Genomic DNA, 59,501 nt, shown 5'->3' on the forward strand with positions numbered 1-59,501 from the left:
ATTCAGGATGATGCAATATGCGTATAGTATGCCTGATCATGGATGTGCTATCCATGGCAAGATTAAAAAAGACAATGTTCAGAAAAAAGCACTTCATGCCACCACCTTGGCATTCCATGGCCCAGGGGACTACTCCCCTTATTAGACTATGCGCCGCCCTTTGGGATTCCTTTTCTCGCCCTTTGGTCTGAAATGGGGTGGGTTTTTTCGAGATGAGGAGTCTAAAAAGTAAAATGGGGTCCACTCTACATTATTTTCAATATTGATCATTCTAAAATTTGCTCCATTTTCCTTTACCAAACCATAAGTGTGTTATTAATTGCCCCCAAAATGTTGCCTCCTGAAGGAAAAATACAAGCGTAATAACTATATTTTGCCATCCACCATTTCCTTAAATATGGAACAAATATTTCGGTCTAAAATTCGATCTTCTAAAATCCTGAAATGATCTAAAATAGGGTATTGGTTTTTGATCAAAATGGGTCTAAAATTGGGTCTGGGGTTGACAGTATTGACGGCATACCCCTAACCGAGCTGGACACTGGTACCGCCCCGGGCTTTGCATACACGAGATGGAGACGCGACTTCTACAATGTAATTCTGTGAACATCATGTACGCTTTGCTTGACTCAATATCCATGGCATACATAGCATTGTCAATATTCAAGTTATAGGGTCCATGACTCAATGGATTACATGTGAAATAGTGGGCATTGGAGAGGATTGTTTGACGTAGTGGAGAAACAATTAGAAACAGAGTTTGCAAAGTTGTACTTTAGGCCTATACATTGAAACTCAGAGTACCAAACAGTTGTTTGGTGGTCTGAGAGTCATGAGATTGAAATAAACTCACGTTCGCTAATATAAGCTTAAGGTTTCTCTTATCTTCTGGCTTATGCCAGATTTTATTTCACCACAGAGAGCGCAGGCCTATCTGTCACTTGTTTACACAATAAACAAATACATAACAAATAACAAAAATCATATCCACTCTCAGAAAAAACATCAAAAATGACATTTGTATTATCAAAATCAGCATTCCGATGACTTTGCATGCATGCAATGCCTATTATATTGATATTTTACTGTGTACAGCATAAATACATGGGTACAGAGCTCTAATTAACTACTTTTTTCAGTACTATTGTAAATTACATTATGGTTTATATTGAGTAATACTGAACTGTATGACAATTTAAACATGGTGCAAAATATTTTAAAATATTCGGTGTATAGGAATGTTAATATTGATAGCCCCAAACACTACGTGAATTCGAACTTCACCCATATTATAAGTTGTGGGTCTTTGTCAAATTGTGTTGTGGGGTTACAATAAATGTTATATACCTACAAACAACTAAAATTTACATAATTCAGGCGCGGCCTTTTGAGTAAAATATTGCCCTCCTCCGATTCCGTCTTTTCTCTAAAGTATGACCCTCTACTGTTAAGATATTTCAAAACCATGGTGTCAGACATCAATTCCACCTTATTTTCTTAGCAATTTGTAAATTGTGTATTTGTCAATATAAATGTAAAAAATGGAAATATTACCTTTATATTAAATTTTAAAAATCTTCTGTGAACTGTATACTGGGTAACACACACACACACACACACACACACACACACACACACACACACACACACACACACACACACCGCCTAACCATCAACAACCAATGACTCTTCACTTCATCAATAACATAATCTTTCTCAACAACAACAACAACAACAACAACAACAACAACAATAATAATAATAATAATAATAAATTACTAAGTGATATTAACCAAAATCATGACACGTACATCGTTCTGTTTGTTGTAATAGCTTCCTGGTTCTAACACCTCGCATATTCCGTGGCGCGTCGAGATGTTCGTGATCACGTACGTCATACGGTACGTTCCAATGGTAAGTCACGTCTCGTTTGTCGCGTTATATTTTGTTTTGTTGTTTAGAACATCTTCTTAGTTACGAAGCCATACGACATTCCGTCAACTTTGCTTTGCGTGTTTTCTTACAAACAAATACTGAATTATACAAGATGATGCCAACTTTTGTTGCCCGATATAACAGAGTTCATCAGTTTGATATCGCCCAGCCGAAGTGTCGATTTTGTGAGTAGATGCAAAACTTTATAATATATTTTAGTCCGTATTTTAGATGACGATAAAAACACGCCTATGAAATGTACAAATAATCTACCGCATTCGATTGTCATTAAAATCGACTCCTTTCTAAAAAGTAAAGTTTCCCCAGCACTATATTTGTTTTATTTATATGTTTATTTTTATCTTTATTTTATAGTTGAAAATCACACTCCATTTGAGAACAAATGGATGAAATACGTGCCTTTGATACTAAAGGAAATACCAACGAAAGTGTCAAGGTTGTTCCAATGTGCCACTTGGAAAAATGTGTTGACTGTAGTTAACAGTAAGATCCATCGACTTTATAAAGGAGGCACTCGTCAAAATAGAAACAATGTTGCAAATGAAGATATCATTGAAGGTCTCATACCATGTGGTGAGTAAGATAATGATGGCTGACTGAATTGAATTATTCATAATTAGGTTCTTACGATGCGAGATTACTGACTTGTAAACATACCTTGCAGAAAATATTTCGAATGAAACTAAATGCCAACGAACAAGAAATCAGCTTAATACTTTTCTCGATATATACTAGGTTCTTCAAACTCAAAACAATTTACATCAGGAATATTTCTTTACAAATCATTTCTACGTATATTTTCTTACAGGTGTACATTTAGTTGTACCAAACGCCTGGGATACAATCAGTGATATTCATAGCGGTAAATTCACCAAAATTATGAAGATCAAAATTGCCGATAAGATAATGGCTATGAAGCAAGTTCAACTCAGTGACGAAATAGAACCAAATAACATCCACAACGAGTTACAAGTATTAAGGTAAAACGATTTAAACTACTACCATATCTATTTTGTTTTAAGTGTGAATTCTTGGATCAAACTGTGCGTACAAAGAAAACAGATCTCCTCAAATTAATTTCCATACCACATTTTAATGTGTTTCATTTTTTTTCCAACATGGTTCATGATTATACTTATGTTGCAAGATCAATTTTGATGAATTTTACACCACACTTTGGTGGACCGTACGTGATGAATGATATCAGAAGTATTGCATGTACTCACAACGATACCCAAACTGAATAAATAGGCCTCAGATAAAATCAAACTGAACTATTTCAGCGTACATCGAATATGACTATAAGAAATTTATTTTTGCTATTACCAAGCTAGAGTAAGAAACAATTGTTGTAGATTACTATTATTCACTGTTGTGTCTATTTCTCTTTCCTAGGGATATCACTAAAGATGGCAGTCGTCATTTCATTCACTTGTTTGGAGTATCAACTGAGTTGTACACAGTCTCGACTTTTATCAATTACATTCCAGGCGAACTTACTTTGCGACATATTATTTATGAAGAAAGATTTGAGGTGAGTTATCAAATATTTTACTTTTAGTAATATTACCTTTAAAGACTCGTGACTGCATAATTTTTTGTCATTTTCTCCCCAACATTGAGTTATTTGCCGATGAGGGCGATATTAATAATATTATGATTATGGAGTTTTCATATATTTTACTTTACAGGTTACTTATGCTCAGAAGATTGGCTATGCTATTCAGCTTTGTCAGGCAGTGAGTTACCTGCACAATAATCTCAAAATTGTACACAATGACATCAACCCACGTAATATTCTGGTAAGTATACATTACTGAGAACTTTATGGAATGTTAGAGAAGACCTATGTATTCATATACAAATATTTTGTTACTCGTACCTATAGCTTCTTTCTTTCTTATCTGTCTGTCTGTCTGTCTGTCTGTCTTTCATTCATTCTTTCTTTCTTTCTTTCTTGTCGTTGTTCTTCCTTTCTTTCTTTCTTTCTTTCTTTCTTTCTTTCTTTCTGTATGTGTGTCTGTCTGTCTGTCTGCCTGTCTGTCTGTCTGTCTGTCTGTCTGTCTGTCTGTCTGTCTGTCTGTCTCTTCTCATTCTCTGCCACCTATAATTACAAGTATTGTGTCAAACACGAGCCCGAAACTAAGCACAGTTATATTTTCATCATTATGTTTTTCTACAAATTAATATTTTTTACTTATATCGTTTCACAGGTCGATAATGATAAACTGCTGCTAAGCAACTTCAGTGTCTCTGGATATATAGGATCAAAAAGACACGTTGGTGACGGTACATTACAGTATATGGCACCAGAAGCAGTTATCCCCTTGACCAAGACTTTACGGTCAACCCTTGACGTGTGGTCTACAGCAGCCACAATCATCGAAATATTCACATCGGCAAAACCATGGCCGCTCGTAGATGATGACGATGAATTTAGATACGCCTTTCCAAAAGTCCTGAAACGAGGCTATGTTATATATCCTGAAGGACTGGAAGACATTGGTAGTTACAGTTTGGTCGACATTCTGTTACCATGTTTCAATGCACCAAATGGAAGACCTGCTGTCAAAGAACTTATTCCAAAACTAGAAGATTCCATTGTATTGTACGAAAATGAAATAGATTAAATAAGTTACAAATGTGAATACTTTGAAATTTTAAAGATAGAATTATTAAAAGAAAAAAATTATATATTAATACATCTTTCGTGATCAACTTCGTTTAGTTGTTGTGTGTCTGTGTCTGTGTCTGTGTCTGTGTCTGTGTCTGTGCCTGTGCCTGTGTCTGTGTCTGTGTCTGTGTCTGTGTCTGTGTCTGTGTCTGTGTCTGTACATATGCCTGTGTCTGTGTCTGTGTCTGTGTCTAAAATCCTGAAATGATCTAAAATGGGGTATTGGTTTTTGATCAAAATGGGTCTAAATTGGGGTCTGGGGCAGTATTGGCCACATACCCATACCTGAGCTGGACACTTGTACCGCCCCCGGGTCCGGGCTTTGCATACACGAGATGGAGACGCGACTTCTACAATTGTGCAATTCTGTAATTCATATCATGTACACTTTGCTTGACTCAATATCCATGGCATACATAGCATTGTCAATATTCAAGTTATTATAGGGTCCATGTTTGTATCATAGACTCAATGGATTAAATGTGAAATAGTGGGCATTGGAGAGGATAGTTTGACGTAGTGGAGAAACAATTAGAAACAGAGTTTGCAAAGTTGTACTTTGGGCCTATACATTGAAACTCAGAGTACCAAACAGTTGTTTGGTGGTCTGAGAGTCATGAGATTGAAATAAACAACAAAAACCATATCTACTCTCAGAAAATATCAAAAATGACATTTGTATTGTCAAAATCAGCGTTCCTGTGACTTTGCATGCAATGCCTATTATATTGATATTTTACTGTGTACAGCATAAATACATGGGTACAGTACAGAGCTCTGATTGAGTACTTTTTCAGTACTATTGTAAATTACATTATAGTTTATATTGAATAATACTGAACTGTATGACGATTTAAACATGGTGGAAAATAGTTTAAAATATTCGGTGTATAGGCATGTTAATAATGATAGCCCAAACACTACGTGAATTCGAACTTCACCCATATATTATAAGTTGTGGGTCTTTGTCAAATTGTGTGGTGGGGTTACAATAAATGTTATATACCTGCAAACAACTCATATGTACACAATTCAGGCCCTCCCCCGAGTCCGTCATAATAATAAGTGACCCTCTCTCAAATTCCTTTCTCTAAAGTATGACCCTCTACTGTTAAGATATTTCAAAAACATGGTGTCAGACATCAATTCCACTTTATTTCCTTAGCAATTTGTAAATTGCGTATTTGTCAATATAAATGTAAAAAATGGAAATGTTATCTTTATATTGAATTTGTAATTTAACATTCTTCTGTGAACTGTACCCGAGTAACACACACAACACACACACACACACACACACATACACACACACACACACACACACACACACACACACCGCCTAACCATCAACAACCAATGACTCTTCACTTCATCAATAATATAATCTTTCTCATCATCATCATCATCATCACCATCATCATCAACAACAACAACAACAACAACAACAACAACAACAACAACAACAACAACAATAAATTACTAAGTGATATTAACCAAAATCATGACACGTACATTGTACTGTTTGTTGTATAGCTTCCTGGTTCTAGCACCTCGCATATTCCGTGGCGCGTCGAGATGTTCGTGATCACAGTACGTCATACGGTACGTTCGAATGGTAAGTCACGTCTCGTTTGTCGCGTTATATTTTGTTTTGTTGTTTAGAACATCTTCTTAGTTACGAAGCTATACGACATTCCGTCAACTTTGCTTTGCGTGTTTTCTTACAAACAAATACTGAATTATACAAGATGATGCCAACTTTTGTTGCCCGATATAACAGAGTTCATAAGTTTGATATCGTCCAGCCGAAGTGTCGATTTTGTGAGTAGATGCAAAACTTTATAATATATTTTAGTCCGTATTTTAGATGACGATAAAAACACGCCTATGAAATGTACAAATAATCTACCGCATTCGATTGTCATTAAAATCGACTCCTTTCTAAAAAGTAAAGTTTCCCCAGCACTATATTTGTTTTATTTATATGTTTATTTTTATCTTTATTTTATAGTTGAAAATCACACTCCATTTGAGAACAAATGGATGAAATACGTGCCTTTGATACTAAAGGAAATACCAACGAAAGTGTCAAGGTTGTTCCAATGTGCCACTTGGAAAAATGTGTTGACTGTAGTTAACAGTAAGATCCATCGACTTTATAAAGGAGGCACTCGTCAGAATAGAAACAATGTTGCAAATGAGGATATCATTGAAGGTCTCATACCATGTGGTGAGTAAGATAATGATGGCTGACTGAATTGAATTATTCCTAATTAGGTTCTTACGATGCGAGATTACTGACTTGTAAACATACCTTGCAGAAAATATTTCGAATGAAACTAAATGCCAACGAACAAGAAATCAGCTTAATACTTTTCTCAATATATACTAGGTTCTTCAAACTCAAAACAATTTACATCAGGAATATTTCTTTACAAATCATTTCTACGTATATTTTCTTACAGGTGTACACTTCGTTGTACCAAACTCCTGGGATACAATCAGTGATATTCATAGCGGTAAATTCACCAAAATTATGAAGATCAAAATTGCCGATAAGATAATGGCTATGAAGCAAGTTCAACTCAGTGACGAAATAGAACCAAATAACATCCATAACGAGTTACAAATGTTAAGGTAAAACGATTTAAACTACTACCATATCTATTTTGTTTTAAGTGTGAATTCTTGGATCAAACTGTGCGTACATAGAAAACAGATCTCCTCAAATTAATTTTCATATTACATTTTAATGTGTTTCATTTTTTTTCCAACATCGTTCATGATTATACTTATGTTGCAAGATCAATTTTGATGAATTTTACACCACACTTTGGTGGACCGTACGTGATGAATGATATCAGAAGTATTGCATGTACTCACAACGATACCCAAACTGAATAAATAGGCCTCGGATAAAATCAAACTGAACTAATTCAGCGTGCATCGAATATGACTATAAAATCAAGATTTGTTTTTTGTTTTCTATTACTAAGCTACAGTAAGAAACAATTGTTGTAGATTACTATTATTCACTGTTGTGTCTATTTCTCTTTCCTAGGGATATCACTAAAGATGGCAGTCGTCATTTCATTCACTTATTTGGAGTATCAACTGAGTTGTACACAGTCTCAACTTTTATCAATTACATTCCAGGCGAACTTACTTTGCGACATATTATTTATGAAGAAAGATTTGAGGTGAGTTATCAAATATTTTACTTTTATTAATATTACCTTTAAAGACTCGTGACTGCATAATTTTTTGTCATTTTCTCCCCAACATTGAGTTATTTGCCGATGAGGGCGATATTAATAATATTATGATTATGGAGTTTTCATATATTTTACTTTACAGGTTACTTATGCTCAGAAGATTGATTATGCTATTCAGCTTTGTCAGGCAGTGAATTACCTGCACAATAATCTCAAAATTGTACACAATGACATCAACCCACGTAATATTCTGGTAAGTATACATTACTGAGAACTTTATGGAATGTTAGAGAAGACCTATGTATTCATATACAAATATTTTGTTACTCGTACCTATAGCTTCTTTCTTTCTTTCTTATCTGTCTGTCTGTCTGTCTGTCTGTCTGTCTGTCTGTCTGTCTTTCATTCTTTCTTTCTTCCTTTCTGTCTGTCTGTCTGTCTGTCTGTCTGTCTGTCTGTCTGTCTGTCTGTCTGTCTGTCTGTCTGTCTGTCTGTCTGTCTGTCTGTCTGTCTGTCTGTCTCTTCTCATTCTCTGCCACCTATAATTACAAGTATTGTGTCAAACACGAGCCCGAAACTAAGCACAGTTATATTTTCATCATTATGTTTTTCTACAAATTAATATTTTTTACTTATATCGTTTCACAGGTCGATAATGATAAACTTCTGCTAAGCAACTTCAGTGTCTCTGGATATATTGGATCAAAAAGACACGTTGGTGACGGTACATTACAGTATATGGCACCAGAAGCAGTTATCCCCTTGACCAAGACTTTACGGTCAACCCTTGACGTTTGGTCCACAGCAGCCACCATCATCGAAATATTCACATCAGCAAAACCATGGCCGCTTGTAGATGATGACGATGAATTTAGATACGCCTTTCCAAAAGTCCTGAAACGAGGCTATGTTATATATCCTGAAGGACTGGAAGACATTGGTAGTTACAGTTTGGTCGACATTCTGTTACCATGTTTCAATGCACCAAATGGAAGACCTGCTGTCAAAGAACTTATTCCTAAACTAGAAGATTCCATTGTATTGTACGAAAATGAAATAGATTAAATAAGTTACAAATGTGAATACTTTGAAATTTTAAAGATAGAATTATTAAAAGAAAAAAATGATATATCAATACATCTTTCGTGATTAACTTCGTTTAGTTGGTGTGTGTGTGTGTCTGTGTCTGTGTCTGTGTCTGTGTCTGTGTCTGTGTTTGTGTTTGTGTTTGTGTTTGTGTTTGTGTTTGTGTTTGTGTTTGTGTTTGTGTTTGTGTTTGTGTTTGTGTTTGTGTTTGTGTTTGTGTTTGTGTTTGTGTGTCTGCGGTCTTGTGGTCTGAATCCATGATCCAGGAGAATTCGCCAAGATAAATTCATACGATTGTTTTTACTATTTCATTGTAAATCAAAGTTGAAAATAGTTTTTCTACTTCGATAATTAGGAACATATTTGTATGTCCGCGTTTATGTTAAGTAAGTTAATGAAAACACATGCCTCGACGTACTCCGGGGACTTACTGCTGGGTCAACTTATACTTTCATGGTATATGCAAGTCAAAACGTTGTTATATTAGCCTTATATGTCTGACAAGAAAATATATTAAACAATCTGAGAAATACTACACGCCCCTATGGTTGATGGCCTTGACTACCACTACATGTAAACATTTTGAAATTTTATCATCCAATTTCATCCTTTTGGGAATTTCATCTGAGTGTATTATGGTTTTAGTTACTCTGTTGAGCTACAGTGAGCCACTTGCTTGATTAGCCAGCCTGGCTTTGTTATTGCATGTTGTTATTGCTGGGAGTGAAGTGTAACGTTATAGAGGGCGGTATACCGAATCGTTGGCATGGTCGTTGGTGGCGGGGTATTTTAAAATTTAATGGCCGTCATCATGGACATGGAGCCGACTCCAGCAAATGCAGCTGCAGAGGATGTGGCGAGAAATAAGACGAGTCAGAAGAGAGAGTTTTATGATATAATTGCAAAGGTGAGTCGACGGATTCCTTAGCAACATGACATAAACTAGTGATCGCTAGCTTAGCGCCCGTTGATTTTGTCGGCGACACCGTTAGACATAGGCAATATTCCGCTATCCATATCTCCGATCCCCCGGCATGTGTTCCAAGTCTGTACTTGGAAGGACGAGCGAAAATTCAAGAAATCAAAATGTACGTTAGGATAACGGATTAGTGTAGTAGTTTCACAGGGAACTCGTCCTCCATCTGTGAAATTTGTGTTATAATGTATAACTAAACTGAAACTAAAATGAATGAATACCGATTACGTCGAGCTTTGTTTGTGCTTGGAGTAATGATACTGTCAGTATAAATACTCCAAGGTTTGTGAGACCATGGATCTATTGATTATTGAGAATGTGTTGACAATGAGAGACATTATGATACCATCACCACAGTAATACCACTTATGGAACAGGCAATCCCCCTAAAAGTGAGACATTGTGATTCAATCACTAGTATCATCTCATGGAACAGACACTACTGCCCCTAGTCCTGCTTGCAGACGGTGCACGCACGGGTCTCGACGGGCTTACCAGTCATAACGTCCCCGCGTCAAAACGTCCCCGGGTCAAAACGTCCACGGGTATGACCAAAACGTCCCCGGGTCAAAACGTCCCCGGGTCAAAACGTCCTCGGGTATGACCAAAATTTAACCAAGAGACTTGACTGTGTAACAGTTTCCGTTCCTTCCCTAAAACACGGTCACCTTTAGTACATCTTCTGTGTTGCCAACGTTGGCACACATCGCACTCCAAAGCCTGCTGATGTTTGGTGACTTCTAAACTGCACTTGATACACGGGAATTCAGGTTCTACGAAACGGCGTTTGTTGATATGTCTGGTATTCATGATGATGATGATAGTGATGACGTTGAAAATTTCGTTTAGGAAGATAAGGTAAAGTTGCTCGCTTGTCGATAATTCGATACAAGTGTACGAAGGTATCGGTTTTGCGTAGATTTTTTATACTTTGCGATTGGCAATCACGTGATGCTTAGCCGATCCATGGGAGCCGCATAAACGTATTTTGGGCACCTGAGGTGGGTACGCAGTCACATTACTGTATTGTGATGTAAGAAATAAGGATATAATGTAACACACACACTCACACACAAATAGTTTGGGTCGAGGAAAATGGAAAGACGGGGACATTTTGACCTGTGGACGTTTTGACCAGGGGACGTTTTGACTTATGGAAACCGGGGACGTTTTGACCCGGGGACGTTTTGACTGGATACCCTCGACGGTACTGACATGATCGACCCTCAACACCAAAGAAGGAGAAGGAAGGGGTGACTTACTGACGTATGCAAGTAGGACTTATACTGCCCCCCCCCCCCCCCCGCCCAAACAATTAGACAGTACATGTATGGTACTAGTACGAACATCGCTGATGGAATAGAATCTACTGCCCTCCGACATTGCAAAAATGAGAGACATTATGGGAATCAATCATTTTGTTGTACACAGTGTAAAAGACATTTATGAACTAAAGCTTCCCTTGTTGAGATAGAGTTTAAATACATTGCATTATTGCTTCCAATATTTAGTATTCCAGAGAATTTAGAGTGTGAAATATTTGATGTAGTGTAGCTATATAATGTTCGAATCTTGCACGTCGAGTAACTTACTCCATTACTGAGAACATGCCTCATGCCAAAACTTATGCACAAGTCAATGTCAACCCCCACCCTCCCCACCTTGGGGCATAGTGGGGGATTTGGAAATTAGTCTTATAAAATTTGTCAAATGCCCCACCCCCTGGGGCAAGACATTCTGGAAAATCCCCACCTAAAACAAGTAAAACTCCTAACATTTCCCCCATCCCAATGGCTGGGGCATTCATAAATTTTGACTGACACATAACCACTATTTTACGTCCGTGAAAATGACTAGGGAGGTCAATATGAGGCAATTGCCCCACCCCCTTGGGCATTGTTCCATGGCAAACATGGTCTAATCCCCCACATTTGTCCCGTATCGCCCGAGGTGGGGTCCCTCGGGCATTACATTGACTCATGCATTACAGGTGTATTTTAGAACACTCTGAGTCTGTTCAAACAGAGCTCGCGAGCACAGCCGACAAGGAAGAAAAGAAATCAAGCCATATATATTCACTACATAACATCAGATTTTAATCAGGTTGAAGCATGACTCTATATGTGTTGTTTCCAAATTTAGTATTCCAGAGAATTTGAAGGTGATGATGAGATTGTCCTGAGTTCCTTGGAGATAGTGAGAGATAAAGGTGAGTTCTCTGATATTGTCATATCCCCATTACAAGACAGCCTAGGAAGTTAACTCTTTGAGCAAGATTTTGTAGGATGCATTTGCTCCTGACTTTCAAAATTTTGGGAGCAAAATGCTTGTTATATGTACAACTTTCAGGAGCAAAATGCTCCTAAAATTAGTATCAAAGTAAAATAACATATATCAAACTTTAGTTTTTATCAGCATTCATTGTGACAAATGCCATGTTTATCTGTTGAATACAAATAATCATCAATTTTGTTGAATGACAATGTTCATATTATTAATGCAAATTAAATGATTTCTCATCATGACAATAGTCAATATACAAGTGGGCTTCAAAAGTTGTGTTTCACATGCAGCTAAAGTTGAAATTTCACCTTTCAAATGCCAGTAAAATAAAAATGTCACCTGCTGAATGCAGGTTTTTACTAAATTCACCTACATTGCACGATGTATCACCTGCAAATACCGGTAATTACAGACAACTTCCTTGGCTGTAAATAGAATATGTTATATATGTTAATATGTTAGAATATGCATTTTATAACTTTTTGACTTGAGTCAGAACACATTATCAACATACACCTATGGTCAGTGATAATGTGTGTATTGATGTTTGTTGTACTCCTGTGCAATACCAAAAATATTATGAAATGTTTGTATACACATACACATGAGTGTAAACATTCTCAATATGTTCAATCACATAGAACATGCTGGTATTGTATTTTTATGAACCTTGGCAATTTTGAGATAAATGTATAATAATTATGAGTATCCCATGATGCAAGAGTACTACGTGTACATTTTTGTACTTGGGTATTTGCACTTGTGCTTTTCTACTGCACTTTCACTCGCTTAAAGCCTTGGATAACACTCCAAGCACTTCTACAAATGCCTCCATATATAACCACTTTGGTACTTGCATATCATTGGATTCTGTTATACACTGTATGATGTATCGTAAGAGAGTTCAGTTGTGAATGTATGCGATTTTATGCACCAGTGTACTCTTGTGTAACTTTTGAAGTTCAAATTTCTTGTTGTTTTCTTTTCAAAAACTTTTTATTTGTTTAATTTAGGTCATCTAAGGACAGCTCCACCAATGCCCATGTTTGGTGAGTATACATATCACAGGAATTTAGTTTTTCAATAAAATTTGATGATTGCATAACTACATGTACTGTTACAGCTAGCTGTGACCTATGACAGCCTTTAGCTATTGCATTACTTTTTCCTGCATTCAAAATAAATTTCAACAAAGTTTCAAAATTTCAACAAAATTGAAGTGAAATTTAGTATAATCAGATATGCTTCGATATCATTCATGGCAAGGGAAAAAAAAAGAATGATAAAAACAAATGAGTATTTTACCTGAGGTAAGACAAAGTTATGACAATTGAAGTGTGACTTTTGTAGGGCTAACACTGTACAAGCATATTAATATCAGTATAGGAAATGATGAAACATTGGTTTTTCATATCCATATAGCATTTATATTACTCTGATAATTTGAACCTTCAGTTTACTAAGACTATTGTCCCAGCATGTTGATACAACAGTGATAAGCTATTGAATGGTATGCAGGTGGTTTACATTGTACACATAATTACAGTCTCAGTAGGGAGATCTGGTGGACTTTTATTGACAGAGTTCATGCAGTATTATGTTTTGGAACTTCCAATGTTTACACTATCTATATCACACAGGGTGATTAGAATTGCACAACAGAGGAACTGCTATCATTCGCTTGTGTAATCTATCACATTGAAAAACAATAGATTTAGTTTGTGTCTATCTTAGTAAACCTGGAGGCTGGATTCCAGAGTCGTAATTTTGTGATGATCTCTAAATATAAGTCACGATTGAACACATATGTAACTAAATTTATTGTAGCAAAATTAAATTGTGCATGACAATTTGTCTATTGTAAATGATAACAATTAACCACTTTATAACACTAAAGGAATATTGAATGTTTTTACCGAAATATGAAATTTACTTTATCATTTGCTTTCAGGAAAACAATTTTTACCCGAAGAAAAATATAGTACAAAGGTAAATTGTGGTACTAAAAGTATTAGTTATCAAATTGAGTACTTTATCTTGAAGTGGCACAAGCTGAGTTTATGAACTTTTTTGCCCACGTGAAAATCCTTACATGATAACCTTGATTAACTATTTACAAATGATTTTAATGTCGATGTATGTCTTCTATAACATTACAGTTGGCTTCTAACTGTTAAACGTTTGGATGAAGAAGTAAAAAAATTTGATAAGTTTTAAAAAATAGAGACTGGTTTGTGATTGTAAAAATTAGATGTATTTCAAAAGGCAAGGTAATCAAGTACAAATGTATTTTCAGTTTATATTTGACAGTTTACTTGTATTTTCTAGTCTTTTGTGAGTTCAGAGGAAGATGGCGGCTATAACCAGACATTGAATGGTGTGAGAGAAAGAAAGTTTGATACATCACGTCAAGTTAACACTTTTGAGGATGATACTGGTGGAGAAGACATAGACACATCACATGATTATAGTGATGAAGAGTTTCATCTCAAGAGAGCTACACGTGTTGCCACACTCAATGGTGAGTTTGTCTTTCTAATATGGTGTTTCCACCTTAAAAATGATGAGTCGGGCAATCAGTTTACAAAAAAGGGGGAGGGGGAGGAATACATGTCTGTGTGGTTATGTTTTCAATTCATAATACTTTTAACAGTCTTGGTGCATTAGAAATGACACTAAATTTAATTGAGAACCATTTATTTATTTGAAAGTCCCAAATTTCAGCAAAAAATGATAATTTCTGCCAAATACGTCCAAATGGATTTTTTGCATTAGCAGCATTATTTCTTGAATTTGTTGGTCAGATTCAAGGACTATAGGGTGATGAGTAACATAAAAATGAATGGGGAATAGTTATAATGTAGAATGAATGAAACAATAAAGGTGTACTGATACCCAAAATCATTACAGTGTTTGTGCCATGTAGACATTGTGTTCCCCATCAGCTGCGTCAAAGTATCTCAGTGTTGATGTATAGATATTGTGTTCTGACACGTGGTTAAAGATAGGAAATGATACTTTGCCAAAAGACTGAGATAATTGCACTGGCTAATGTATGTAATGTTGATTGAAACCCGTATCTATGATGAGCTGGAATGGAAGTGTTACTTCTGTTTAAATCTTTCTGTGAACTGTTTTATCTTCCAGAAGCGCAAGCTTACGAAGATGACATCTTGTGTAGGGATTTTGAGACAACAGAGAAGAGCTGGTTTGATGATGATTATGAGGAGGAGGAGGACGATGAGGAGGATGCCGACTTTGAAGATAATGATTGTGAAGATGTGAGTCGTTTGTCCAGGATAGGAGATGAGTATGATGACTCTACCAGTAGTAGTGATTGTGATAATACCTCCATTAGAAGTATGCCAGTCAAACGAAAACCAGTTCATCGGCAAACACATGGGGACTGGCATGAACATAATGATAGTATGAGAAGCAGTGATTTCAACCTTTCCAGCAACACTACTCCAGGAAAGAGATATTTGGTTGACTATAGCCCTGATGGGGACTGTTATGAATGTGAGACAGACAGTAGCAGTGATGATAATGGTGATAAGACAGCCATGGTAAGGATCCCAGCAAAGACGAAGCCAGTATACCAGAATTCCTGTCACGACCAGAATCAATCTGTAGAAAGTGATGATTATAATAGGTCCATCACAAGTACTTTAGTTGTCAAGAAACTAGTCAATGATCACTGTAGTGTGACTGTCGATGATGTCATTTTGATATCAAGTTGTGAGGAGGAAGATGATGCTGAGAGTGATGAAGAGTGTTTCCAAGCTAAATGTATGGATGGTTTTAAGCCACTATATCAAGAGATAGATAGGGATGAAAGGTTACTTGAGGTCACCAGTCAGTATTCAAGTTCTTTTAAGAAGACATCAAACAGTAGAGACCATGAAGTATGTAGCACCACTCCAAAGTCACACAGTAGATGTAAACCTCAGTTAAGTAGTCCTGGCTACCAGCTGTCTTCCACTCCTACTGCTTCTAAACCACTGACTGGTATCAAACTCTCTCAGATTGTCCAATGGGTCAATAGTTGTAAGTCACACAAACATACAGACACATTGCTGGATGACAGACCAACAAGCAAACACACAGACACATCACGAAATGACAGGGGATCAAAGAAACACAGAGACCCATTGCTGGATGACAGGCCATCAAAGAAACACATAGACACATCACAAAACGACAGACCATCAAAGAAACACACTGACACGTTACAAAAATACAAACCATCAATGAAACACACCAACAGATTGCCAGATGACAGATCACCACAACAGTACTTGCGAGAGGACTCATCTCTTATGAAAACTCTTAAGATTGACAACATGGATGTTAGGAAGGACAAAGATCCAATGGTTGTAAAAAAAGTCACACAGTCCAGAGAATTAAAAAACAGTCCTTCACATACACACACTCCAAAGAAATACCCACGCCAGTCTGACCAGATGCCACTCTCACCATCTGTGTTGTTGTCCCCAATGACCCGTGTCAACTTGAAATCACCAAGGCAACAACAGTCCCAAATAACCTGTGTCAACTTGACATCACCAAGGCAACGACGAAGACCGAACTGTACCAAATATGACACGTCACCAAGAAGACCAATATTAAAAGATAGAACACGTCTACATAGCCACCATGCACCAAATAGTGAACCTAGAAAAAACAGGAAAAAGCTATTGTTTTGTGATGGAGACGTGATAAAACAGACTTGTAAGAACAGAAAGGAATTTAGCCGTTCTACTGTACAAAGACTACAAAGAAGTAATGCTTCATCGTTATTTACTAAAAATAATCTCTTCTTTGACGATGACGAAGTCAGTACGTTCCTAACTTTAACCCCCAAAAAGATAAAAAATACAAATATATGATTATGAAAATTAGGAAAATTTCACTTGTACAGATAGCATCTTCCATCACTACACAAAAATGACAATTCTCTTGACTTTATTTGCCAGACTATGACGGATTTATGCTGTAGTTACTGTTACTATGGAAACGAGGTAGGTGTGTCGCATCAGTTAGGTAGCATGTTTTTCACATCACGTTTTTGCTATGATTTCATAAGCAAACTACAGATACCATGCAAATATATAAATTGATGGGGGAGGGGGCTTGGTTCTTGTATCCAACTTAGTCTAAAGTTCTATTCAGCTTGTAAAATAAATTTTGTCATGAGTTCAGTGTAGTTGTGATACGGTAGATTGTGTTTCAGGAATGAATTTCCCTGAAAATCTGAGTTTTTAAAATGTCTCCAAACTTAATTGCTACACAGAAGCTTGCTCCTATTCCTTTTGAAATAGAAAAAAAACGTAAGTTTTTGGTACTGTCTTTTTTTTTCTAGGAAATTGACAATCTTCTATTTTCTCCTCATTCACACTATTTGGTACCCATGCTGAATTCTAAAATGGCTTGATTTTGAAAATATTTTGGACTGCTACACATGTATTTCAATAATAACAGAACCCATGCCATATGTTCATATGACCTGTATATAGTACATAAATTCTGTTTTGGAGATCGTTCCCATATTACTCCTGGTATATTCGAGCTTTGATCAGCCAAAGAGAGGAAATTAGAAGTAGTGACATCATCGCTTGAATAAATTACGTTTTAATTGTACAGTGTGTCTATTCTGACTGCATTGATGTATTGGCTGTGTTTGTTTTGTCTCTTTTATTGTCAAGTTTTAAATAAAGTTCAGATATATTTTGAAATTTATTTACAACTACCTGTCAATCATTCACTTTTAAGTTTGTTTACTCTTTTGTAAAGTAATACTAGTTTGTAATCTGCAATGTCTAAAGTCAATGTTGTCTCTGACCCATTTTGTGAGAATAATTCTTCAGTGTAGTCAATGAATTGTTTCGTGAGCTTGTCTCGTATACTGTACTGTTGATGGGAAATGAGGGATAGACATCTCATCTTGTGTTTTATGTGGAAAAGTGTGTATAGGATCTAGGAGAGAGACTGATAACAGGTTTAGCATTGGTTGAAGTTCACGACAAGGCTTGTGAAATGACAGGACACCCAGGTGTTTTTACAAGAAACAAGTCAGCAAAAGGAAATATGTAGTAATACATGCATGCATACATACATACATACATACATACATACATATATACATACATATATACATACATACATACATACATACATACATACATACATACACAACATACATATATATATACATAACATACATACTAACATGCACACACCACACACGCACAAATGTACATAAACAACACTTGTCAACCAAATTAATGAAATATCAACGTATCAATGAAAATAAAGTTGAAGTCATGAAATTGTAAAAGTCAAGTGTTATTACACATTGCATCTGTTGCAATAGATAGTCTAATATTAACTTACAATGGATAAATCTGGTATAAACTTACAAATGAATTGAATTCAACACCATTCACCATTCAACTTCAAAACTTCAGTAGTAACAATGTGTTACAGAAACTCATTTTATTTTCTTTGAAATGCTTTGACATCATATTTGAAGTGTTGCCCTTAGCAACCGATGTAGATATTCATAGATAGAAATATGTGTTTGACACACACCATATCGGCAATGTCTGGTGACAATGACAATATATCATTTAGTGAAAAGGTTATACACACAGAAACTGGTATTTGAGTTCATAATATTATTTTAATTTAATTCTAGCTCAGTCAATAAAGATACAATAGTAGTAATATATCTTATCTATACGTTAGGGACAATCGTACAATGTCACACAAGCTCAATAAACGAACTTCGTTCATTTAGAGGGAGGGGGTCTGGCGTCAATGCGATTGCGGAACTTCATTTTCACGCATCACACTTCTAACCAAATTCTGAAAACTTGATGCCTTCAATGATAACAGGTTCCGTATCTACTACTGAGATGTTGATAAGTTGATTAAAATTTACTTCTAATGTGATATACAGTGCTGGGTTTCCGGTAGTATTTTAATGTGTTTACCATCATGTTTTCACATTGCATTGTCAGATTGTAGTGGTCCAATTTTCCTCATGGTTTATATCATATATGTCAATTTTCTCACTTGTGAAAGTTCATTTAGGGGGGAGGGGGTTTTGTTTTAAACGAAAAAAGTTTGTTTATTGAGCTTGTGCGACATTGTGTGATCATCCCTTAGTATGTCTATGTGCTGATCAGATAGCAATACTCTTGCCAAGAGCTACAGTCAACTGGCAAACTTGGCTTCAATTACTTCTCACTCGTACACTATATATACCTAAAACTACAAGGCAGCGTGACTTTAGATGATGGCATCTCATCTGAAATGTTGAAAATGTAAATGCTTGATCTTGACATAGAAGTGACTTGTACAATGCAAAGAAAACATGGTGAGTTTTGATATTTTGCGAAATGTGTCCCTACACTGAGACATGACTGTTCTAAATATGTAGAAGTTCCTATCAGAAATGAGTCCCTGCACTGCGACATGACTGCTCTAAGTATGTAGAAGTTGCTATCAGCAGCTGGTTAATTTTAGCATCGCCTGGTCAAATAACTTGTACATTTGAATGCCAATAAGTCAGCCACAGCTGACACTTGGTAGTAGACTGTTATGATTCAGCCATACTGGCACTATCTCAGTTTGACACAGGTTGCACACACAAATGGATATATCTTACAATCAGTCACGCAAAATGACTTGACACCCCCCCCCCCCCCCAACATTGAAGCATCTGGACTTGCATAGTGTACATATGCCCTGTGCATTTCAACACTTGTCAATCTTTCTGAAAATACTAATTATAGTTTTTATACTAACTTTTCTACAAAAGAGAGATAACAAGAGTCACGTCTCTTGATCATTATTACACTGCAAGTGGTAACTTACTGGGTACTAACTACTACAATGTATTGTGGATTTTAAATCATAAATTTCCAATACATAGACTACTTCTAGTCCTTTCTTATCTAATGATACCCTATATATCTAATTTTGACATAAAGTAGGGCCGTTTTCAAAAGAGCCCTACAAATTGTGTAAATTGAAATATTCTCAGTCACTTGTTCATCTGTGTTAAAGCTGCACTAGCTGTAACTGGGGTATAATATTTTCGATCGGACAACCAGCAATATATTTACTTAAAAATGTTAAATATCAATAATCAGATATTATTCCCAAGATTTTTCTTTGTTCAGCCAAGGAAAATATGAGTGACCTAGGGGGCCCTTGTCACCACAAATCGTTAGACGAGTAGTGACAACCCTTAGGTCACGAGTATTTTCCGGCTAAATGAAGCATGATATCATTATACCATTTCCAGTAATATATAAAAATTGCGGAAAGTAATGGCAATATTGAGCATTTTGACTCCTATTTCGAACGCATAACCAATGACGTAGACACATGTTGTCGTGATGTAGAACAACCAGAGTATATATTCCATATTTTCTGTTGACCTTGGCTCATGCAAGGTATAATAGATGTTGTACATGATAATTACATTCTCGCAAACCAGAGTTGTTATTTCTTCTTTATGACGATGGTTAATTACAGGTCACTTTTATCCATGAGTTGTACAGCAAGAGGTAGAAATTGTGATTTCGTTGGGTGGTGAATTTAGGGCGCTGATATTTCTTCTGCGACACTGTGAAATATTTGGCCTTGGACGGTGCTGTAAAGGAGGCTGTGGTTTACGACGATGTTATCACACAGGTAATTCAATACTGTTTAGGGTGAAAATATTACAAGTAAATCACTAAATCGAACAAAACAGTTTTAAAAAATGGTCCCATTACAACTAGATCAACTTTAACTTCCATCACAATCACTTTATCTATGAAAGACAGACTATACTTCCATGGTACATGAAATTCAAAATTAGGTTTTCTCCTGAAATCTTAGGCTCAAAATGGCAGAAAAATTACAACATATCTTGAAGGATTACTAAATCATCCTGTAATGTCATTGAGAGATTCTCTTATCATGACTTCGACTAGGGTTAGTAAAAATTATAATTATGGATGACATTTCCTCTAATTCTGACAAACCATGGAAGTCAGTAATACTTCCGTGGACAAACTGTGACACTTTTCATCCAGAAACAATTGCCTTTTTTTATGTACAGAGCATAGTGCTTTATTTCAGAGTAAACTTAAAATAGTACTTTATGTTAATTCTTACACATTCTGTATCTCAAATGTTCGTTACCCTGTTTTAATTAGAGACTTGCAACTATGGTGGACCCTGGCTCACTTGTGAATACTGGGTTTCAGGGAAGAATTGGACCTTTCAAGGGTTGCAACTTTGGGACTTATTATGTATGCAGAAAAGCTGAAGACAAAGCTAGAAATATATATTTGGAACAAAATATGCACTAGTAGATAAATGGTAAATAATACCAGAAAAAATGAAGGAAGTGATAGAGAAAGTAGCCATCTATAGCTTGGCAAGGAGTGAGTTGGCAAGGTTCCAATGTGTTTCTTTTTGTCTAATAGTAGCGAGTTTATGTTCATAGTTCCCCTATCTTACTTGGAATTAGTAAGTCCACATTTTACTCAATAGTCCCCTTATGTTACTTTCAATAAGTTTACATTAAAAGCACGCCTATCTAACTTGTGATTTCTCAATGCTGACTGTTCCCCTATGTTCTTGTGCTAAGTCTCTCTAACCATTTCCTAATGTTATTTCTGATCAGTAACCCCTCTGTTACCTATGCTACAACTCCTACGACAAGTAACACCCCCCCCCCCCCCATATACCCCTGACCATTACCCCTCTGTTACTTGAGTGAGTCGATAGCCTCTACTAGTTGCACTGCTATAGTATACTGTGTGTGATCTTCAGGTAGTTGGTTAACAATGTGGCCAATCAGAAGAGCTGTATCATCCAGTGATGTCTTGGTGTTTCTGATATCATTACCAGCCTAGCAGTAAACAAACAAACAAAATATAATACATGATGTTAATATTTGCATTCACTTTTCAAAATTTTGTAATTCACACATTTTTTTCCTGTTAATTCATACAAAAAATTTGATGCCCTTGACACTGAAATTATTCTACTTGTTTTCTCATCACTGTGAGTAAATCTTACATTCATTGAGTTGAAATGCAACTTACAGTAATATTTCTCGACCAAAGGGTTTCACATACTTTGTTGAATGCTTGTCTTTTTTGAATGCAAGAGCTGGTACTCAACCCATCTCTGCATGTTCACGAATGATTCTCTCAAGCTCATTTCACGTGCCTCTTCTTCCACGACACGTCACAATAACCCATTGTAATACACCCCTGACGACGCTGACGAAATGTCAACAAAAACTTTGGATTCATTTTCAAGAAATGTTTTGACTCTCCGAGTAGAAATTTTACAAAACAATTTTTAACTTTTTATTTACCAATGATTTAATCCAGGATACCAATGATGGAGGAAGACGTGACAACTTTTCTACATTTTTTCTTTCGGGACTGACAACTACATGTGACAGTCTCTGTCCAACTATTTGTAGTAACTGTGTACCCATCTCTGCATGCTCACGAATAGTTGCTAGTACCTGGCAATGTAGAAACATTACATTGCAGCATTAGTTTGAATTTGATAATCACACCTGCATATGTCGATTGTAAGAATCAAAATCTTAGAAACAAAACACTACAGGATACCATGGATTCGGTATAGTAAACAACATTTTAAAATAATCACATACATCTTTGATTATACAATGCACAAGCCAAGTTATTGTTTTTGAACAGAAAATATGGATTATATACCCTGGTCGTTCTAAGTCACTGTGTGTGTGCGTGCATGTGTGTGTGTGTGTGTGTGTGTGTGTGTGTGTGTGTGTGTGTGTGTGTGTGTGTGTGTGTGTGTCCCAATTCCCTATTCTGCAACTCAATTTACACAACAGTACAAATTTCTAGACTAAATAAGAGTTTACCTCTTGAGCCATTGTATCATATCCACTTGCATACAGCTGACATACATAGTGTCGTTTCAATAGGTCTACATCTACATCCAATGCCATGCCTAGTTGTAGTACTGTTGATGGCCACTCTAACGACACCACAGTTGAACTACAGCGTGTAGAGATATCCAGACATCCCACAGCTGCTGTTGTTACCCTGCATAGGAACTATACACAGGACACAGTATTAATTGTGTTTCTTGTGGAGGTGAATACAATGAGAAAAATAATGGATGAAGTGTATTATCACATGCACACATATACTCTAGTGTTCAGGATTGTTGACTGAAACACAGTGATAGTGAACTGTGGTTGCAATGTACTATTCTGTAAGGTACGACGTGATGGGGCACCCTCATAATAACAGTCAACCCCCTTTAGCAGGCCATTGAGAGTGGACGTACCAACACAACATATCGTACAGTCCAGAAACCTACCATTTGTCGTGTATTCAGCAAAGCCACGTCTATTTCATGGGATGGCATTGGTGGGTTGGAGTTAAAATCTTTAAACATTGCATTTCTTCCTTTGGAATCAAACATAGACAGTGGTTTGACTGACTTCATGGTGAAATATAAGACTGCGTGCATAATTGTAGACAGTTGTCTATGTAAGTCTACCAATGCATAGTTACATAGCGGCTGATCAATGGCTAGTTCTGCTATAGACGTGGGACCTTCTATCTTCTGCCATGTATCCTCTATTGTAAATGTAGGAACTACTGATGACTCTACTTCAATCTGTAAGTTAAGACACACACGTTTTCATCAAAACACTGAACGCACAAGGTAAATGGAAAAATTACAAGACTTGTTCTGAAATAGTGCTCACTCCCCTGTAATTGGATTTCTGAATCTAACATAGTGTGTAAATCGTCATGTCAGTGCAGTAAGGTCATATCTGCCTATACAATTGCATAGCAGATACAACTTTACTGCACTGACACAACAAAATATTGACTAGCTATATGAGATGAATTTCAACCTGTAATACACAAATTTCACTGTGTGCTATAATTGTTTAGTGTTCATGTGTAAAATAATAGTTTCAATTGTTGATAACTTTGTTGCTCAAAGTGGAATTTATCTGTAAATAGCACAAAGCAAGTATATCATAAATGACTATAGAGTGTCAACAAATATGTTATTGAACGTTGTCCAGATATCATGGAGAGCTAAATATAATCACAGTTGTGATGTTTATATCACTGTCGCAGTTAAAAAAAAATAAACAAAATAGTTTAATATTGTTAGAAAATCCACTAAAAATTGATTTCAACTTTTAATATATATGTCATGAGTTTGCATATCAAAGTGCCTCATTTTGTTTGTAAAAGAAAATAGATATTAGCATAGTATGTTCACTGTGTATTTTCAGACAAGTGTGTCACTATGCTGATGATGGAGGAAGCCTAGGAAAAAGATAGATCCTTGAAAGATGTAAGATAATACTCTCTAAAATCCGGACCACTGTAATTCTTACCTGATAAATCTTTAATAGAAGCTCACATACAATTCCCATGAATTCTGTGAGGGCGGTATCACTTAGACCTGTATCCTGTAGGGAAATGGACACGGTGGTTAGGAGTCCACAATATTTATAAGTAGAATATGTCTGGGTCTAAATCAGCTGATAAACTTGTTGTGTGGGTTTTTGTTTTTTAAAATTATCATGTATTGACCTGGTGATTACTTGGATTGGTGCTGTACTGAAAACATTACTGCACACCTGTATGCTAATGAACATGTGGGCATTCCATGTATATCAGTCAAATATATAATACAGCCCCATATCATAATACCTGACAGGATGGACTATTTTCACGGTGCATGTCCTTACCTGCCTTGGTAGATTTGTCAAACCATGACAAAACATGTAGTTAAGAATGGTTCGACAAAACTAGTACATTCAAGCTGAATCTCAAACTTCACACTTCATTTTATGTAGTACTACCTACCCTTCTACATAATCTATCTTTGGGTGCTTTGCCAACTTTCTCCATCAGGTAGGCTGTGCCAGACACTTTCTTCACTACAAACGTGTGCCACATCATAGATGCTATACCTGGAGAGGAATACATAGAATCACGTAAGAACACAACTGAAATACAACTGAAATACAATGTCCTCTACACTACATATATCAGTTCATGGGAGATTAAAGGAAAAGTCTAGTCAGGTAATCACATTACACATCATTCTATTGGTCAGTAATTACATGCACCAACCACCTATAATGCCCTTAACCAATCAGCAATAGCTATACTAAACAAGATTTCACTTGTTGTCCCATCACACTCTCAGACTACCATGGACATGAGAAAAACACACTGTATACCTTTGATAGAGTAGCATACCTGTCCAAATGAAAAACTGCACTCAGAATACTGTGCCAAATCAAATACAGAAAAGTTTGAGTTCATTGATAAAACTAGAATCAGTTCAACTACAGTGCATAGGTGCCAGTGGATCACGGAACCAGAACTTGAAGTGAATATTGAGTCAGATGATGAAGCAAGAACTGGGTCACAAAACAGGTTTTATTAATTAAAAACCTCCGACATTTTAATCCTTCACAGAGGATCTGCATCAGGGAAATTGGATGTGGAAGAAAAACAGCTCTAGGTGACCACACGACCGATCCAAAAAAAAAAGTGAATCAGAAAAGTTTGCTTACCATGTTGTATGACAGCATTCCTAATGTAATTGAGATGGACCAATGATTGCTGTAAATACTGGGTCACCTAAAGGTCAATAGTACAGTTACAAGATTAGAACACTTTAGGTGATTGGTGGCGATAAGATTTTCATCATTGAACCATTTCATGAAATATAAACTTAAAAGTTGGATCATGGTGGAAATGGTAGACATTTTGGTAATGTACAAGTAAAACTCATCAACACAGCCTAGGAAAAAAGACAGTATCAATTTTACCCTACCTCAGTGTGTTTGTTCCATAGTACCACATACTGCCAACTACAATGTGCATAGAGTAAGTCAGGCTCTAAGCTGACTGGAAACCTAACACGCAGTCTTGATAATACATCTGTAAAAATACATTCAATAACAATGTATAAATAACTCACACTATAAATTTGATGAAACCTTCCAAATCTATAACTTACAAAACGCTATTGATACTGGTACTACTACTAAGTAACATATACTTGGTTCTCTTGTTTCTTGTGTTATCCTGTTTCTATAATGATTCTTGGTTCAAAGATAAAGCATGATGACCCTACAGTGTTCTTCTTGGGTGGGGGTTTTCTCACATAAAGTAACAGCTAAAGTTTAAGGCTTTTACTTCTGAGTAGCATCTTATGTTTAGTGGAAATATGAGAAAACATCCAAATGACAGTAGTCAATGGATTTATGGAATTTATTTGAATAAGTGGGGTTGTTAGAATATGGATGTACTTTTAATTTGTTTTATTGATCATCTTGATAAAATGACAAGCGTCAATCATTGTTGACATATTTTATTTTCATTTCAAATTTCATTTACAGATTTTATTTCCTTTAATAAATATTCGTATTGATACAAGTCCTGTACATTTTCTTTCAAACACTGTCCCTGCAGTATTTGTGTTTCTTTCACATTGCAATACAATTATCTGAAGGAAGTGAAACATTTCCCTAAAAGAGTAGTGTGTACTCATGTATTTTAACAAAGACATTCTAGGGTAATCAAATTATCAATTATACACCAACATTCTAAACAGGCAAGTACAATTCTGGACTGTGGAGTAATGTCACATTCAGGTAGCTCCTCACACATTTGCATAGAGTGAACACAACTGAAGTGAAAGTCAACAAAATCAAATATTTACATTACGCAATAATCATTTCCAAAACTCTTTACAGGTCTTTGTTCTATATTTTGTAAGACCTTAGACCACTTCTCTATAGTGGTCTGAGGTAAGACATATAGTTTGATGTACCATCAGTTTTCAAACCGTAGAAGTGTTTTTGGGGAACTAACATGTTTTCACCAAATTCAAATACTTGATTGGCTCAGTCAAGAACACACTTTATACCTTGGATTCCTTCTCTCTCTTCCTGAGTTTCAGCACTTTCAGTTTCCATGGCAACATGGGATGACTGTCTCTGGAAACCATCTCTCTGAGAAAGATCAGACAGCACAGTGGGAGGAATGCTATACTTGGCAACCCACCTAGCAACGACCTCTGACATGATACCTACAGAATACCATAATTGCATTATTGATTAATATGTGTAGTAGCATTAAGGTAATTTTATTGACTCACATTTGATGTGATGTTTCAGAGATATAGGAAGGAAAATAACTGGCAAAGTTGGTCGCTTTTCAAAGTACTGAAAATTATTCATCTTGTAAGAATATCTTATACTTGGATATTTTAGATTGCAGTCTGGTTATCTACACATTGTGTTTTTGATAAAGGTGGAAAGCAGGTAAAATCTACCGGGGTGCTCTTGTAATTTTACCATGGTTCCCAAACAAAATGATGGTAGATTATATGGGAAACCACATGTATGTAACTTTACCCCTTTCCCCATTTCTGTTACCAGGGGTTCCCCAACCTTAACAAAAACACAATATAATACATAATTAGACTACTTCTTGATACTATACTTTGGTCTTGTACCTGATCTGACACAGCAAAGAATTGTTCAAGATAGCAAGATAAAACATATCATAATACATACCTTTACCACCATGTAAGACTTTGTCCACTGAGACTTCTATAATTTGTGTATCTGCTGTGGATATTGCACTGTCTTGACTTGAACTCCATGATTTACTTGCAGCACTAACTTGACCTTGACTTTCACACAACTGTGAATAAAAATATTCATCCTGTATACTGCCATACAATCTGATATGAGTTTGCTTACTACGTAAAATTTATTGGGGGGGGGGGGGGTGCTGATGAAATAACATTCTTACACTTAATGACTTATGTTCACGCATACCATAATTTTGGTGGATGGTAAATCTGGTGAAACATGGTGAATGCTTGTAAATCCACTGAGTTACAACCACTTCATGACTGTACACATATACTGCCATGCAGCAGTACTTTTGCTATTGTCGGGAATCTCAACAGAGCAGAAAGGGGTAATGGAAAAACTTGTACATGGTAGTTTAAAATGACGATGAGTTGAGTAGATCTTATCTCATTACTACCCCTGAGACAAACACATGTAGTTCCTGGATCTGCCCCCCCCCCCCTCCCAGAACATATGTCATTAAAAGTTGACATATTGACAATCATTAATGTAGATGTGATGACATCAACTTTGATTTACCTTGGTAGGTTTGATGTTCAGCAAACAACTGAGAGCTGTCAAATCTTCTAACTGATGTACCATTAGATTCCACTGCTCCGTGTCCAATGAAATACTAACCCAGTCTTCATCTGACATTGATTTGGAGTCGGGAGAAATGTCCTCTTTCATTTCTTCCTCGTCAATATCTTTTTCTATTTCATCTTCAAGAAATTTTTCTATGCTCTAGGTATGATACAAAGAATAGCATATATGGCATTGTAGCACAACTTTGAAGGTTTGTGATAATTTTTAAATAATGTTTATCCACATGCCAAACCATTCCTGTTGATACCCATGCAATATGCACCATCACTTTTTTAGTGTTGCTATTTGCAGTTTCTTAGTTGCTGGCTGACTATATCGCATTTTTGTTGACTTTTTAACTACTTGCCAATCTGCTGTTGTTATCTTTGCCATACATGATCATATGATTGTTGCTAAGCACATTTGCATACATTTTTTGAATGTTAGTCGTGTGCCCATCCACAAATGTTGTTATCGTTGCCAAATATACTGGCATTTGGCTGTTGATAAGGGTGTGGTTGTGGTTGCTAAGACCAGCTGTGTCTGCAGAATAACACTTCCAGAAACATTCCTACCAAATTTCAGCCTCATTCACAAGGTAGTTTTCAAGATAAAAGATGCATCCCCATTAAATTTCAGCCCAATCTGCCCAGTAGTTTTGGAATGAAAGATTTTTGACCAAACAGTCATATTTGTATACCAAATTTGTATATCAGTTATGGGATCACATGTCATGAACAATCCTTCATTTACATTTCTCAATGAACATTCCAACCAAATTTCAGGTTAATCTGCCCATTAATTTTGGAGTTTAATTTATTTTACCATAAACCATGCTTTTTGTCCCAAGACACACATCTCTGATGCAATTATCTTCATTTGAACAATTTTCCATCTACACACCCTTAGTAATATTCCAACCAAATACCAAGGCAATTGGTCTGGTGGTTTTTGACTTCAATTTGTTTACACACACACACACACACACACACACACACACACACACACACACACACACACACACACACACACACACACACACACACACACACACACACACACACACACACACACACACACACACACACACACACACACACACACACATTTCATCATGCCTATAGCACTACTGAACCTCACAACATATACAAAAGACATAACACATACATGTATATGACAGAAGTTATTTTGTTAATCAAACCTATTATGTACACTCAACTTACCTTGGCTCTCTCACCAGCCAGGGTGGGTTGCCTCATTGCCATAGCAACACTCCTAGCAACCACGGCAGCTGTGAGAGCAGCACCTACACTGGTAGTCTGACAGAGAGTCTCTCGTATTGTTTGCCACCATGGCGATAGCTCATCAGCTGGTGGTGTTATTTCTTTACTGTTCACTTGAAGGGTTATCTCCAATATCAAATCTTTTAGTTGATTCAGGGACATCAAATCTTTTAAGAACTGGTCTTCATTTGATAACCATAGTTGAAGTAGAACAGACTGTAGTGAGAAAATAACTAGTCACAAACAAGACTTGGAACGCCACTCAAGGAATAACGGCATTTTTGTAAACTGTGGGTTTTGCAGAGTAATTGGAAGACTTTAGATCACATACATTACGCATGATTTCACAGAAACATCAAGTTAAACTTGTGCCACATTTGGGATTTTTACTTTGCCACAGTTGCATCACGGGTGTCAACAGAAATACATATGTAATAGATGAACAATGAATATTCATGGTAATTTTCACTGAAGGTAATACGCACTTCTGTCACAAATAATTGTACTTCAGATGACCATTTACGGAGGACCACAGCACCGCAAGGAACCAAACTTATGTTTTTGTAAATAACCATTGTTATAACGGCATATCAAATACATACAAAGTCATAAATATAGCAAACATTGTTTTGGCTGTTACACGTTTCAAGTCCCAACCCGAACAACATTTTAGTAACTTGAAGTATATTTACAACCAACTAGAGTAACTTTTAGTGCAAACCAGGACAACTCCTTGTAAAAAGGCAGATGTACATGTAACAATGGTTTGTATGTCGTATGTTTTCATAAAATTGTGTGTGATATGTTTGATGAAATAATAGACTTACCATAAGTAGTTGAGGTGACATACCGATACCTTGTACTGCATAACTTAGCTCAGTGACTGAACTTAGTCCAGTCAACACACTTTTGAATAAAAACTCCCCTAATAATGTAAACAAAAAAGGTAGAAATACCAAATGAGTTACTTTATTAAATTAATAAGTTTACTGTCTCACAGTTATAGAATAATTTTTTCTCAGTGATTTTAAATACTGTTTGCTATTTCAAACTTTTTAATGTGACTCATGGTAATTTCCTTAGTTTATGGAAATTAAAATGTGAAGTTTCCTTGCACAAATTATTGATAAATTTGTATTTGACAGACCCAGTATTTTTTTAATTCAGCCACAGGAAATAGAAGTGATCTACGTGGCCTTGTCACTACAAAGCATTAAAAAGACTTATTTCAAACCTGACACCGTGAATTCATCTTCAAATCCAGGATGTTCAATTTTAGGATATCTTTCTCTCCAGCTAAAAATCGTATACTGAAGAAAATCATAGTCAATCCTATTTTATGCTTAAGTTGTAGCAGACAGAACTCTTGTTGAGTCCACTGAACACCGACACAACCCCCATGCCCCCCCCCCCTTCCCTACACAGTGAAAATTGACGATCATGTTTTCATACCTAATTGCACTGTTTGCTCTTCTGACAGGTTATTACGGAGATGTATTGGAATCTCTGATGCAGTATTCCTTGCTGAATCTTCTGAATATTTATCTACATCACTATGGTGATAGCCGTCCATATCAAAACATTGTATGAACGATGCCACATCTAAAATACGGTCGGATTTGAAGTGCACCCTGGGTTGCCCCTCTCTCTTGAATTCATTTAGTACATTTAGTAACTGTTCAACTTCAGACTTTGTAACACTGAGAACAGACACCAACACCTGAAATATCAAAACATGTGTTTAAAGATACGGTCCTCAGCTCAGTTGTATTTTGTATGGATTGAATATTCTATGCATATGAAAAAATCTACCTGAGGGAAACAGACTGCCTTGGGTCAAAATACACTGTCAAAGAAACAGATGTATGATGCTGCCATAAAGACAAGTCAACACATATATTTGCAACACACCTTTTCTATTTTCTTGACTCATACCTATGGTAGGTCTAAGGATGGTTGAAATTTCTTGTAGACACAAATGTAGCCATTTATGACCCTGTACTGATCACAAACACTTGGAGGTCTCCTGAAACTCTAGAAAGGCTCTAGTATGCAAAGGAAGGTGACTGTTTAGCCATGCACACTTTGGTGCATGAAAATATAGATTGGTATACTTCATAACATGACAAGCATTCATTGAAGACATAGCCCCCCAGTCCCCCCCCCCCCCACCAATAAAGTGATGTTCCTATGTCTCACACAGCATGTTACCTTTGTGCCAGGTTTGGTTGAAATCAGTTGGTTCATGCCAGAGATATGAGGGTGAACGAACACACAGATGGAAAGACACATGGCCTGAGCCCCATAGCCTCCCAGGTGGCCATTGGGGCTATAAACTCAGATACAGGTCTTGGAACTCATCTGCCATGTTTGTGTAATATTGTAGTTCATTTGCCAGGCGAAATAACACCCACATATTGACATTTCATATATAATTTAAGCATTGAGGTCAAGATCAAAGCCACGGTCAGAAGTCCCAGTGAGAAGATTATGAAAGTACTTACTTGTTCAATAGATGGCGTAGCCTCATCATCATCATCATTGCTGACTGGTTGTGTGTCTGTAACTGTCACTTTGTTGATAGCATTATAGGAATATAGTAACTGTAGTTGTACATTACAATAGTGAAATAGACGTTTGCTTTCATAATCTCTGTGTTGTGTATCTTGACTAGTGATTTGAGATGTTACAGCATTTACCAACTTCACCAAGAGAGTAGACTTCAGTCCTTTGCACAGTAACACCTTCTCCAATGCCTTAAAACCAAATGAAAGAAAGTACAAGTAAAGGTCAATGTTTTGAATCAGTGTTCTCACCACTATAAAGAAATCATAATGCTAACACCATCATTGCTACCCAGGCCTCCATGCATGGCAGGTGTCTGCTGTGCTGCGTTCTTCTCACTATAGAGAAAGCATGGTGCTAACACCATCATTGCCACCATGCATGGCAGGTGTCTGCTGTGCTGTGTTCTCCCCACTATAGAGAAAGCATGGTGCTAACACCATCATTGCCACCCAGCAGTGTGTACATGTTGGCAATGCTTTCAATTCATAATTATCATACTTTTAAACAGTCTGAATGCCTTATACATTCATTAATACTTCGAACCAATTGATTTACTGAAAGTTCTGAATTTCAGTGATAAACAATAATTTCCACTTAGATAAATGCTTGTGGTGTCACCATGTTGTGTTTTTTTCTGATCTGGCCATGGAGGGTGATGACTTGTATTTGGACAGATTCATGAAATATACGGTCACCTGAAAATAAGTGTAGCTGTTGTCCTTACCTGTTGTTTTAGACTTGGTATCTTCATATTTAATATTGTCTGTATCAAAGCCTCCTCCCAGCCATCTGTAATGTAATGGTATTCACAGCATGTTAACATTCTAGCACTAAAGCAAGTAAAGGTATACATTCAGTATGCTTCATGATGTGTTCTACTATTTTGGGGATTTCCTGCAAGGAATTGTGGGCAAAATTGGCAGGAAATGACATCATAGTTAATTCCTAATCTCTTTGTCTTGACAGAGATTGTGGGTTACACACTTCAAGTAACGGGCGTCTTGACAAGATTTCTTACACAAACACAGTACTATAATTGTATAGTTTTACCTTTGTCAAAATCCTTAGTATGTACACAAGTGGTGACTTTCTTCAACAGATGTAAGTCTCTGGCACGTTTGCTGTTTTTATCACTTAAGGCGAGATGAAATGGTACATGGACTGTCTTCATTTGGCCATCTGGTTGGATTAGACAACACTGGAATGGTGGAGGGTGAGCTGTCTTAGCTGACGTACTGTTCAGACCCATGATGTAGAATCCAGGGCAAAGTAGCCTATCAAAATAGAAACAGTCTCTGTTATTGTCATTTCGGTACTGAACATCAAAGGTCTTCAAGGAAGAAGATTACAAGGGCACTGAGTTGTCTTGTAGTGTTCGAGTGTCTCCTATTGTCATAGATGTAATGAAAATACATTTACCGGTACATCCATTGTCAATATAGTATTAAAACATTCATCATATACTGTAGTTGTCATCATTAGATAAATTACCAGTTCCGTGTACGCTAAATTGTGTGAACGTATCGTTATATTTTAATGATTCAATTTGCTGTTTTGGATTAACATATACAGAGCCCCATGATATATGAGTATCCGTGTTGGTACTCAGGGTATTTGCACCCATGCATGCAGTGTCTTCCACTATATTTTCACTCCATTTGCTTGTGAAAGTACAACAGCAGAGAATATCACATGCACTCACACAAACAAATACCTGAGTTCTTGTACAGAAACGCCCATATTGGAGGCAACGATATATACGACAATAGGTCTATTTTATGAAAACTATAAGACACTTTTTACCTGCAGGATTTATTAACATTGAATGCAGCTACTCTGGGTCCTTGCTGTGTATTCCATACTTCTAGAATACCTCGACGTGGTGCATAGATTACAAGGAATATAGCCTTTCTTGTCCTTCCTTTAGATCGACTTACTCTGCTACCTTTCTTTTCTGGTGTCTCTGACTTGGCATGGACATCCTCAAGGACTTCAATCCATCCACACTGTGCATCACGATAACCTGTATTCATATATATATATATATGCATCGTTAGTGAATGTCACTGCCACATGTGAATCTTATTACAAATTAGCGTCACACTGTGGGTGTGCTTTCTAATGTGCTGCCTAGCCCTGTCTATGGAACAAAGTACCATTGGAACCACAGCAAAAACCTAAGACTAATGCCTTCAGAGAGAATTTTTAATCCATCCATCTATTCTATACATCCATCTCAATCATAGCCCACCTTTCCAAATTCTTACTGCAATTCCTTTATTGGCATCTATCAGAAGAACACGTCCAAAACTGTCGGTTGTCACTGCCAATGTATGACTTGGGGACAGCGTTACACTGTAACCATGACGACGTAAGTCTGGGAGACCAAATCTGCAGAATGATCAAAAGTATTTATCAATACCTTTGGATGATGTTTACATAAACAAATTCTGACGTAAGTATTGAGTAACTACAAACATTCTAGCCATTATTTTGAAGTGCCTGTCCTCAGAATGTTGCTGTATCAGTAGTGGATAATTAAAATTGACATTGAAGGTGTCTGAGAAGTCTTCTCCTTATCACACTATCAAACTAACATACAGAAATTCACTTACATCTACACACGGCCATATCACACAGCAGGATACAACATACACAAACACACACATTGAACACACAGATACTCAAGTCTATACATGTACTGTTAAACACATAACTGAAGTATTTTCTATTTTCTTATGGAGATTGCATCCTGCTGTGAGCTGTAGTTTACCTAATATTTCAGAGAATGCATATATGTGATAAGGAGCAGGATTTTTCAGTGCCTTCACAGTCAACTTTAATTGTCAACCACTGATAAAACAACATCCTGATCACAGGCATTGCTAAATAATGGCTAGCACAGCTTATACACTGTGTCACTGTGATATGCCATTCACTGTCAGTGGCGATTCCTTTATCAGAAACTATGGAGCAAATTAAAAGAAGTGTGGCAAACTAGACAAAATACCTTATTGGAAGAGATGCAGCAGGCTCCACTTTAGGTTTCTTGTTTTTTGACTGATCCTCACCCTGTGACTTGAAACCAAACCAATCACTGAAAACAAATGAATTAACATAATAATGTTACACAATGTACTAAAAAGAATTGAAAAAGTTGTATGTTCACAGCCATTCCTGTACTCATTTAAAGCAAAAGATGAACTAGTCATATATGGGTGCAAACAAGTCTTCATGGAAGACATAGTTAGATAGAACATTAGATAGAACAAGAGCTCTTTCGTACAATGATTATGACTCTATGTACACCAGACACCAGACTCTCTCAAAAGTCAGAGTCAGCTGCCTATTATTAATATTATTATTTATTCTATTTGGACCAACGTTGGAGTTTACAAAAATGTCCAGTACACAAATTTCATAATGTGCCCTACATTATTTACACAAGACAAACTGCTCATTATGACAGAGTGGCTTCCACCAGTTCTAGTCCAAGTCAATGTAAAATAGCGACAAGTCAGCTAAACGCCAGTAGACTGTACGAGAGTCAACTTGTATGTAGTATGCAGACATGAAATAACTTTCCTTACCTCGCTGCAGAGAACAAAGCAGACTTCAATTTACTAGCCACTGCCATGGCAACATCAGACAGTAGTGGTTGTGTACTACCCTGTGGGACGAAAATTAAAAAGAGTGGTCCTACTTAATTCCTTGTGGCTCGACTAATAAGATAACACTAATGTGAGAATGTGGGATTCAAACATTGGGGTTTTAATTTGCATAATACACTAGATCCTCTATCAGTAAGTATGAATGAGAATATTAAATGACTTTCAAAACTGAATAATTCAACTCACCTCTAAAGCATAGTAAAAACCAACATATGGAGCAGTACCAGCTGTGATATACTTGGATACAGCTGGTGGACTGGGTTTGATGGATGCATTGTAACCACCAAGTATCGATGCCGTTGACATCTGATCAAACGAACATGGTGTTGTTACACCTAGAGAGAAACACACCAGAGAGTGAACCTCAACCCTTCAGATACAAACAGTATGTGTTGCAACAAATAAATTTCAATACAACTACCCAACTCTTTCAGTGTTTGTCAAAGTTACACTACGTACAGTGACTAAATTTTAAATTGACTGAACTCACCAACACTAATATGATCATTCTTTCTCTCTTGATCTTGTAAACTCCATTTCTTGTACGCTAATGGTGGAGGCTGAATAACATCCGTGCCACTCGCTGCCGCTGTCATTATAAAAGGAAAGACAGTGCCAATGGTGTAATAGCACAAATGAATATACCTATACAATTCTTGTACTGACTGCAATATATGTACATACATGTTCATAAACTGTAAACTTTGCATTTCAACATCAAGGATACCAGAATCCATCTTTTCATAAGATATAAACACTGTCCCCATGTGGAATGTCGAATCGGTTTGAAATTGATTTGAAATCAGTTCTTGTGTCACCACATGCACTAAAATTGGTTTGAACTGATTTAGTTGAATTGGCTCAAAACCACTCTAGGATAGTCAGAGTGGTTTCAAACCAATCCAAAGTAAAATGATTTGTAACCGATGCAAAAGCAAATCAATTCAAATCCATTGCTCAGTTTTCTCATGGGGAAAGAAAATAATTTTGAACTGATTTAACTGAGTTGATTCACTTTGAATCGGTTTTAAATCGATTCATATCGGTACACAGCTATAGGATTGAAGCAAACAACTCTATTTGTGCTACATTGTAGGAGCCAAAACTACTAAAAGCTAGAATACCTGTCTACAAATTGGTTACAAATGATTGAAATATACAACAAAGTGTTGCATTTCTTCTACACTGACCTCTTGCAAGTTGATTTCTACAAGCTCTGAGAGATTGGAAGAGACTAAAGCCATCAATAGTGACAACAACTGTAGGATATAAAATAGTCAGTTCTTCCATCTGTTCAGCTACTCCAGGGTGCCTTGGTAGTTCATAGGTCCGACACTTCAGTCTTAACACTGGCTCTTCATGTAAGAGTTGTGATATAAGTAGACAACCATTCTATAGGAAGAGAAGCAGTGAAAGGAGAGGCGATTACTAGAAGACACCTGTCACCTCCTCACATTCTGTGTAATCTTATCAAGTAGATATAAGTAGAATATACATCATATTTCAGTTATTGGAAAGATTTACAATTGTGTGTTTGGTCCTTATTTGACAGCTGATTTTGGCCAGCAGTATGGGTCTGAATTGTTCAGTTCATGTACTTTGACAATCATCATTCCCCAAAGCTTCATTGCATGTCTTGATAACTTTCTTGGTTAAATTGAATTAGTTCTGCTGCTTGCATATTTCATTGTTTAAGTTTAAGGAAGTTTGTTCACATTGATCTTGTACTGCCACACAAATACCATGCATGATGAAAAGTTATGTTTATCTCAAATTTCATAAAAAGTGTAGGGTCAGTAGGTAAATATTACATTAGAGCTGGGTAATGGTAAAAATCACCAACATGACAGATGTCTATTCTTTGTGTTCTTTGAAATCAATGTACAACCCTGACCATCCTACTGGTAACGAGGGGAACTTTTTGTTGCAAACAAGGAAAGTAAGCAATTGAATTGAATTTGTGACACTTGACACAGTATGTTGGACATGTAGTGTATCTCACTATTTGATAAGTACAGTTTATGTGTACAAGAAATGCTACAAGAACTTGAAATTTATTTTTGAATGTGAGCTATTATGTGGAGAGGCCATAAACTTGTTCTTATCAAACCATGAAATGTAATACAGTCTCTATAATTCCAACATACTGTGCCAAGTGTCCAATTCATTTATTTGTTTACAACACATTTTGTTTGTTACCAGTAGGATGGAGAGGGTTGTACCTACGCAATGTGATAGTGGAATGAGTGTTCCCCCTACCTCAGTATACATTCTAATATAACCAGAACTAAATCCGATCATAATGCATGTCCAGTCTGGTCCACCTTGTGAACTTCTCTTCTGAGATGCTAAAGGTACACACATTACACTAGTTATACGCTCACTGACAGAAAAAGAAAAACAACAACAAATTAGCACACATTGGTGATAGAGAACCTAGCTTTCTGACAAAGTGGGGCATACAGAACTTGACTTTAGGAATTTCAAGAAGACAATAACAAGAATATGAGGAAAACAAAACAGTTACAGCTGTCTAGCAGAGACAAAGTTATATGACTTTTTCAAACGATGGTGACATTTGAACAATTTCACCATCAGAAATCAAAAACTGTACACATAACAAAACAGAAAAATACTATGGTCCACAGTAACAGTCAAGTGCATCATTCGTTTCAGTATTTTTACATTCTAAGTTTTGACATATAAGTAAACTGCACTAGACAATGTGTTTCTACTGTTGGGGAACCCAGTATTAAACAGAATGGGAGGAATTACTCTTGAACCATTATTTTGTTTGGGAAAACTAATGTGACTGGGTGGCAAATTACTTACTATCCTTAGCAAAGCACTGGTAGGGAACACTTGTAATATGACTGGGTAACTCAGGTACAGTTTACTTACTATCCTCAGCAAAAAACAATGAGACACTTGTAAATGTATGTATATGTATTGAATAGCTTGGATACAAACAAGTATCCTCTTACATGTAACATGTCACAGATTTCAATATCACTGCTACTCACCCATCCTGTAGATTCAGGTTCCCTTTGAATGATATCTGGTATTTGTTTCCTCCAGCTCCTTCATCATCCCACTTTGCTATGAAAGTAATACAAGAAAGAGTCGTTTATTCATAATCACTAAGTTACTAGTATTGTACACAAGAAGGTAACCATGAATGAAATACATATCATCATCATCATCATCATCATCATATCAGGTGAAAGGTCAAAACTAAGTTTAAACCAAATATTTATTATAGGGATTTGTTCTGTGGTAATTCAGATTCAAAGTCAAGGAATACCAATTCACTTCAATGCAATTGTCTATTGCAGTGAAATGGTAATGCTGGCAAGAGTTTTCACAATGGAAATGAAAGCCTGATTGACAGGACTAGGTTCTCAATAATGTAAGGATGTAAGGATGGCTATCACTTCACAAAGTAGAAATTGGGTATATTCACTTGTACATGTACATGGATGGTAAGCATATTTATGATTGCCTAAAAAAAGAAAATAAATTCACAAAGAAGTTGTAAGATATATAACCATACAAGTTCCACTGTACACAACTTTTTATCTCAAACATCTAACTCTATTTCATTTGTTGGTACATGTAAATATATTATTGCTCATGACTCACCGAATCAAATTACACCATGAAATTCTGCATGTTAACTTTGAAACAGTAAAATTGAAATTATTGTGACATTTAAAGTCATCTACTCTGGATCTTGATCATGTGAGTTCAAGGCCAGTAGAAGTTATATACGACGACTAGGAGACAGCTCATAGTGTAGCTTTCGTTTCAAATTACTTTTCTAAATGTCTGAGTGATTCTGACGAAAGCTATGTAGTCACTTCAAAAACTAGATTCCAATATTACAGGTAACTTAACTGCTACTATAAATACAGGAGTCAAGTATCAATTTCTATTCTACTTTTCCAAACTGATTACTCGAATATGTTTTTGTCAATTTCTATCATTTGTAAACTATCACAGTCTCATAATCATGTAAAAATTATCGCACATCTTTTATTCGTCTGCACTTTTAGCAAACAACAAGTTAGGAATTTTTTATCTTACCAATGAGAAAAACAGCCTTTTCAGCATAAGCAATAACTAATACATCATGACTTGGAGATAAACTGACACAACAGTCTTGAAACCAAGACTCGTCTGGTTTCTTTGAACTGTCTGTTTCATCTGTCACCTAAGGAGATAAGACATGACACAATCACATTTATGATAATAAAATGTTCAACCCTTCAATACAAACATTATTCAAAGTTTTTATTACTTTCTGGCATATCCTAACAACTTGCACTGCAAATGGCAACTGACCTCGACTACCTGCAGCTTTAGCAGCAAATAATGTGAATAAATGGATACTTATTGTCAGTTTCTACTATTAATTTTCATGACTGACAAACGCAACTAAGGAAATAGTATACAAAGTAAAATGTATATATGTTGTGTACTCCCCAGAATTTCAACCAGAAGAACAGCTTATTCAGCCAATAATTACAATGTAAGGTGTGGGATGATACTGTAAATCTAGATATTTTGTGATTTGACAGTCTTCAGCTAGTTCTCAAAGACTAATTTTTACTAATTACCAGATTGGTACATTGTGTTCATGTACAAGAGGGCATTTTAGTCACTACTTATTTTTACTAATTACCAGACTGGTACATTGTGTCCATGTACAAGAAGGCATTTTAATCACTATTTATTTTTGCATATTTGTTGTCCAGCGAGTATATTGTTCATTGTTCCAAAAATCAATAGTAGTCGGTAAAGTACATCATAACATGGATAGTTACTTTGGAACTATATTAAAATTAGAAACTAATATGACATTTCAATTAACCTACTACAGACCTCGGTTACACAACTTCATGTGATCAAGGACTATTGCAGATAGATTGGAACATCGTATTTGATTCTAATTTACAGTATACAATTAAGATATTATTATGCACATGATGTTCCACTGTTATAATTCACACACAGGTCTTCCTAATCCTATGCTGTATGGGTTGAGGCACAGTGATAGAGGAGGCACTGTAGTTGAGGGGAACATATTGCAGACAGCTATAGATCAACATACAGACTGATAGAGTAGAACATTTAGCTACATCAAGTAAACAAGAATTTAAATTACTATTACCGCATCAAAGTCTTCCCAATTTGCATCATCCCAGCCATCTGAAAGGAAAGTACAATGTGTTTGTATATAATACTTGATAGAAAGAATTTAATCTAGTCTTGCAAACACCATCATGCATGTTACTATGGTCTCAGCCCCCTAGAAAGTTTTATCATGGAAGAAAATAAAATTTAGCAAATACATTTGTCTGTATCATGGAAGTTGAAGTGATACTTTGTATGTACATGGTGTAGTACAGCTTGGATGAGCTTTCAGGGATCTCTTCCACAGAAACATGTCACAGCATCCACTGGTTGATAAAGAAAGTGACATAAAAAATTCTTGAAAGTAGATTTACTTGGTATGAGACCGTGGCCTGAATTTACTGTATTTTCGTTCCAGGAATAGAAAAGGTGGGGAGGGAGGATGTTACACTGTAACAGCCAGAGCCCTGGAAATAATTTCAGCTGGTGATGTGGGCATGACCTATCCATAATACAGCAAAGTATATAAACATGGGTCCGGTCCATCCTCTCCGGTCCGTCCGGTCCACTGACAATCGCGACAGTGGCAAAGCAGGAGTATAATCCATGCTGTGAAACTGACACTGCATCAAAACCACGAACATGCAGGTCCAACTTGTCGCCGACAAAACTACGCTACCCTTGACTAAACAGTTCTAATGTGCACTGCACCGTACATACCAGCAGTATCTGATGATGTTGACATTTTAACTTCATCGTTCAAATGCGGAAACAAGAATCTCCTCACAGCTGGGATGTCTTGTATCACACCAAAACTAGCCAGTGAGCACGACATGATTAATCTTAACTAGCGACACGATAAAACATCTACATCGGGCTTTAGGTTTGGCCAATTCCTCAATTTACTCGAAAAGTTGGAGTTTACGTGTACGAATGTCAGCCATATTGACTCCTAAAATTGTACATGCGCAATAAGTAAATGAGGCATTCTGGGATAAGTGTGGGTTTTTCGAATCGTCCAAGCCAGCAGGATCCAGGGATCCACGGTGAAGAGGCCCAGTGCAGTATGCTTGTGACGTCAAAACATATGCTCGTTGAAAATACGACAATGTAATTTCACATGAAGTTGTAATGGATTTAAGTGAACTTGAACTTCATCCACGAATATTAGACGGCGTCAAAAAGGGTACAGTAATAATAAATCCACGATCGAGTAAATGAACTTCCTCTCGCAGTTTCTCACAGTCATGTGATTTAAACCACTATATTTTCATATGTAAAATTGTAAATGTATTGAATATATGCCTATACATTTGCGATTTGAGCGAAAATATCTACATATTGTCATTTCACCAGTGTCAAAAATATAGTCATGTAATAATATGTATCCATTCAACCAGAAAAATAGAGTGGCCTAAGGAGCCCTGTCACTCTGAGTCAAAGACAAAGAAGTGTTCATTAAAATCCCATAGGTCATGAGTATTTTCTAGCTGAATATAGAAAAATATTGGGGAATTAATATGATTACACCTGCACAAGCATAATTTATGAAACTCAGGAAGGGTAATGTCGACTTTGAATGTTTTGGCTTTATTTTGAGACTAATTTACATGTAATGACATACATGTACTAGAATGACAATGGTATAAAATCTCATCATTTTTGTTCAAATACTTTGAATTTGGCTTGCATGTGGTTTAATAAGTTGTGCACTACATGATGAGAATTCTTTGCTTACTTTGTATCTCCACAGCCAAACTAACATGTCCAGTGAAAATACTGAGTTTATCGGCTGCAGATCTTCAACGTCAAACAAAACTATCCAGTAAAGATGTCAAACACCTACTCAGAGAAGTTGCCTTATCAATACCAAGGATCCCTGTAGCATCAGGTCATTCTATTCATACTTTTATCTCATGACATGTAACGGGGAAAGACACCACCTCACCTGTTGCTCTTCATAATAGTTGTTAAAAACATTTTATATTTATTAATCGCAAATACAATACAAATATTTACATCCGACATTTTAATTTTGTAACTAACTCTATGAGCATGAAGGATGTGACTTTTTGCTTTGTTTTGTTTACTTTTCTATCGAGACTCCAATTTACCCTAAAATTTAAAGGTCAGAAATGCCACTCCAGGAAATAAAGGTATCGGTACATTTTTTGCATCTACTTCGGATTTTGGAGAGTCATTTCATGTGAATATTCATGATTGATTATCTGAAGGTAATAAGCACTTAGAAGCAGTGTGCCCTCTAAGCCAATTTGACATGCCACACAATTTCTAGTGACCCATCAAAATTTGATGTTCCCCTATCTCTTACTATGTGGTGATTCACAAGAAATGTCATATATTTTATACATGACTTCTCAAGTTCTTGTATTAGTATTACAGAGTTTATTTTACTCATAGTATTAGCATAGTCCTGCTTGTAGACAGAGTAAGCCGAGACTCAATTCTGATTTTGTCCCTTTTTATTCTCTGTGTCAGAATCAAGTCTCGACTTATCAGCACTCTGTTTGCCAGCAGGATGACAATTATTAGACCAAAGTTGTGAAGTTATCATGGTTGTAGTATTACTGATTCTCAGGAACTTCCAATTACGTCTCATTAGAAACAAATTGTTCTGTTTTCCACACATGGCATTCCAGCGCTGGATATAATTACCATGTTTTTTTAAGTTCAACAGCTTGAGTCATAGACTATATTTAATATTGTATAATAGTCCCTCATTAAGTTGAATTTAATAGGACTTTCTGAAATCAACAACTTAGTGCCATGACTTAGTTAGGGTCATTAGAATGGTATAGTATAATGGGTTTGATGATAATTGGCACATATTCTGTGACAGTGGCACACTTTTAACAACCAAAGAGGAGTGAAAAGACATTAACCTTGATAATATCTATTATGAGATAAGCAATCAAATCATGTGTCATTGTAACAACTTGAGTTGTGAGGACAACAACAGACTATCCTTGGACCACAATTTATTTATTTTAGTACAGCGTAACAATTCTTGAAGTTTGCTAAAGGTAAAAAAAAATAATTCTGTGTTTTTCTGGTCAGACTTTATGGCTAAACAAAACAAATTGAAGTTTGAATATAAAGCCGAAGCTGCAAGGCTATTCAGAAGTACTGTTGGAAAATTTCTGAGGCATTGTATTTTATCTGTGTTGTGATGCTGTATCTTTGTTGTTTGTATCTTATCTGTATTGTAAGTAAATTGGTAAAAAAAATATATTAATTCTGAAACTTAGAGTCTAGTCGATCTAACTGACCTTCTAAGGTAAGCCTTAGCAAGAATTGCTGTATTTACTTTGAGCTCTTCCATTCAGATATCACAGTCTCATATCACATGATATAATTGGACTATAGGTATATTTAGGTTTCACAAAGAGATAATAATCATTTTGAAAAAATCAATTTGTCTGACTGGTTTCTGTTTCTCTATAATATATAGCTCTTGATATCCATGAGGGGAAATGTCACCCGTCTCTGACAGTGCAGACACTGACAACTGGTTGTAAAGTCTTGGATGAATTTCTACGAGGTGGGATTGTGTGTCCTGGTATCACAGAGATTGCAGGTGAGAGTGCAGCTGGGAAAACACAACTTTGTATGCAGTTATGTCTGACAGCACAACTTCCTCATCAATTGAATGGCTTGGATGCAGGTAAGTGCCAAGTTTACAAATCAACTGTGCATTATTTTTTATTTTCATACATGTACCTGTGGATGCATGCTTAGAAAAAAAAGCAGTAAAAATGTGTTATTACATGTACTACTTATCAGGAAACTTCAATTCAAGCTGTTGTAAATCAAGAGTGAATTCAAGCATTCATTGCCTTTTATACCTTTTGAGTGGTAACACAGAATTATCCACATTCATCCACACTTACATGTAATCAAAATAGACTTGCTAATTTGTGTGTTGAATGTTTATTTGTGAGGTTGAATGTTTTAAATGTTTATAGGAAGTCAGACAGTTTTACTTCTTGAAAATAGGATGGTGAATGTCCTAGACTATGGAACTTGGCTTGTCTTGATATTTCACGTTGTTCGTCATCCCAGAATTAGAATGTTTCAATTTTATACTCATGGTACATTCTTCTATAATTCATTGCACCTTATGCTCATTTTATGCATCATTTCACTACCTTTTCTCACTTGTATATCATTTCTACTTGAGTAGTTCCTCATACATACATTTTCAAATATGCAGTGATTCCCTCCCACACATAAAATCTGATATAATCTTCCTCCCACATACACACACGATTCATATATGTCAACTCACCTGTATCAGAGCTCAAGTATACATTACATAATGCATGTCTTCGTTGGTCGGATAGTTACATATTATTCCCCAATATTTTTCTTTGTTCAGCCAAGGAAAATGGTCGTTCTACGTCATGACAACGTGTGTCTATGTTTTGGTTCTGATGTGTTTGAAATATGAGTTGAAACGCTCATAATTGTCATTACTTCCCCAATTTTTTTTTTTATATTACTGGCAATGGTATATTTATATTGTTTCCCAACATTTGTCTTCTTTCAGCCAAAATACAAAATACTTGTGACCTAAGGGTTGTCATCATGAGTCTAGTAACTCGTAGTGACAAAGGCCCCTTAGGTCACAAGTATTTTCCTTGGCTGAACAAAGAAAAATATTGGGGAATAATATCTAATTATGACATTGAACAACCAGGATATAAAAGCTAACATTTGTGGTATAATATGATTTATAGTGAAATGAAATGGAGGCGTCCCTTTCATTGTTTTATATGTAGTGAAATGACAGTGTATACATGATCACTTGTAGATTTTGAAATTGGGTCTTGAGTTTCTCTGTCATCACTCAAAGGTTGAGTGAGAAAGTACAATTATACTGAATGTATATATCTTGACCACATAACATAAATTATATGTATATTTACATCTAACTACAAGCATACTATGCCAACTGAATTATGTAATTCTGAAAGCAGAATGTTATATACGAAAGTGTTAATCACTTTGCATAAGGATATCCCTCAATGTATAAATTATATCAATTTTGTCTACTTATGACTTATTTGTATGCATCATGGTAGTTGTTGCTGGAATAAATTCACTAGATTTAACACGCAATTTGATTTTAAAAATACATGTCTATAACTTGGCGTGTCATTATTACAGTCTGTTGCCAACTATTACGAAATGAAAACATAATGCTAAAAAAAATCGATGACAGAGACAGTAGATAGAAAGACGTTCACTTTTATGAAGTTATTCGTGACCAGATCAAATCATTTTTTGAGCTGTAAATATTTTGAAAACTTGGAACTTAGGATATAAAATCAAAAATTAGCAACTAGACACAGTAGATGGTCAGTAAAACTGGGACAATTTGTTTAAAAGCTGTATGAGCTGCAACTGAAATAATTTCTTAAAACTGTTGTGTTGAATATGATGAGTCAGACTCACTTATCATATCATGCAACCTAAAAATGAATGACCTGTGTGTAAATGTAGCTGTACACATAATATGGTACATATATCCAATCAAATTGATTTTTTGGGTCCGTACCCTAAAACCTGTGCCCCAAATGATCACAATTTCAACCTGTCACTGTACTACTTTGCTAAAATTTACCTCTAATGTTACACAATGTATGATGTGTCATCATAGACTCTCCAATGTTTATGGTCTGATTACTGGTGATTGTCACAATTTTCAGTGAACTTAGAAATAACATTCAAGTTACAGTTAGTGCAGTTTTACAGCCTTGTGTCAGATAAGGATTAAAATTTAGGTGTGAAAAACATTCATCTGGTTAAAGGCTTAATAAAACATTAGTCCTAAGCAAAAATATACTTATATAAGATATATAATTTTATCCTTATAGCGCCAAGGATAAGATAGTCCTAGACTGTGGAATTCACACATTGATGTTTGCTCACTAAAAGTATAAACTTTTATCAAAATAAGGAGATTTCGATCATTTTCAGCCACCACCCCCCCCCCCCCCAAACACTACATAACCCTGAATATGTTTCCTCTTTCATTTGCAGGTGTAGCATACATTTGTACAGAAGATGTGTTTCCAAACAAGAGACTTTACCAAATGATACAAAATTTTCAGCAGAGGCTTGATCCAGACGTAGTCAGACAGCTGTCACTTGGTGACCACATATATATAGAACATGCATCAGATCAGGTATTACATAAAGGCGTAAAAAAAAATTGTGTGGTTCTGATTTTAAAATAGGTGGGGTAGGTAGATTTTTTATTTTAATATTTTTTTTTTCATGTGTGAGTGTCTAGTTCAGGTTTTCCATTGTTTTCCAAATGGTCTCTGTGTTGTTTATATCTTCATATCAGATGTACAGCCATTACAGATTGGAAGAATAGTTTTATATTGTCTTTTTAAGTTGATGTCAGCTTCCACACCTACTATTTGTTGCGAGACTTCACAATTTTTGCGACTTTATTATTATTTTTCTCAAATACGTAAAGAGAAATGTTTAGGGTCGGCGTGAAAAACTAGGTGGGGTCAGGTAACCGGAACCAAACAACTTTTTTTATTTGGTCTAATACATCTTTCACAAGGCATGAATCTATCTCAGTAATAGGTCCATGCATAAGAGTATACAGTCACACAGCTCAGGCGTGCTTAAAGGCCAAGATTTCAGTCCCAGGTTCCCAAATAAGTGTTATCTTATCAGTGAAGCCATGATGGTTAGATTGGATTATTCTTTTGTTGTGGACCAACCTTATGTCTAGGTCTGCCAGACAACTGCTTTTTAACACCTAAGTTTTAATCCCATTATCCACTTATTCCTAAAAAGCTGTTTGAGAAGCATGCTTCTCAGACAGATTTGTTTGTTTTTGTGGTAGAAAAGTAACTGAAAATATTGTTTTCCTGAAGATGCTGACAAATACACATGTACCTGTTTGTACCACACCATATTCCATGATCTGTATGTACCAAACGACTATGATATGTTTGTTTGTTTGTTTGTTTGTTTGTTTGCATTTATTTGACTGTAATGTACAATACTTTGTAGGAAATTAAATCTATTCTGTTCTGTTCTATTCTGTGATAGACAATGGCAGGGATCTATCTAGAATACTACCTCTCTCTACTTGTTTAGTATTAACAGCAAATTAATTCACAAGTATCAAAACAACATAATAGAAAGGGATGAATTATAGATCTCACCGGCCTCTTTGTAAAGTTCTCTTTGTCTAAGTCTGAATTATACTAGGTATTGAAAGCACAATTGTCTTTGTTTTGACCTATCATTTCTATTACATACAACAAAAGTCAGCTTTTTATGTGGCCTGGAAAGAAAACAGAGATGTTGGTTTTACACATGTGTTCACATGACAATTTTGTTACATTAAAAATAATCCACATACAAGGTGATTCTTTTATTCTCATGCTGAAATTTGCACTGTCAAAATATACATTGTTTGTTGTACACGTTGATACATGGGTGTAGTGTTATAAATTTGGTGAAAACTCTATGGTGAAACAGTTGGTCTGTACTAATGGTTGGCTGGGTGGTAGAAGTGGCAGAGAAAGCATTTGTTTGAAATACAAACAAGCAAATGAAAACATTACTTGGTTTATACCAAGGTGGAGGCCAAGGGTCTATGGTTTATAAACTGAACCGGTCTGTACTGATGCTATGGATGGGTGGGTGGATGGGTGGGTTGGTTGGTGGGTTGGTTGAAACTTGATTACTGTAAGTGACAGGGAAAGTATCTGCTATAAACACAAACTAGCTATCCAAAAAGTTTGAAATGCTATTTTATTATATTTGCGCATCATTCATATGTTATATTCAAGTATAATTTCAGACAGGCTTGCATGGGCTGTCTTCCTATTCAACTTTTTAATTTGTAGCTGTTAAAACACAGAAATCTGAGACAACTTATGTTTGTCAATTTATGAGACGTAATCAACATGATTATAGTTTAATTGATGGTGTGTTTAATATTTATCACTATTTTGCAGGAAAGTTTATGGCAGTGTATAACACAAAGGATTCCCATTCTTCTGAAGCGTGGCATGATAAAGTTTGTGATTGTTGACTCGGTGGCTGCACTGTTTAGAGGGGAGTATGATGTCGGAGAGATGGCCACAAGGGCACGTCACTTGAGATCATTGGGAGCTTTCTTACATAAACTTTGTTATCAGTACCATATACCAATTGTGTGCGTAAACCAGGTAAGTCACTATAAGCTTAGACTTGTATTAAACTTGTGTGTTAGAAGTTATAGATGCAACTTTTTGTTAATTTTTTGTCAGTTGAAAGCTACACCATCTCTTTAGTGCATGGTTATGGTTCAGGCCAGCTTAATTACTCGGCTACTAGCCATTAATTGTATAGTGTACATTGGCTTGATGTCCATGTGTAAACAGTTGTTTATCAACAAACGGTAAATTTGTGAGATGTTGGTAGGATTTGATAACTTGGTGACTGTGTATATATTCCAGCAAGAACATTAACATAAGTCAAGAAAAAAGAGCAAAAGTTATGAATTATGTGGATTACAAAATATTACATTACATACCACAGCAAAAGGTGTGCTGATAAAAAAAAAAGTGAATGGCGCATGACAAGATTAAAGATATATGAAAAGGGCATGGAGTTACAGTTACTGGAGCTTCAACAAAATTATGTACATGCCAGCTGTTACTTACACCATTTGACCCTACATCTTGGGATGACCATCCTCTCAATATCTACCACTCCAAGTCTCTTTACATCCTTTCATCACTTTCTCAAGAACTGTCTCTTTCAATTTTAGTTTTAACTTTCTCCATATACATCAAGTTTTTTTGGTTTTACCTACTGTAAAAAAAATTCCAACTCATCTCTGCAGTCTGCACCTAAAGTTTGCATGCAGAGATGATGTGCATTTATTTTATAAATCTTCTTTAGTATTGTTCTTTATTGTTATATCTAGAACACTGTGAACAAGTTACGACAACCTTGTGTGTTCAACAGTGTTGACATAGATTTGTTATCGAACAAAGTGTATAACAGCTATTATTACATATGTACCAGCGATTACTTGCACTGGTGCACACACATACTAAGTGATATTTTCACTGCAGTGCAATACAGAAAACATTGCATACCTGCATGCAAATGATATTCAAATGAAGGTGCGGTTGTCTGCTACACACAATCACATGATCATGCTCTGTGATTTGTATCATTTGCCATTTTAGATAGACATATGTAAATATAACTCAACCCATGCCATGTAGGTTCCAGTGTGGGTACTCAGGAGTATTTGCACTCATGCTTGCAATGTTTTCTGCTTCACTTTCACATGCTACACTCATGAAGGTACTGCTGCAGAGAATTCTGCAAACACTCGTGCAAACACCCCCCTTGCACTCGTGTGTCATGGGGTTCTGTCATATTGTTTAATCTGTAAAGTTGTCTTACATTTGTGACAGAACTTGCACTTTTCAAACTCTGTAAGGGATGGTCACACAATGTCAAACAACCTCAATAAATGGACTTTGTTTGTTTAGGCCAAACTCCCCTCTCACTCCCCCAAACGAACGTTCACAAATGTGACATCAACACGTTTATTTTATACATGGTGAAAATTGTAGTGGCCACACCACTACGGTCAATGCAATATAAAAACAAAAATAAACACACTAAAATATTTACGGAAACCCAGTAGTGTATATCACATAAGCAGTAAAAATTTAATCCCTTTATCAACATCTCAGCAGTAAATACAGAACCAGTCATCATTGAAGGTGCGAAGGTTTTCTAAATTTGTGTGGTTGGAAGCACACGTAAATAAAGTTTAGCAATTGCATTAACCATAGACCCCCCCACCACCACCACCACCATCTATGCATTAACACCAGACCTCCTCCCTCCCTGAATGAATACAGCTTGTGTGACATCATGTGATCATCCCTAGACTTCAAGTTTTTACTTTATAGCTATGTAGGGTTACTTGAGTAATCATGTTTTTTATATGCATTTCTAGTCTTGTCACATGGCATTCAAGTTTTATAATACACCCCTTTGTTGTGTCATGACAATTACACTTTTTGTCCTAGTGACTGTATAATTAATATGTGTATTATTGTATCAGGAGCACTACACAGAGAGATTTGTGAGTAGTTTTTGTATGTATGTTAGGGTAGATCTAACCTAATGCTATGATAACAAACTGGGTGGGACTCCTAAGTTTTGAGATAACCATATCTATTGACAAGTTTTCATATAAAAAAGACCAGAATGGAATTAGAAACACTCACGGTTCAATTCGTTGTAGTTACAGTATACCATAAATTGTTCATTAAAACTTCCTACTTTTTCCAGACACACATGTGCTGTTTATAAAATGACATCATCAGTTCACCTTTAAAGTGTGGGCACCACAAATGACAATGGCAAGTCAACTATCGCCAAACTATTAACGCAGCAACAGACTAAAAGTAGCATTGTAACCCTTTGATATAAGCTATCAATGGATGTTGACATACTTGCATTCATAGTAGGGTGATGTCTCTGATAATGAGTTGTTCTCTCATTGATAACTTCAGAATCAACTGGTCTTGTTTACTAGACTTCCAGTGTTTGCACACATAGCCGAAGTACTCATACTCACTATACTTCAATTGAAATACAAATGTATGTAATCAATCTACCACATGCAACAACAATAGTTTTAGTTTGTGTCTATCTTAGTTTGCTGATATTTTGTTTTCCATAGTAATATCTATTCTGACACATGCAAATGAAACCAAATCCTACCTACCCCGGTAGTTTAATATCATCGTTATCTCTGCAATGGTCTCAGAAAGGAGTACTGCCCCCAGCATGAAATCAACACCAGTCCTTCCAGTCCCATTCTTGATTTGACAAAACTCTGATTCCCAGTTTTGGGTGAAAGCTAGAGGTTTGAACTACCCCTACAAACCTCTTTATTTATTTATTTATTTATTTATTTATTTATTTATTTATTTATTCATTCATTCATTCATTCATTCATTCATTCATTCATTCATTCATTCATTCATTCACTTATTTATTCATCCTTCATTTATTCACTTATTTATCTATTTATTTATCAATTTATTTGCTAAGTTTCACTGACTTTAAATCAAGCAAACCTTATAAAATACCTATTAATATCAAATATGAATTTCATTTTCATAGATTTCAAAACAATTGAAATTTGAAATGTGATACAAGAATAAATATAGTACAAATTGAAAAAAATAATAGATTGTGTGCATTTCTTCTCTGAAGTTGAGTTTTTGTAATGAATCATTGAGGAAGGACCTGTTGGTATTATGTTTGTTACCATTGTTTTCCTGCCCCTTAATTTACTGATCTCATCACAAGGAGCCCAGCAACCATGTTTCAAATAAATAGATAAATAAATAAACAAACAATATATGCATGGGTAAAAGAAATATTTTAAACTCATGGATAACTATCTATATACAAGTACATATGTATATATGGGTCTGTTTACTATTGAAATAATATACTCTGTTTCTATATATACTATCTATACAAACACCACAGTGTACTATTTTAATAGTATACAAGCCCGTATATACATTTATACATATTTATAGATAGATATCCATGAGTTTAAAGTGATATTTCATTTACCAAATATTCTGTTTGTTTGTTTGTTTGTTTGTTTGTGTATTTATTTATTTGTTTATTTATTCATTTATCTATTTATTTATTTATTTATTTATTTATTTATTTATTTGTAACATGGTTCCTTGGCTCCCTGTGATCTCATCTTGCATGTGTGTTTTTAGATAGATTATCAAAAGCATTCTTTAAAAAATTGGCAAGATTCTGTAACCTCTATCCATGAGTTCTGTCAGTTTCTGTGTTATTACCATTCTATATTTTCCGTCATTTTGCAGGTGACTGCTAACATCGCAGGCAGGAGTGAGCACTGTGGTCAGGATTTCATCCCAGCCCTTGGATTGACCTGGTCCAATATAGTCACATGTAGACTATTGCTATCAAGGACCAACATGACATTAGACGACACTGTTAATACAGGTGGTTTACAATCCACAGTCACTGTTAGAATAATGCAAGCTATGTTTGCACCACATCTACCCAGAGACTTCTGTTATTTTGTTGTTGAAAGTCAGGGAGTTCGAGGTCTGTTGAAGTGAGACATTGACTGTTAGAGAGTTCCTGGTCCTCTAACAGTGTGAGACATTGAGTTCTAGGTCCTCCCTAATAATGTGATATGTGAGACATTGAATGTCCCAATCCAGGAGGTTCAAAGTCTTCTGTTGTAATGTGAGACATTGACTGTTTGGGCGTTCTTTAATAGTTATCTGCAATGTTGTGAGACATTAATCTCAACTTGTCAGTCTTCTGCTGTGAAGTCAGACACTGTTGGTGGGTTCTTGATCCTCTGCAACAGTGTAGGACTGCTTGACTGCCAAAGATTTGTACTGTCTCTCACCACTCTGTGAGATCAGGCCTAAATCTTCCTGGTTCAAGATTATATTGCAGCTTTCGTGTTACAGTAACAGCAAGTTTTCAGTTTCAACACCAACAAGTTCCTGCTGAAGTAGGAGTCACTTTTAGGTGTAATAATTACATCTGATTCAAAAGGGTTCTGTAGAGATAGTAAAACAAAACAACGAGTATATTGTATTTTACCGTCAAATAAAAAAAATATGAAGTTATCATCAAAGTGGCACAAGCTTAGTTTATGAGCTTTTTACTTGCGTGAAAATATGATGACCTCTTAAAGATATTTTAAATTATTTTAATACCAATGCATGCCATCTATAACATTACGATTGTCTTCTGACATTGTTACATGTAAAACAGTTTCTTGTATAGTAACGATTTCTTGAATTTTTTTGATTAGTATGATAAGTTGTATCTTGATACCAAGTTTGAATTCAGTCCATTACAAGGGATGGTTAAGTTTGCTCCAGTAAATACAATATTGTGAGTAACTTATAAATATGCACGCTTTTGCCCCTTTAATTGTAGCTCTAAATATAAATAAACAAATATGTTTTCCTCACTATGCTTTTACTTTTCAGAGTGAGTAGAATTATCTTTCTTCTACAAACATGTATATAGAGTGTAAATAATAGAGTATATTTCATTTCTGATTTTATCCAGCCACACTTTGGTTAGACAGAAAAGACGGGTTATGCATGGTGTTAGATGAGAGGTTATAAAATCCTGTACAGTATGTCTTGGTCAAAACTTCCTTGTATTTTTTAAATGCATCGTGTAGATATTTTAGAGGATTGTAAGAACATCAAACTTGGTCATGACAGATATGGACAAAACAGTTTGTGTATAATCTGAAGGCCATTTTGAATTGAAATGCAAATGGAATTTGAAATATGACTAATAAAGGTTACAAGTATTTGGTAAAAGTTATCGATGTTCTTAATAAATTAAATATGCATGGAGCAATCTAATTTGTATACAGTAAATATGATTTGCATAAATTACATGCAATATAATATGATTGGTGTAAGGCATTGATTTGTTTGATTTTCAATCAAACTGTTGAATCTTTTTCTTTATCATGTCCCTGCAAACTCATTTCTATGTTGAAACTAAATTAAACATGTGATGTTCAACATTATAACTGTGTCTTTGCTCCCATCTTGACTGTTCCACAGCAAAAAATTTATGATTTGATAATAATATTGCACTTTTCTATGCTGTATGGTGCTTTATGATTATTATTCCTGGCATGGACCTATAGCAGCACAACTACCCTTTATACTTAAACTCCCTGGGGAGCATATAGACTCCATTGCAGCCTCTGTAAGCACATAGGATTAAAATATTCACATCACAACCACCAGGTCCCCAACTATACAATTCAACTATAAAATGATAGCAGTATTAACACGACTAATTGTTGTGTTCATTGTTATGACTTTGGATTGATTATTGATCAAAATGATAATTTCTCTACAGAATACATTGGGAATGTTTGGCCAGTGATGGGAAGGCAACAAGGAGGTCATTGTCCTTTCCTCTCCACAGCTGGAACTTTTGACATGTCAAAAGAAATATGTCACTTTTGAAACAGTATTGACATTGACTGTTGAAAATAAACTCCTATTCTATTAGAAATAGCAAGTTCAAGTTTAGCTGAAGTCAACTTTAAAACACACTCCTAGAACTTAACAAGGGAATTTCACCATACTATGAACAATACAGTTATTCATTCACATGTCAAATATTGCAGTGACATCTTGAGTCAACAAAACATTTCAATATGCATGCTTTCATATATGCATTGTGTATATTTAGTTCTCATAATATGTCTATTCCTGAGCCCAATTTGCATACTTAAATACAACAATATATATTATTACATATGTACCAGAGATTACATTCACTGGTGCGTGCGCCTACTAGTGTTATATACTTCATTTACTCATCCTGAGATGATGTATATTCACTGAAACCTATGCTCTACAGTTTCACAGATGTTTCATTACAAGTTTTTCTACCATTTATATTAATTTTCTGGGATATTGATATTAATAATTAGCTAATTTGCATATTAATGAATTTGAATTCAACAGTTTTGCATTCATATTATAATGTCACACACTTCAACAAATTTTTAGTAGGATAAAAATGTTTTGTTTTATCTGATCTCGATCCATCTGCAATCTTTGCTCTTAATAGAATAATACATGTCATTGCTACCATTAGAATAGAGACAGATATCAATGGACAAACTGTTAGAAATGGGGGGGGGGGGAATAAACAAATGATGGATTAATAACACTTGCTCTGCATGTTGGAACAGCAGAGACTTGTATTACACACCATGGTTTGATAGGAACAGTTTTATGATCTCTTTATGTGTACATGAATTGCCAGGGGAACTGGAAATTTGTTTGTGAACATGAACTGTTATGTAAAGTGGTCATAAAACTGTTCTTATCAAATGATAGAATGTAATACAAGTCTCTGTACAAACATGCTATGCCAAGTGTTATTAATCCAATTCAGTTGTTTACTTTCCCTGTTTGTATTACAGGTTCCATTTGTCCACAGTCTGATGTCTGAAGTTGTAAACTTTAACTATTATCTGCCATCAAACTTGTCACTTTTCTTGACGTAACTAGGCATCATGAGGCTGAAGAATGACTCAAATCAGTAACTTGACTGTATATGACACTGATCATCATGATTTACAAGTACAACCACATATCCAATTTCATTCGTCCTTAATTTGAGAGGTATCAAGTTGGTCCATAAAAGTGTACACTGCCCACCATGAGAGAGCATTATAACATTCTCCCATCATCTGCAATGAAATTCAACATTTATATAACAGTATATATATTGGCTCAATAAAGTTGTCACAACCTTGGCAATATTACAAGATGCATACATCTCTGAAAAAAAATAATTACTATGATACCAAAACTAGTGTGAATCACTTGACTTCCTCATACTACTTCTGTACTTTTCTGTAGTGTCTTCAATTAACTTTGACATTCTCAATCACATATGTGATGAAATTGATAATTTGATATTGTAACATTATCTAAACATAAAAGGAAAGTTAAAATTTAAAAATTTGATGTTTGAAAATTGATATTATATATGAACTACAAACAAAATTAGAATAAGTGTAAAAGGTACAAGGATTATTTACAGCCACAGCTACAACTAAAGTTACTTTTTCCCTGATTTTCTGTTCTTATGTTCAGCATATTTTTTTATGTTGTACTTGCTAACATTTACCATTCTCGCAAACCAGAGCTGTTATTTTTCTTCTGCGGCACTATGAAATAACGGTGCATCTTGGACGGTGCTGAAAAAGAGGCTGTGGTTTACGATGATGACATATACATGATTGCCAAGAGATCAAGCCTGATTATCATCCCAAAAATTCACACATTGTTACACAATTGTTGGTGGGTCTGTCTATTTTGCAACAGGCAAATAGCAATGTAAAAAATTGGGGCATATATGTGAAAAATTGCTGGGACATATATTATGTTACATCAATACTGGCGTTCTAAACCTATTTTAAAGTATAAAATGAAGTGCATATTGTATACTCATCATTAGTGTTGCATATCTAAATTACACATAATGTTGAATTGTTTGCAAGCATATCCCATATGTGGATATAAACAGCCCCTCATCAATCAATCCTCACAGATCAAGAGTATAGTTATGCAGAATTTTAGAGAAAATTTATCATAGCTCGGAATATTGACTCATCAGATACAATTGTAGACCTGAACAGTTGACCTTTCTTAGCCTTTTGAGGTATTAAAATCTATGAAATTGTATCTAGTACCTAACTATTAAACGGATTAAGTACAAAGAGAGAAAAAAAATGAAACGCCCACTATATACTTTATCTAATCTTCCATGACAGTAATACCAAACATGCATCATTTATAAGTACTCACAAAGGATGTAGCAAATTGTATTCCTAAAAAATTAATGTTGACAATATTAGTTCTTTACTTTCCAATTCAGTTTCATACATACATGTAATGCAATAGCAATAATTCAGCACAATTTCATAAAAAGTATCCAAATATAAAAACTTTAATATCATATCATATGGATAACAATGATACTTGGACTTGTCTTCTATATTATATATGATGTGGCGTGCATATTAATAAGGAAAATTTGCATAACTTACTTATTTTATTTTGTACAATATTTAAACAAGAGTATTTAGTTACGCTTGGCATTAAAAAATAATTGCAATTCTAGCCTTAATATATTTGATAGACATGACTCGCACATCAATTAGGAAATTTACATATTTTTATCTATTTGTATCTTCATGGTTATTAATATTTTACTATGTAAATTTGATTGACAGTACTTGCATGTCAATTAGGAAAATTTACATATCTTTACTTATTTGTATCTTGATAAGTATAAGTACTGTTTATTTGATTGACAGTACTTGCATGTCTTTTGGAAAATTGCATATTATTATATTCATAAAAAGAGTAGCATTACAAATATTGTATTGTAAAGTTTATACCTTTGCTAATTGTATGGAAGGGATTGCAAAACTGTATGTATGTATAATGTTTGTATAATGAGTAGAAATTAATTACCAAGTTGACATTTTATTTACTTTTCTAGTAGTATTCTTTCGACCTAGCTGGGCCTATTTTTTCTCAGTTTTTCATCTTGAAATCTCTAGCAATATCCCATAAAATATTAAACTAAACCCCCACAGAAGTTTTTTATTTTAATCTTTTTGGTAAAAAATATTTACCTCATTTGCTTATCAGTGATGCCTTGCACAATTAATTTCACATCCACCATAAATCAAAACCAATATCCCTAATTTAAAAAGTGTCTTTGCAGTCAGTCCTTCTGTTATTACATAATGCAGGGACAGACAGACAGACAGACAGACAGACAGACAGACAGACACACACACACACACACACACAGTAGTACCATCATTATTACCATATGACCATGACCATAGCAATAGTAATCAAGCCCCAGTTGAGTTGTGCTGAAAATGATGTAAATAAAGTGCCAAAAGCACTTTACAATTACTGTCCCTTCTATGCACCTATAATGGCACAATGACCCTTTACATTACCTCAACTCCCAAGGGAGCATACAATCCATTGCAACCTCTATAAGTGCATAGGAATAAAGCATTCACATTGCAACCTTTATCCTACCAGGTCCCCAATTATACAGCTGGAGGGACTTGGGCACAATCATGGTTCAAATCTTGTCCAAGGAATTTAGCTATTCCTGATCAAAAAGGAAAATGATGAGGTTCAAACCCACATTCAGATTCCAAGCCAGCCACTCTAACCATTCAACCATCCTGACTAACTACTAAAAAGTAACACTTGGACAAACAACAAAACATTTATTTGAATATGAATAGCATTTATGTATACATAAAAGATGCAGAGCTTTCAATAGGCAATATGTTCAAGACTGAAAAGTGCTGGGTCACATTGTGAAGGGTCATGTAATAGTCAGACGACTGATTTTTCCTTTTGTTTTGCACCTCTGCTCTTTTGGCAGCAGGATGGCTGCTTTCCCACTGGCTACTTGTAAGAGTATTTGCTTTGCAAATCTATGGAACAATGAATTTCATGGTCAGCACATACACAGGAACCATACTGGTGAAATGTAATTAAAATGATAATTATTCTATTATTAACTACTGTATTATAAGTTCAATCTGAATGGGTTGAAGGTCATCTTCTAAATTTCCCTTCAATCGAGTATACTAAACTATGTCAAAACTATACATCAAAAGATGGCAGATGAATTTTCCTACAAAATTTATG

General features: G+C 35.6%; 2 protein-coding genes across 2 annotated transcripts; one reads left to right on the forward strand and one right to left on the reverse strand.

Annotated features, from left to right (window-relative positions):
* Positions 1-21,949: 21,949 nt before the first annotated feature.
* LOC144450472 (rab3 GTPase-activating protein non-catalytic subunit-like) lies at positions 21,950-42,083 on the reverse strand. The gene is made up of 29 exons (XM_078141090.1): positions 41,863-42,083; positions 41,183-41,217; positions 40,093-40,219; positions 39,030-39,105; positions 38,266-38,389; positions 37,197-37,398; positions 36,497-36,595; positions 36,193-36,341; positions 35,926-36,005; positions 35,346-35,432; positions 34,587-34,726; positions 34,139-34,358; positions 33,386-33,609; positions 33,060-33,124; positions 32,272-32,523; positions 31,220-31,487; positions 30,595-30,692; positions 29,708-29,983; positions 28,430-28,643; positions 27,837-27,950; positions 27,185-27,346; positions 26,087-26,193; positions 25,824-25,890; positions 25,105-25,211; positions 24,630-24,704; positions 23,585-23,887; positions 23,121-23,315; positions 22,581-22,736; positions 21,950-22,106 (listed from the first exon to the last, which is right to left on the reverse strand). Exons 1-29 carry the CDS (start codon positions 41,975-41,977, stop codon positions 21,963-21,965), a joined length of 4,281 nt encoding a protein of 1,426 aa, XP_077997216.1. The 5' UTR covers positions 41,978-42,083; the 3' UTR covers positions 21,950-21,962.
* A 172-nt stretch (positions 42,084-42,255) lies between these two features.
* Positions 42,256-53,345, forward strand: LOC144444471 (DNA repair protein XRCC3-like). Its single transcript, XM_078133898.1, has 6 exons — positions 42,256-42,328; positions 42,896-43,033; positions 44,615-44,827; positions 47,209-47,354; positions 49,161-49,373; positions 53,085-53,345. Exons 1-6 carry the CDS (start codon positions 42,274-42,276, stop codon positions 53,343-53,345), a joined length of 1,026 nt encoding a protein of 341 aa, XP_077990024.1. The 5' UTR covers positions 42,256-42,273.
* The last annotated feature ends 6,156 nt before the right edge of the window (positions 53,346-59,501 follow it).

The sequence above is a fragment of the Glandiceps talaboti genome, chromosome 2, assembly GCF_964340395.1.
Source record: "Glandiceps talaboti chromosome 2, keGlaTala1.1, whole genome shotgun sequence".
In the NCBI taxonomy this organism is placed as follows: Eukaryota; Metazoa; Hemichordata; class Enteropneusta; family Spengelidae; genus Glandiceps; species Glandiceps talaboti.

Coding starts and splice junctions, on each gene's coding strand:
- LOC144450472 (XM_078141090.1), bottom strand. CDS start 41,977: ATGTCGTGCTCACTGGCTAGTTTTGGTGTGATACAAGACATCCCAGCT. Junction 35,433..35,925: donor GCTTTGTTCTCTGCAGCGAG/GTAAGGAAAGTT, acceptor ATTTGTTTTCAG/TGATTGGTTTGGTTTCAAGT. Junction 27,951..28,429: donor ACCTACCAAGGTAAATCAAA/GTTGATGTCATC, acceptor GTGAAAGTCAAG/GTCAAGTTAGTGCTGCAAGT.
- LOC144444471 (XM_078133898.1), top strand. CDS start 42,274: ATGGATTTAAGTGAACTTGAACTTCATCCACGAATATTAGACGGCGTC. Junction 42,329..42,895: donor ATTAGACGGCGTCAAAAAGG/GTACAGTAATAA, acceptor GTATCTCCACAG/CCAAACTAACATGTCCAGTG. Junction 44,828..47,208: donor ATTGAATGGCTTGGATGCAG/GTAAGTGCCAAG, acceptor TTTCATTTGCAG/GTGTAGCATACATTTGTACA.